The following is a 72,089-nucleotide window of genomic DNA, read 5'->3' on the forward strand; positions in this document are numbered from 1 at the left end:
AAATAATTGTCATTTTACAATGAATCATAATTTTTAATTTGTTATATGCTTGCATTAAATTTAAATTTTGTCAAAATAATTGATCATCAAAATCTGTTCGTGTACGTTGTGTATGTATAGTTTCCTGTTAGTTGACCGGGGACGGTGGACACCTAATTAAGGTCTATTGTTTAACCAGTCGGTACTGTACACTGTTAATCTTACCCCGTTTCCCCATGTGTATAAATCTGGTCGGATGTCATGTTTAATCTGATCGGCTGTTCTTCTGAAAATCGATTTTGAAATAACAATGATTGAAGACCGACTAGACTTTGACAGATACTTACCGCTGCATTATAAAAAACAATAACGAATTAATTCAAATTATTAATGATGTAAAAGTCAAACTTTGAAAACTAAACATTTTTAGTCAAACTTTGAAAACTAAACATTTTTTTTATACCTGTGTCCCCAACCCACCCCCTCCAAAAAAAAGACAGATTTTTTTTTTCGAATGAGAACATGACTTTATATTCCTGGGAATTATGTAGCAGAACATGTTGTTTTTAACACATGAAAAAAATACCATCTCTTTTTTTTAAGTAATATAATTATATTTGGTGTTTATAAATCAAAATAATTTTAAGAACAGATTGATTTTCGGTAGTGACAAATTAAAATATTTCACAGGGGGTTGGCCCCGGCGTGTAATAATATAATTATTTATTTTTTAAAACAAAAATCATATACACAAAAAATAAAAACAATGTATGTAATAATTATTTATTTAAGAAAAAATCATATGCGGTAATAAGATAAAATTTCTTTTTTATTGATACTGTAAATGATTAAAATAAAATATTAGAAACTGGGAGCAAGCCCCATTTAGCTAACTTTATTCTCAGTGCCCGAGATTTTGCATGTTGACAGATATGTTATTAAAAAATTACGATCGAGACAAAATTATAAATCACAAAAAAAAAAAAAATAGATTTCGCGTAAATGACATTGAAATAACTTTAAAAGTTAGATCAAAGATTCGATATAAAATGCTTAAAACGTAAAAGTTTAATGAGGTTTGACCATTAAGTCACCATTAAGCTCGGCTTAAAGGTGGTTTAATGGTAGCTTAATGAAGTTTGGACATTAAGCACCTGTAAGTTGCAGCTTAATGGTGGCTTAATGGTGGCTTAATGGAGTTAACTTCTTTAAGCACCATTAAGTCAACATTAAGCCACCATTAAGCAATTGCTTAAAGGTGATATTTCGTCTTGTGCATGTGCAAATTCAGATTCATTTCTCTGATGAAATCACGGCCATTTAGCCAATATATAATTCCTTAATATTAATAAATTATAAAAAAAAACAAGACTTATCTAATTAATAAAGAACTAAGGACGACAGATTATTGTGAATGTCTTTTGATTATAGTTTTAATTTAATGCTTCAATTAAACAGACATTCTCAGTCAAAAGTTTTGTCACTCATTATAAGCTCTAAATTAAAAGAAAAGGGAAAAAGAAAAAAAAAACACAGAGGAAATTTATAAAGAAATTTAAACGGTTCCGAAGAACAGTATGGTAAATAGAATTAGTATATACTTTAAATTTCCCTCTGCAAACATGGTCAAGATAAAGTTATTATAAAAAAGAAGCATCAAACAAAGAAAATAGGATAAAGAGCAGTCATTGTTGACATCCCTCTCAATTTTTCTCCCTCTCTGTCTCTCTAGAAATTCGAATATGTGCATGGTATAAAACAACAATGTGAAAATTAAATGAAGCAAATAAAATGCAAGGGCTAGCAAAATCAAAACAAAATTTGATTTGCTAAATTTTGAAAACGGCAACGAATCACGCTGCAAGACGTTATTAAGATAGAGGTCATCTGGAAGATTACAATATAATTGTTTTCACGAGTACACTGGCAACTGGATGAAGGATATGGAGATAACAAACAGTATTTAATATCAAAGTCCATAAAACAAAACAAAATAGGAGCAGAGAAAACACGGACCTCTAAAACATCAGAGGTGGAATCAGGTGACATGGAGGAGTGAGCAGCCCCTGTTGACCGGTAACATTAATATCGCGTTATGAAATTAATATATTTAACAGGTCGATCGAAAATACAACCATTGATAGATTAAATTTGAAAACAAGTTTATCATAACAACTATTGGGTTTAAGAAAAGCTAATTTTAGATGAAGCTGGTGAATTCCGTGCAATATGGACTTATCTATGAGTATTCTGTCCTGGTTTAAAAAATTGCTCACATTCAGACAAGGTTTTGAGTATCGAGAATAATGGGAGATATAAAGACTATAAGTAGGTCATTATGAAGCGTTGAAATAATACGAAATAAGGAAAGTTGGCAACGGAAAAACTTGAGTCATCTTACAGCTTAATTAACCAAATAAACCACCAAAAATTAAAACAGAATAAATTAACACAAACAATCAACAACAAAAACCACAAACATGAAATATTGAGATTACAAATAGTAAAAAAAAAACAGTAAGTCTATTGAAACAGTACAAATTACGAGCAGAGCATGGACTTCTGAAACATTAGAGCTTGGATCAGGTGGTATTGTAGTAGTTTAAGATACATTGCATCCTAATATCTTGGGCTAGTGGGTTAACCTATAGCTCATTTGGAAGAGCACTGGACTGGCAAGCCTGAGGCCCCTGGTTCAATCCCCACCAGAGGCACAAAATTGTCTCTATTACATTTTGGCACCTACTTTCGGAACCGGATGTTCTCTGGCGGGTGAAATTGATTACCTCAGAACCACAGTTGTCGGTACTCCAAAAATATGAGGAAAAAATATGATTCTCTGGAGGGGGACAATGTAGTAGTGTAAGATATACGACAATCTACTAGCTTGGGCTAGTGGGTTAACCCTTTAGCTCCATTGGTAGAGCACTGGACAGGCAAGCCAGAGGCCCCGGGTTCAATCCCAAGTAGAGGCACAAAATTGTCTCTGTCATAGTATCGTGAAGCAAGTTTACCCTTTCGATTGGTCGCACCCGGTGTTTGCTTCTTGACATGATCGGGAAATTAAACAACGGAAAAGCTGAGGCGATTTATTATGTAAATGATGTCCTAAAATCATTGTTGAGATTTAAATCTACATAAGATTCCTTTGTTTGAATAAAATCATGAAGGATCCGAGAATAATGATAACACAGTTACATACCTTTCTTTCATTGACATTTGGAAACAGGTACCTTTTTTACGTGATGTTTTCCATGTAGTTTCGGTCGTTGTAAGTGGGATAGCAGGTTTCGGTTTGAAAAAAAAAACAACAACGCCTAATAACAGGCTACATGTTTAAGATTGAAGTGCCTGATAACTGACATTATCACAAGTTTACTCGTACGTGTTATTGATATCACTCATATGACACTTGAAAGATAATGAAGTCCAATAAACAATTTTTATCAAATATTAGGTAAGGCAACACAGATAAATGAAAGTGAGCTTTATCAGCAAAAAAGACGTATGAGGAGCAAGACTACAATTTTCAAAACACATAATGCTATGTCTTTGCTTGCAAAAAACCGACACGTCTGATAATACACAAGCAGTAATTTAGGGGTTGTTTTCGTTTACTCAAATTCGATTCATTAAAGTCCGAATACATGTAATTATAAATATATGACTATAAGGATATGTTCACTGATTAGTTAAGTGCATTCATTTTTCGGGCTACCAAAAAGGTATATCTTGTTATTTAAATCATAACTGGGTAAACAGAATAGCGTCATGTACATCATGTTAAGGGTTAACCGTAGGATTTCGGTTATTTATCATAAGGGGTTTCAACACCAAAACAGTGATTTTTTGCATGAGGCAGAAATACTTTTAAAAAATTATAGATTTGAATTCTCAGAGACCAAAGATATGCGCATGTAGTGTAAGAATGTTTTAACTTCCAATTTATGGCAATTGTCTCTCTGAAAGGGTCACGGATTGTTCTAGCACTTCTGGACAATTCAGTCGACTAGGAACAGTTGTGGTATAGGTGTTTTTTTCTCTTTAAATCGCAAAAAATCTGATGTAATAGACAAAGATTGATATAAAAATCAATGCAAACTTTCCCTTTGAACAATTTTAATTTCTGTAAGAAATATAAAGTTTTGTGGCCAAAATCTACTGTGCAGAAAGGGGTTGCAACAAAGAGGGGTTCAACTCAAGGTTTTTTCCTCGTTTTAAATTCTTTCAAATTTGATATTTGCCACATGCAAAATCAATCACCTCTTCGAAGTTGAAAATCCTTATGAAAAAAATAACCTCAACCCTAAGAGCAACCTCTACCAGGGCGATATACTGCTGAGCTATCCAAAATTTCTTACATTGTAATCAATCATTAAATAATGATTTCAAACCTGGTGGTCCAAGAATTTGTTCTGTTCAGTGTTACTCATTACTTAATTAAGCACGCCTCTCCATGAGTTAAAAAACTCTCAAATGAGGCGCCAACAACATACAAATTTTAATCAATCAGATCATCGGATTCTAGCTGATTCAGGAAACGCTACACTTCCGTACCTTTATTAACGGTATTCTTTATTAATTCCTTCGCAATTCCCATTCGTGTATTTGTTATTTATTTTGGTTTGTATAAGCATATGCAAGGGGTGCTGAGTCAATACTTTGCTGATCAACGACATTTAAACGTGTTGAATCAGAACCCCAGGTATGGCTGGGATCGTGCATAAGTAAAACTTTGTCTTTTTCGTTTCCTTATTTAGCTTATCTTTATAGAGGCCCTTTTCATTATTGGTAAAATTACATCATAATTTCCAAACAGATAATATGATGAAATATTAAAGGATCAATAAATTCTAAACGTATTATGGCTGAAGTTATATTTATTTAAGAACATATTTTAAATTCAGGTGATCTGGCATTTTATTAAAAGTATAATATGAGGTGGTCAATGAAATTATTCCCCTAAACTGGACAACTCGAAACATTCGAGTTCTAGACACTTAAAAATTTATATAGGAATGTTTCTTGTAAAAAATGTATTTGCAACATAAAATTGTACTCCGAAGACGAGTATTGAGAAATAGTGATGGGAAATGGCGAATTGATTGGAAATATTAAAATAAAACAAAATTGCATAGATTAGGTTTAAACTTCTTGATGCATACATGTTAGGATAAAAAATACAATTGAACGTAATGAACAAATAATGAATAATATTTACATTTAAGAATTAAACGCAGAAATCGACAATATGTCAAAAGCTATTTTGTTCAAATATCTAATGGATACACAGTGCCTTCTTTATCACCCATATAAACGTTAAAGGATGACGTTTGCTCGGGTTTAAAAGAACAGAAAGGAAAATTTTATTAAGTATAATATGTTAAATCAAAAAACAATGTTCTAAATTTGATAAAATGACCAAGTTTTAACTCAGTCTCAATCTAAAAATTTATAAATGTACAGGAACAAAAGTCTATATATAATTATATTGTAATAAAGAGGAAATTCGTATCTACATTTTCATTTTTGTAAAAAAAATAAATTCCTGAAAAACGATTACAATGAAAATCTTACATCTATTTTTAAACATCATTATGTAAATATTATGTGTTCAAGATCATAAATAATATAGAATATCTGACTTCTATGAAATAAGGAAATTCATTCAAAAATATATATTAAAAAAAAAATTCCATAAACGTATAACAATATTTTAATCACTGTCCTCATATAATATCAAAACGTTAAGAATAAGGGCAACAAAGTTGATATAATGTAACCTGAGGCTATAGATGATTTGAACTTCTTATACAATTATCATTCAGATTCTTGTAAAAGTCGATTAAAAAAGGGGAAAAATAAATATGTCAGAGGAAATTTTGTCTGTAATAATTAATACGTTTATGGTCCATACTCTAATAGACTATCTAAATGCAGCAATGCTGTTCCGTTCCTAAAATATTTCATTGCTTACAGCATTTTGGTTCGAAATCTTTTTGAGAAAGAAGAAATTTATTTGAGAAATACTAAGGGACCATTAGCATGAAAAGAAGGTCATTGACCTAGTTACATGTATTTGAAGGTGAAATTAAACACAAGAAGCATAGGTGTACAATGGAATTTTTTGTCATCTGAGTAACGTTTTACCTTGAGTTTTCAAAATCGGGAAATAATTGCAAAATTTAGGATGTCTGATCACAACTTAAATATTGAAAGGGGTAGATACATGGATAGTTGTAGAAGTGATTAAAATGCATATAATATACTCTAAATGAAACAGAAGACGAATGTAATTTTATTTTACATTGTCCAACGTATCGACATTTAATCAAGGAAGAAATAAATATATTAACATATTATCAAGAATATGGTTGTGTACACTGAAAAGCCAATAGTTATTCGCGTGCGAGAAATATTCGCGATTACAGTGAGCTACTTTTATTCGCGAATATTAGTCGCCGCGAAATAAAGATTTTGAAAAGTATTTGTAGAGAATGTTTCCTCGGCCGCAATCATTAATCGTCACGTATTGATTTCAAACTGACGAATCGCGAATAAAAGATGACGCAAATAATTGTTGGTTTACAGTATATTGATACAATTACATGTGTATCTAGCGATCAAAATGTAACGTAATTAAAAAGAGGTCTTGGAATTTTTTTAACAGTAGCTTATAATGTACATGGAAGTAAGTTAAACTTTACTGGCTTGATGGATGCGCCATCTAACGACGCTGCTCTACGCTCTGGCATGGGAAATAACAACAATAAACAGATAAGCTGCTACTATCTGCTAAGTCAGTGAGTCATCCTAGAGCGTTGAATGTTTAACCCTCTTACTGCCAGAGGGGTCATATATGGGCTCTACACACTGGCTGCCACAGGGGTCATATATGACCCATCGAAAGTATTTTATATTCAGTTTTGATCTATTCAAGATTTAAGTTCATTAATTATGCGTTTATTTTTAAGCATTTATTTGAATGGAGTGATTGAATTAATCAGTATCTTGCTGATGGGCATATTTTGATGTAGGCTACAACTCTGATACGTTGACGACGTCAAACTTGCATTGATGGCGTCAACAACGTCACAATAGGTATTGGGCTATTCAAAGGACTTGACGAATAATATATGATAAATAAAACACATTTTTAACTCTCTTTCTTATTTAAAAACTACAGATTCACTTTAAGATATATATATATATAGAAAAAAATTAATAGAAATTAAACGAATATTCGAGAGAAATATGATTATGACTTCATAAATCAGTAGTATACTATATATTTAAAGAGAAGACTTGGTAAGCGATAAAAAAAAAATAAAGATAACCATTATAAATTCGCAAAGTATGATTAGTATTATAATGTTATTATTGTCTTATTTATCCCATTGAAACACAAACTTTTTCACTATTACTACAAGTGAATCATAGGACCTATGGACATCAATTTAAATAAATAGCAAATAGTTAATTGAAAATGCAAAAATGTGATTTCTTTAGCTTCGTAATGTTTCTGGGCAACAGAAAGCATTCATACTTTGTACATCCATATCGCTGTCAGTTTCTTAAGTAGTAATAAAACAATAAGAAACAAATAAATGTTAGACGGATTAATATTTCCAAGCTTTTATATATTACAGTGGATTAGCTATTATTTACAAGAGTGCATGTCAAAGCATTAACATTACATAACGTTTAGAAATAAAAAGAAATTTAAAGAAAGAGATTGATTGATTGATTGGTGTTTAACGCCGAGTCGGCAATATTTTAGCCATATTTCGGCAGGAAATTATGTTAAATGATCAGTTTTGAGAGTGTTTTGGTTTCTCTGGCGGCCCCCAGTGAGCCTACTCTTTTCCGAAAACCGGAGAAACGATCTTTTGCGTGCAAAGGGGATTGTTATCCTTGACACGGGGCACCGTTTAACGTCCCATCCGACGGACTTTAAAGAAAGAGAAAAGGAATTATGATACATTTTTTCCCAGTATTTAAGGGGGCCGACTATAGTTTTATTGTGTGAAAACTACAATAGCGAAACTCTTTATTTTTATACCATATATAACTTACATTAACTTCAGTGTACATGCAAAGTTTGGGAAAAATCTACCGTCCAAGTATTTTTGAGGGACCGTCTCAAAATACAGGTACATTTATTATAGGATTACATAGGAAAATGCTAATTTTTAGCACTTTAAAGCAAATTATGCAAATAATACAATAGACATTTTGTTAAAACTATAATATTTTATGAGTAATTCTATATGATACAATATATGTAAGAAACACAAAATTCTACCGTCTTGTTAAGAGAGATGCATCTCAAAATGCCAAAAATTAGCAGATTTTACTATTTTTATAGAGTACGACAAAATATGACGTAAACAATGGATTCACAAGAAAACATAATAAAAATATTGGAGATATTCTAAAATTTCTATGTATTAAATTTCAAGAGCGCATGTTTATTACCTTTTCTGTAATATTATTTTTATTACCCCTTTCTTTAAGAGCTTCAGATTATCATAACGTCAAAAAGACACTGCAGCGACGTCAACCTACCTATCAATTGCAAAATCGGTTAAATTATAAAATTAATTACCCCTTGTGAGGTCAACATGGTGAAATAAGGACCCGAGACCTGGCCCACGAGGTGACCTGCCCTGACCGAGGCCGCATAGCGGCCAAGGTCAGGGCAGGTCATCGAGTGGGCCAGGTTGAGGGTCCTTATTTCACCATTTTGAACTCACAATTGGTAATTAATTGTTTTATTATACCGATATATATTGAAAAGTATGAATTTCTAACGTTATTCTTTCTTTGATCGGGATCGGGATTCGCTACAGACCGGATAGCGAAGTTGTTTACATTGACGTCTGCAAGTGGTATAAGTTTTTGCATCATGATTTACTGATTGAAACAATATTCTGTTGATAGCGACATACATTGTTATAGCTAACGATTACTTTTCCTCTACAGTCAAAATCTAACACAGAATTCAACTCTTTAAAGAGCCGCCTCTACATTCTATTGAACTGAATTGTAACGATATATTGAAACGATATATTCATAATATTGTAACGATAAAATTTTACCGTATTCTGTATGGAAATGCAAAACAGACCATGCATAATTTTAAAAACATGTTTTTTTTCGAATAATTATTATTTTATGCATTAACTTTACTAAAAAACGAAATTTTGATTAAGCGGTAATTTTTAGCGGTCATTAAAAATAATGACCGGGTCATTATATCCCACGTGCAATGATTCCTAGGTCAGTATTGCTGTAAACGGTACCATTTGGAGTCATTGTTGTGTTTTAAAGTTTTCTTACCAGCCAATCAAATTCGAGTATTATGAATAGAGGTATAATAAAATCAGTTATATCAAATTAAAATTACATTTTTAGACCTATAATTGCTTAATTTTGTTTAATTTTAATAATCAAGTGAAAAAAGTTGCATTAAAACAATAAATACGCTTCATTTTACTATGATGCGCGAAATATTGCGCAATGAAACTATAGTCGGCCCCCTTAAAGATAAATTCAAGATTTTCATTATCTACACACTATACATTCTGGGGCTCAGAAACACTCCTAAATATTATCAATTTTTTATTGACCCCCCCTCCCCCCAGCTTGGGATGTTACTGCTACTCCAGACCCCTTTGCCCGAGTCAAAAAAAGCATCCATATTATCTCTGCCCAGTTATGCCAATGAAATAAACATCTTTATTATATAGTCTATTTATAGTCCCTATATAATCTATACAAACGCAAACAGTTCATAACACTACATATTCACCGGATTTTAGGCCGTATTCACCGGAGGGTCAATGCGCGTGCAACGGCATTGTGACGTCACAATCAAAACATCGAACAACGTTGTAAACAATGGTTGCAACGGCCGCAGCGAGCTACGTATCTGAGCAGGAAAACAATTATTCACACCTATTTCAGGATTATTTTTTTAATATTTGGACGTCTTACACATAGCGAAACTCGGAAAGGAAAACACGGAGGTTACAAACAGTAATCTGGAGATATTTTTATTTTCAACAATGGAAGATCGCAAATGAATATGGTGTCGTCATACAGCCTTCATTGTCTTATTTATTCAAATCCCGACTATATAATAAAACAATTATGGACTCTTTTGGTGTTGAATATGGTTTGTTATTCACCAGAAAAATATCCATATTGACCTCGGCTTCGCCTCGGTCAATATGAATATTTTTCTGGTGAATAACAAACCATATTCAACACCAAAAGAGTCCATAATTGTATAATAGCCACCCTGTAAATTCAAAATTTTACACTTCATGCTAGTAAATTATATTATAAAGAGCTTATACTTGTTCACACCTTCAGATACGCGTAAGCTATGTGTTTCTTTAATTCTATATGTTCCCGAAATTTTATATACAATATTCTTTAGAAGTGCCTTGGATTTTGTATTAAAAATTACCCTGCTCATAATCTGCAAGAAATTTTAAACAAAATAATTGGACTAGCAAATTTGACAATTTCTTAAGAGCAGGTCTATCATTATTATTCAGGGGGCTCATGCATAAAGTAGAGCGTATACTTTCTGTTTTATACGGTTTAATACATATCGGCAAAATTATGGGGGTTGGGATTAGTTTTCTCAAACTTTCCCTTCCGGTCCCTACGGCCTAAAGAGATGAACTCTTTATTATAGGATTAAACGTTCTTTTTGAAAAATTTATCGATGTGTAAATTCTTGACATTTTACTCACAAACTGAATAAAAGTGCGAAGCACTTTTATGTTAAGTTTGTGAGTAAAATGTCAAGAGTTTACACACCGATAAATTTTTCAAAAAGAACGTTTAATTCTTATAATTCCAATATCGAATTTTTAAAAATATTCAAATTATTTCTCTTTGAGGCCTCCATACAATCCGTTAGTTCTGGACGGCGTAGGAATACATTTTACCGCAAAGGAACGTAATCGAGATGAATTTCGATAGAGTTCAACTTAAATTGTCAAAACAATCGATAAATAAACTTATAAAGACTTATCGAATGTTGTTTAAGTCAACAAATATCGTAATTACGAGTTTACTTCAGAATAGTTCGTCCTTGACCATGGCCGTGTTGACATAAACGACAACTCTCATAGCGAAAGTTGCAGACCGACGACACCTTCGATTTGCACTTGTTTGTTCAAAGATTGAGGAACAATATAGAAAGTAAATATGAATTTGATGCTTATAGGACAAGAGTTTGAGGTACGTTTCTTTTCCCTGTCTAAACGATACAAACTGAGTTGATTATCTTCATACATGTATTATGAACGTTGAGACAGCGATTTTTAAGATTCATAATCGTGATCGAACAGAGTGACATTAACATTTTCATGGCGTTCGTCAGCTGGGCAGCCTAGCATGTCACCAGTTTTGTTTTAATTAATTAAATTTGAAGTTTCTTGTATTTATAATTTATCCAAAACAGACAATAAATAACTGCTATCGTTGTTTATACGATAAACTACATGTAGAAGCTTAGTCAAAAAAGTAGTTCTGATTGAAAAAAAAAAATTATCGATGTGTAAAAATTTTCTTAAACGTGTTCTCGTCCAATCAAAACACAGGAATTCAATAGATACAATGAAGATTGGAATTATACACCTTTAAATGGAACAATTTCCTTAATAGCCTGAATGTTTCGAAAATAAAAAATCATTAATTGGCGTTTAGAGCTTCTTTAATTATTTGCAGGTTATGGTACTGCTGAAATGTTACTGATGTATCAAAGTATTTCGAATTAACTTTCATGCACAAACCAAAAGAATAGTTAGATTTTATAAATATTTATAATTACTCATGATTCCATTATTGACCCCCACTCTTTTACAAATATTTGTAATAACCGTGTGTGTGTGTGTGTGTCTTTTGCTAGCCCACTTACCTCGCTTCTCGGCTAAAAAAAACTTTTGTTATAATACAACTTCTTTTTGACATTTAAGAGGTAAGTAGGTCTATACTACTTGTAATTAAGATGCACTGTTTGTCGTGAAACTTAAAAAAATACATGTACAAGCATTACAGTCACCTTGACCTTTGACCTACTTTGAGAAATGTATTACAGAGGTTTGAATTTTGTTTAGAGAGGCAGTGATTCGATAATTAGCTTTTATACAGTTTTATGACAATGTATACTTTTACACTATATGAAATACACTATACAGAAGTCGCAAAAGACTTAAATTTAAGTACAAAGTCTTTTTTGAATGTTTCTATTAAATTCACGCACTAATTAATTGATAAATAATTATTTATAATAATTAATATTTCATTAATATCCAATTTAGCTTTTAGGGGTTAGTGAATTGTATTTCTGGTTGTCAGATTCTATAAATACAGCTATAGTCTTACTATCTGCAGATCTGTTTTATATCCATGAACTATACATGTACACTGGCGTCAGAAGCAATATTGAAAAAAGGGGGGGGGGTAAATGGAAGAGAAAGATATTAAATCTAAAAAAAAAAATGTCCATTTTCAAAACACGAAAATTCCATTTAGTGGGATTTGTTGGGGATTAGAATCAAATTTCTTTTAGTACCATTTTTTCCTCCAAAAATACTTTCACTTACCCTGTTTTTGATCTAAACTGTAACGTGCCTGTTGAAAGGGGGGGGGGAGTAAACCTCCGTCCCAATGTTTAATGCCTATATCTATCTCTGCAAAAAGGAGGGGGTTAAGCACGGCCTTTGAACACTCTTGTCACATATGTACGGCATTTTCTTGATTTTCAACACTTGAAATCGCAAAAAAATGTGCTACATGTAATCTTGAATTCGTATCTCAGCAAAAACGACAATGTAAAAAACTTACTGAGTTTCTCGTATTTTTTTCGTGTTTTTTTTTTTATTTCATTTCAATCATTTAGTTAAACATTTTTAAAAAAAATGGTAATGAACGTAAGAGTTACCTTAATATCTTTTGTATCCCAGATCGTATTGATTATATAGAAAACAAGTATTCATTTTGTTTAAAGACATCTTTTCTAAGCGAAGACTAGGGCTTTTTTGCATAACGTTTCCTTTCCAAAATTTCCATAAAATACTGTTGAATTTATAATTAAAATACATTTTATTTTTACTACTCATTCTCTACTCCGAATGATATATCTATAAGTAGTAAATTTAAACAGCATAAAACTCAATGACAACAATCTGTTTATTGTCAAAACGTTTATATTTTTCACTCTTTCACATGATTATTTTATTTCCAAAGAATTTTCCAAATTACGCGGATTTTTTATGACTGTGACGTAATACTAACAAAGGAGCCGACGTCATCAAATCAGAATTGAAATGTCCTTGTGTCCGTTAAATTAGTAATTTGTAAAATCTTAACAATAAAAAATTATCTTTAGGAATAGAATGTTGCTTATCATGAAAAGAACATTCAATTCATTCTGATACTTGTAAGAGAAAGTTCTGGAGTATCAACTGCACAAATTAGACACAGTTCTGGCAGTAAGAGGGTTTTAAAATGTGTCATTTTCAATAAATATTTAATGCAGTTTTCTTTCATTCAAGTAATGTAGGGTATGTTTAAACAATAAAATGCTTTCTTTGTTTGTTATTACTGGAATTAACGGAAGCAGCTGTTGCAGAAAAAATACATAACCCGCGTAAGCGGGTTGTGTTAATTTTTTCTGCATTAGCTGCGACCGTTAATTCCAGTAAAAACAAACAAAGAAAGACATTTTATTTTTTATACCCCCCGCTTGAAAAGCGGGAGGGTATATAGTAATCGGTATTTCCGTCCGTCCGTCCGTCCGTCTGTCCGTCCGTCTGTTACGCTTTGGGGTACCCATCTCTTATCCGCAACTCCTCTCATACCACTGAAGGAAATTTAATGAAACTTTCACAGAATCTTTATTACATATTGCCATTGTGCACCTCCTATTTTACTTTTTGACCTGACATATATTTTGGATTTTCCAGAGCAAAACATGGACACTGCCATTTTATTCATATGGGAGGCGGGGGGTATCATTTAGTGAGCTCATTGCTCACAGTACCTCTAGTTTATATTTATATTTGTTTAAATAATCATTTTAAGTAGGATTAAAAAGATTAATTATTGTATTAATGATGCGAACGTCTTTATACGTTTCATTGATGGAACAGCCACTGTACAGACGACATGCCGATTGTAGTTCATACAGTGATTAATGCAATGGGTTTTCTTAAGATATAAAGGAGAAATTATTCAACGGATGTAAATATAATGTGATAAGAGCTTCGCTTCGAATTAAAATACCTTCAGGCGAAGCGAATAGTGAATATATAGGTCTCTGTTGAAACGTAAACAAAATGTGTTATGTTAATACAGATTGACTGCATGGAAAGCAAATGTAGAGAACTTCTAAAAAGTATTTTGATTAAAGTATTAAAAACTGAATATTATATGAAGGCCTAGAAATTATCCAAAATAATATTTTCGACAGTTAAGGTTATAAAGGCAGATGACCCTGCACTCTGTGATTTGTTCTGGTTCCCCCGAGACATTTAAATTTCTACGTCAGTGTGATTTTTCTATCAATCAATAAGCGCTGCCCTTTACATTACTGGTCATCTGTCTGTTTATCGAGGATCAGACAGACAAGCCAGTCTACATATTTAGAATCTGTGATTTCGTGGCGCGTTTCTTGTTGTATTTTTTAGTGTTGACGAAAATCCATTGTTCGATATCTGACAGGACTGTATATACTGTTTACAACATGAGATACTTAGTAAAGGTAGCAAATATGTAATAATTTATACAGGTGATATATTGTGAAGGTATGATAGGCGATTCAAGTGAAATATTTTTTTTTATGCCCAGCCATGATTATGGTCTGCGGAATATAGTGTTTGTGATGTTCGATTTCCTCTATTCCGTCCTTCCGTCTGTCCTTCCGTCAAACTTTGCCGTAAGCTCTGTTCAAAGCCGAGTTTCAATAAAACTATCCAAGACATTTTCATATGCTGATAGACAACTAGTCATAAATTAAATTTAGGATTTAATTATCGATATGTACTAAGGTCTAGGAAGAACCTCAGCCATTTAGGAAAATATTTAAGGACAGCTACTGATACTGTGTATTATGAATTGGAGACATATATTACACTAAATTGATACATTCATAACAAACTGGATACAAACATACCAAACTGGATACAAATATAACAAGCTGAATACATAAATAACAAACTGGATGGAAATTCATACCTTACAAACTGGATAAATATATATCCCGAAAAAATTATTGATAATGCTATTAAAAAAGCCATGGATTTAGACAGAGAGGACCTCCTCAACCCTGTGCAACAAAACAAGACGGATTCCAGGATCTTGCCTTTAGTAACGACCCATAATCCCCAGAATACAAACGTTGCACCGATTGTTTACCAACTCAACGACGTTTTGAAAACCGACGAAACTATGTCTAAAATATTTAAAAATCGGAAATTCATAAACAGTAGGAGGCAGCCGAAGAACCTCAGACGAATTCTCACAAAGTCCTCCTTTAAAGAAACGACAGAATTTCATGTGACCAAGTGCCAGGATCCGCGTTGTGGTACCTGCCCATACATACGACAAGGACAAAGTTTCAACTTTAACGGGAAACAGTTTACTGTTAATAATAACATGTCATGTCAAACTAGAAATGTTATATACGTTATAACATGTTCCGGTTGCGGGGAACTATATATCGGCGAGACGGGAAGTGCCTTACGGGAAAGGATCAGAGTACACAAACAACAAATAAACGTACCGCAATATCGCAAACTCAAAGTCAGTGAACACTTAGACGTGTGCGGAAATAGAACTTTTACTGTCTTTCCATTTTATAAACTGCACAACTCTAACACAATTGAAAGACGTGATAAAGAAAGACATTTTATAAGGACTTTCAAACCTAAATTAAATAGTTTAATGTAAAAGAATTGTTTCTTTACATGTAAATTATGTTACTGAGTCACATTTATTGCTTTGTTATTGTATGCTTTGTTAATGCATTGTTCTGTGAAAGTACGGGAAAAATATGACGTCAATCAAAGACTTGTTAACGTTAAGTTATTATGAGGTCATAATAGACGTTACCATGAGTATTGTAAAACATCATGAAGAAGAAATGAAAGCGCTTATGTTTTACTCGTTCTCTGTGTTTTTATTTATTTAAAATAATTTTCATATATATATATATATATATATATATATATATATATATATATATATATATATATATATATATATATATATATATATATATATATATATATATATATATACAGCAAACTAGATACATAAATAAAAATTGCATACATATATATAAAAACTGGATCCATAACGATATGTTTCTATTCAAAGACAAAACATTGTTGGCTCCATCCAAAATAATCTCTACTGCAATGTTTGTCAGCATACTGCTGTTTTGACATTGATTTGAAACTTAGTCAAGTCATTGTATGAGAAACATCAGATCTAGAATATTTTTTTCTTCATTATTTCCAGTGTTCATTGGTACAGTCCCTGAAACATTCTACTTTCCCACCTGAATGGTGAACGAACGCTGACGAACGCAGAGTCAACGATGTGCGAACACTGAACGCAACTTGGTGAACGAAGTGTTAACGTTGAACGGTAAGTGAACGCAGTACTCGAACTGAGCGCGAACGCGAGCGCAAAGTGAACGGTGAACGCAAGATGAACGATTTATTCGGAATGTCTCTGAACTTTTCCTTGCATTGAAATTATTATATTATTCTATCATTCTAATTTCAGGTGCTTTAATATAAATTAACAATAAATAGATGAATAAATAAATAGATAAATAAATAAAAAAAATACTGTACATAGATGTGCCTATGTTTTAAATCAATATTTTCATAACACGGTTTTAATTGCCAAAAAAAAAAAAAAAAAACATGTGTATTTGTTACCGAAGGCATGTAGTTTGAATATAACATTAATCTATCTATATAGTAAATATGCTTATTCTTTTTACTAATAAAATAATGTGGACTTTAGGAGATAAATATACTACTTATAGAATGAATTAATTATATTGTACCCAGTTGAAACAACCATACATGTATTTCCGTGCCAAGGCGATTCTGAGTAAAATAACGATTTTTTTTAAAAAAATTCAACAGTCTGTTGACGTATTGCATAAAGCACTCGTATTTTACAATAACTCTTATGCAAAATATTTTATATTTATGTGTCTGTTGTATTCTTTTATGATGATTATTTTAGCTAATATCTACATATGGAGAAATGACGTGCAGTTTATTCATGAGGTTGCTCCCACGTGATATACTTCTCATTAATATTCATAAGATCCTGCAAAACCATTTCTTTAATTTTTTAATATAAAAACATGCAAACTATTTTTATTTGAATTTCTTTAAGCACTCGACATATCTAAATGGGTAGAACATAGCGTTATCATCAGTTGGCAATTAATGATACCGTATGTTTCAATAATTAGTAGGTCAGGCGAATGCAAAAAATTGCCGTTTTTAAATTTAAAAGGCGGTCGTAACTCTTTGTACAATTTTAAAACAGCAATATTTTCTAAAAAAAGACCTTCGTTTGCACCTATTAATCGGCAGAAGAACTCTGTCATCATGCAAAAAACACTTACATTTACTCACCAAAAATGATAAAAACACTAATTCAGTTCTCTTTTCTTCATTAAAACAATGTACTCTCGCTTCGAATTTTTCAAATCAAAAAGGCGGTCGCAACTTTCACTTTGGCATCAACATCATTGTTATTACCGGTAGAGGATATAAAGAAAAAAAAAGATCGGCGGAAGAACTTTATCCGAAATAGTTAGAATATAGAAATTGTCAATTTTTGTAAGTTCTCTATATAATCTCTATAGAATCTGTCGCTATTATAGCTCCGATATGGCGAATATGTAAATGAGCAGAATGAACACCATTTCTCCATATGACATGTATCTGTAGACATTTTCCCGGCCGTGATTATACTCGGTTAAGATGATGGAAAGAGTCATTCAAAGTATTTGTAATAGATTAAATTTTCAAAACTAAATAAGTAATTGTCCTGTCATACTTTTTATTGAACAGAGAAATTTACGAGAGAGAGAGAGAGAGAGAGAGAGAGAGAGAGAGAGAGAGAGAGAGAGAGAGAGAGAGAGAGAGAGAGAGAGAGAGAGAGAGAGAGAGAGAGAGACCCCGTCGATTCTCAGATATTTATTGTATCCAAAAATATTCTTATCATTTTTCCAAGCTGTAAAGTTATCAAATTCTTAGATTAACAAATCCATTTGACAGTAATCATCGGCTTTTATTTCCCTTTTTCAAATTCACACAGTTCACAGGAAGCGTGCTTGTCCTGTCAATCAAAAAAATTCGACACAGTGGAGGTGTGGAAATCGCGTTTCACCGAACATGCTGAAGGCAAAGAGTCACTTAATATCTCTAAGAAGTTTTAATATTTTTCCCTATCATTTCTAGATCTGATTCTTGCATTCCTGCAGAATAGATAAATAAATAAATAAATAATGGGAATATATACTTGAAAAGATTAAGGTTTAAATTGAAACATATTCCCTGTCATATACTACAGTCGGCACATGTATATTTTGAAATACTATTGTTTAATGACTGTTAAGTATTTGTTTTAAGACTGATTTTCTACACATTAAATAAAATATACTGAAAATACTCAGAATTTTATTTCGGGAGAAAACAGGGGGGGGGGGGGTAATTATACTGAATGGCAAACATATATTTAGGTACGGTGAAGGAAAGAATTTTCCTTCGATCTCTAATAATAGACTGTTTTAAACAGTTGGTCTTTTCTAAAATTTAAAATCACACTATCAATTTAATTAGATCTAAGATATTTAATTAAGTAAAAATATTTATTATTATTCTTGGAGAGTATTCGATTTGTGGGTTGTCACGTGGTCATGTAATATAAATAGTCGAAGCGTGCAGAACAAGTCATTCTACCGCTCGCTAGAAAGTAAGGTAATTCAAGGGCTAGTAAATTCAGGGAGATATGGCAAACGAGGACATGGTTATTGAAGATGAATTGTTGTCCAACGATGAAGCAGTGACTCTATTTAATTCTTCCCTTAAAAAAGCTTTAAAAGAACAGAGCGAAACTATAGTGAGTACAATTGTAAAACAAATTACAAAAACGCCAGTCGTCTCCAGTGCAAAAGAGGCCGCATTTGAAAAGTTCGAGTTCAAGCACGAAGGTCATAAAATTCAGCACAACTTTAACGAAGATAGGCTAAAGAAATTAGACGAAATTGAGCAAGCTATTAAGAACGGCGATATCGACAGTGTCCTTGAAATTATTGAGAAAGAGAAGGCCGAGCTTAAACAAAGGAACAAAATCCTAAAAATAGCCGACAGACACGGTTGGGATACCGTACATGAATACCTGGACGACCCCCTTGCCGACGACAATGACGATGCGGCAAAACTTCGTGGTGCTGTTAATCGTGCTGCTAGGAAGCGGAATTTCCGATACAAGCCTTACGGACAAAAGCCCGGAGCATTCAACAAAAATGAGTTTTTTCGGGGCTTTAGCAACACAGCTAACGTTGGATCGGCATTCAGGCAGCCCTACAGAGCATCCAACGACCAGAAGTGTTTCTACTGCAGACAGCCGGGCCAAATCGTCCGAGATTGCCCTCACGCCAAGTCTCAACAAGTCCCAGTACCACCAAGCCAAAAGCCAGCCGCATCAGGCAGTGCCAGTCAGTAGAGAAACAGATAAAGTTGAGTATGAGTTGGATAGTGTTAATGATAAATTGTTTCAGTTTGAGCTGAATGATAATAATATTTCTGTAAAAGCAAAGCTGGCAAAAAATTTGTCATACTGGAAAGAAAATAACAGATCAGCTCTTATTCATTGCGATTTTGTCGTAAATGCTATACAAGAATTGAAAAAATCGGGTTGTATAAAAGAAATATTGAATCCATATGTGATAAATCCATTGACTGTTTCTATTAATGCATCAGGGAAAAAACGGTTAGTGTTAGATTTACGATATGTTAATCAGTTTGTTGAAAAACAAAAGATAAAATTTGAAGGTGTGTCTGAAGAACTTGAATATGCTAAGAAAGACTTGTATATGGTGAAATTTGATTTAAAATCAGGTTATCATCACATTGATTTTCATCAAGATTATCAAAAATTTCTTGGTTTCAGTTGGGAGTTTGAGGGAGAAAGTAAGTATTTTGAATTTTCAGTCTTACCATTCGGATTATCATCTGTAGGTCATATTTTTACTAAAGTAGTAAAAACATTGGTGAAGTACTGGAGGTCGACAGGAATTCCAGTAATTGTGTACTTAGACGATGGTTGGGTGTGTGATGAGTATGAAAAATGCAAGCAGGCGTCTTTGGTAATCAAAAACACTTTAGAAATGTCTGGGTTTGTTATTAACTACGAAAAATCTCAATTAAAACCAGTTAATGTGATAACAAGGTTAGGTTTTTTGTGGAATTTAAAAAAGGGTACAATAGAGGTTCCAACAGAAAAAATCAGTGCTATTGTTTGTGCTTTAGAAAAAATTATAAAAAATGTTGAAAATGTTACTGCTAGAAAACTATCCTCAGTGGTTGGGAAAATCATTTCTCTGAAGCCAGCAATCGGTATTATATGTCAGTTAATGACGAGGTTTATATGCATGACAATTTGTACTAGAAATTCCTGGGACGAGAAAATGACCATGTCAGACAGTTGTATGAATGAAATACAATTTTGGTGCAAAAACATCAGAAAAATTGAATTTTCTCCTGTGAGAAAAATTACAAACATTCCAGAGAAAATCGTTTTTTCTGATGCAAGCAGTGTTGCAGGTGCAGGGTTTACATATGAAAAAGACAGACAAGTTGTTCATTACATGTGGAATGAAAATGAAAAAAGCAAGAGTTCAACTTGGAGAGAACTGAAAACGGTGTATGTGATATTGTTGAGTTTGACAGAAAGCCTCTATGGAAAGTTAGTTAAAGTATTTACTGACAATCAAAATGTTGTGCGCATCGCATGCAAGGGCAGTATGAATAAAGAGCTGCATCAGCTAGCACTTGATATATTTGGTTTGTGTATAAAGTATGCAATTCATTTAGAATTACAGTGGATTCCAAGAGATTTAAATAGCATTGCTGATGATTACAGTAAAATTTTTGATTTTGACGATTGGGGTGTATCAGATCACATTTTAATTTTTGTTCAAAAAGATGGGGTTCGTTTTCTTGCGATATGTTTGCAGATTCTAAAAATAAAAAGGTAGAAAAGTTCTATTCAAAATTTTGGAGTCCTGGTAGTTCAGGTGTTGACGCATTTGCGCACGATTGGTCAGGTGAGAACTGTTGGATATTCTCGCCTCCTGTGTTAATATGTAAAGCACTTAAGCATCTAAAAATATGTCAAGGTCACGGACTATTGATTATTCCAGTGTGGAAATCGGCATTATTTTGGCCTATTGTTTGGAATGAATCAAGCAAAACATTTAGAAATTTTGTAAAAGATTTCATTGAATTTTTTAAACCAAATAATTTTTTCGTACCTGGTTCAGACAGTACAAGTATGTTTGCAAAGACACGATTCAGTGGAAATGTTATTGCAATGAAAGTTGATTTTAGTATTAACTGAAGATTTACTCATAAATCTGTGTTATTAATAGTTTTTCAGCGAAGCATGGATGGAGATAGAGAGTCTGACAAAGGATGGTCGGTTCAACACAGACAGTAAAAATATACTAGATATAGTTCGGAGAAGCAATAGTGACAACACATTGAAGAAATACGATTTTTACTTCCAAAAATTCCAAAAATGGTGTCAGGAAAACGGAGTCCCAAGTCTACCTTCCAAACTAAGTGTGATTGCGATATTTTTGAGTGGGCAAGTTCAACGCGGTGTTTCAGAATCGGTGTTGTTATCGTTTTATTACAGCATTAAGTGGTGCCATGATATTCATTGTGTACGTAATAATCCGTGTGATCAGAAGTTAATTCATATGCTCGTGCAAGGAGGGAGGAGGATATCGGCAAAACCAATTCAAAAGAAAGAGCCTATTACTTCGGATATTCTTCATGATATAATATCTTTATACGGTACGGGAGAGAAAAAATGTGATTTACAAAGTGTGAGATTAATCTGTATGTTGTTAATTGGTTTTTCGGGGTTTTTGCGTTTTATTGAAATTTCCAATTTAAAAGTGAAGGATGTGAAATTCTACGAATTATTCATGGAAGTGAATATCCAATCTAGTAAAACAGATGTGTATAGGCGAGGAAATATCGTTACTATCGCAAAAGCTGGGGGTGTTTTGTGTCCCGTTCATTGGATGAAGCATTATTTCGAAATTGCAGAGCTCGATAATAAAGAAGATTTTATATTTAGATCAGTGAGATTTTTCAAATCTGAAAAGAAATACAAGTTATGTGAACAGAATCTACCTTTGTCGTACACTCGTGCGCGAGAGATCTTACTTGAAGCTTTAAAAAGAGTAGGTGTGGATTCAAAATTATTTGGACTGCATAGTCTCCGTAGTGGAGGTGCAACTACAGCCGCTATGAACAATGTTTCAGATCGCTTGATAAAGATTCATGGCAGATGGAAAAGTGATTTTTCCAGGGACAACTACATTAAAGATTCAATAAACAATAAAATAAAAGTTACAAAAAATCTTAATTTGTCAAACAAATAATTAATGCTTTTAAATTCTAGCCCTTTGTTTTATTCTATGTTCTAGCGAGCAGCATTCCTACATTTATGGTTGTTTGTTATCTTTAGAGTATAATTAATTTATATTCGGACGAACAAAGTGAGGGAGAATATAATTATTATTATTCTTGGAGAGTATTCGATTTGTGGGTTGTCACGTGGTCATGTAATATAAATAGTCGAAGCGTGCAGAACAAGTCATTCTACGCTCGCTAGAAAGTAAGGTAATTCAAGGGCTAGTAAATTAAATATGAAAAGAGACCTTAAAGGGCTTGAAAATGAAAGAAATATAAAGACTCCAGGCAGTAAAAACATATGAATGAAATATCTGAATGAAAAGAGGAGCAGTGTATATATATGTAATAAAATGTTCTAGCGAGCAGCATTCCTACATTTATGGTTGTTTGTTTTCTTTAGAGTATAATTAATTTATATTCGGACGAACAAAGTGAGGGAGAATATAATTGCAGTACTGGTCATAATTCTCAGACCTACGTAGAGTTTAAAATTCGTGTTACTGTAAAAATAATTTTTTGTGTAATCTTGGCTTGTAAAAGACTTTGATTAAATATTATACATCCATTAATGATTTGTATTTAACATTACAACAAATTGCCGTGCGTAAAGCAGTTGTACATTGCCTTTTTAATTTTTTTTAAATCTAATGTTTTAGCATCGTTCTACATACATGTAGGTACTTTATGTATTATGTTTCTAGGGAAATTTCATGAATAAAGTAATAGCTGAGTTATAATAATAGAAATATAAATATAATAGATAATTTTTGCAATGAAATATTTATTCTTCAAACACGATATCTAAGTTATTTAATTAAAAAACGTGTAAATCCTTACCATCAAAAAGATAAGTCCTTTCACTTCGGGGTTTCGAATGACAATAACAACTGAACAATAAGTGAACGGTGAACGCAAGGTGAATGCAAGGTGAACGCAAAGTAAACGGAATGAAGAGCAAACGGTGAACGTTTTGTGAACGGTGAATGCGAGCACACGTGAACGGTGAACGCCATACTGTGAACGGAGAGCGAACAGTGAACGCACGCTGAACGAACGGTGAACGAACGGTGAGCGAACGGAAAAATAGAAAAGTAGAACGTTTCAGGGACTGTAGGTTGTGACATGGACAAGCTCTGCAGGAAGAAGGATATGGAGATAACGAATAGTATTCAATATCGAAGTCCAGAAAACAATACAAAATAGGCATATTTCACAAATTCACGTAATTCTCCAGTGATTAGATTCCTAGGGACATATCAACAATCCAAGTAACTGCAATGAAATGAAATGAATAACACAATAGAAATGTACATATTATATATGTAGAACGCCTCTCTAGGGTTTACCAAACAACACAACAGACAAGGTTTAAGATTCTCCGAATACAATGCATGACAATTAATTAAGGATGCATACATATATTATGTTATCAATGAATCACATTTACCTATATAACAGGTCTGTCTTTTAATGTATCTATAAACACAAAGTTCGTTGTTGTCCCGAAAACCCACTAAGAGGAGATGAGTTTTGTTGTCATAACTTAGGGTGCGTGGTATTTTTCCTTGCTCTTGTGTCAGTATCGATAACAGAAAGTTACCATCCTTGTCAATTATTTGTATTGTTACAGTTTCAAGATCACACACAAGGATATGTGACAGCGCGTTAGTACAGATTCCACGTGGCTGAAGTCGTAATCCTGATTGATGTCCAGTGTAAGAGAAACGATGTCGTCCTACCCTATCTGTCACCACTACAGCACCACCTAACCAATCTATGTCAGACACAATAACATCTCCGTTGCAGTTCTCTACAATGCATGTAGGATTACTGTGCAGTTTCTGACCCTTGGTGTCACGTATTGTATGTATGTGTTGTCCTGTGCTATTGTATCGATCTATCCTGTATCTATTTAGACAAAACATCCAAATTTGTATAATGAGTAGATCACCATTGATTAGGGAGGAATAGACACATCGTGGCTTCCATTCAACTGTTCCTTCAATCAGTGTAGACCCTGTTCTATTATCTTTAGACAATTTGAACATTTCATTATTTGGACCTATATAGATTAATTCCCCTTTATTGTTCACTGTGTGTGTTTCATATATAGCATTTGAAGTTGAATAAGTTATTTTTGTCAGATGGTGCAGAAAGTCCCTTGCTATGTTTTTCAAGAATAAATAAGTACTGTTGTTGTGACTAAGACTGATCCAGAACATGTTTGAATGAAGACAAGAAATGTGTGTTACATAACCGAAATGTTTCAGTTGAATAGTTTTGACTAACACAGGTGTAGACATAAGTTCCAGTAGATCTTCATCTCTCATTTGTCTCTGTCTTCTCCCTATGATTTGGACTTCACTCAGAAACTCAATCACATCTTCTATTTTGATTTCCTCTCTCAGGGAGGGTAAGGTGTGTTGTGTAAGTTGAAGAGTGTCTTTTATTTTTGGAACAAAGATGATTTTATAAAATAAAAGGAATTTTATCGCTCTGTTCACTGACTGTTCATATTTATGTTCATATTTTTCTATGCTGCCGAGGTTTCTGAGCAGTTTTCTCTTTTGTTGTAATTTGTGAGTCATGAAATTGTAAAATAGGACTTGAACATTAAGCATCACGGTGGCAATGAAGTTTTTTAGTTCCTTGCCTTTTTTCGACATTTTTAGGTGATATTTGATGATCTTCGTTTGAGCAGTTTTTGTATCAGTCTTGATGATTGCCAGAAAAAAACGGGTTTTATAGAGAGCCTCACCTCTGATTTTTTGCAGGATGTCTCTGTATTGTTCACGATGTGTTTTATACGCTGTTCTAATGTCCAGTATTTTGTGTTGCTCATGTTCTTTACACTTGGCACAGACAGGAAGTTTACATGTATAACAGTAGTTAGTGTACATTCTGTCTGGATGTCTCAAACAGGTCTCATGTTTTTGTATGTCATATTTCTCTCGATAAATCACAACATCATGGTGTATGGTATCAAGATCAATAACATGCCCCTCTTTACATGATAGACACAGGTCATGTTGACACGTGTTACAGTAGAATTCTGTGTCCCCATAACACTCAGTACAATGCCGTATCTTACACTGGACGCTTGACCCTGAACCCATGATTTAGAAGATCTTTGTCTCTAAGAAACATAAACTCCTGAAAGAAATGAAAGATTCTTAAATTATTTCTTTACAAAATAGAATATTGTTTTCTTTCTCTTTTCATATAATATTTGATCATAGAATATCTTACAAGTATCTATTTTCTGGAGTAAATTCTTGGTCTATGGGGAGTAGCAATTCTAGGTATTTCTTTTAATAACACAAGATATCCAACTCCAATTAAATGCACATGGATTGCATCCTCCACAGAAACGCAGTCACTTAATTTTCATCGTCAAAAGTTTGTTTGCTGACTACAGAAATCAACAAGATGATATTATTGTTATATTTACCAAATATAATAAAACATTGAAGTATTTTTGATAAATTCAAATGCATAATTTTGTTCATTTCGTTCGAGAAGTCAGTTCTAATCATCTAACAGAGTATTGAGGCTGTTAATGGACATAAAAGGAAATAAAGACAATGGCCTACATATACAAAACGGTGTATTTACAAATATTTAAAATAATTCAAGTTTTATAATTTTTAGCAAATCTAACCATAAAAATGCAGGTGCAAATATGCAAAGAAAAAATTCATGATACAAGTACACGGCAAACATTGTCAAAAATTAATCAAACAAGATACATGTAATAAAGTTGATTCAATTATTGTTTAGTTTCTGTGTGAATGCATGGTTGTTTAATTTCTCTTTATTTTTTTTTTGTTGACTTTGTTTTGACGGTAGTGGGTTTCCATAGACGGATGTAGTGTGTAAGTTATTTTTAGCGTGAGGCGTGAGTATAAAAGTGACCGGTTAGGCCAGAGTGGTCAAATTAGGGAGCGTTAGCAACACCAGCTGGATGCCACGTTGTACTTGTCCTATACGTTCTCAGGGTGTGGCGAATTCTACAGTTTATAGGGACTGTTAACTGGTAGCCATTAGAATAAGGAAGGCTTGTTTGGACTGGCATATTTTTGTTTTCTCTATCTCACTAGGCGGTGAGCGTATTTGTTTTGTTGGTCAGTTTTCACTGTTGTAAGTATGTTCTTTTGCTAGTTTTTCTTTGTTCATGCGTAAAGTTACTTTAGGGTTAGTTAAACGTGTGATATTTTCAGTGCGTACAGTGCAGAAGGCGGGAGGAGTGTTTGGTGTAATTCCTCGACGTCTACCTATAAGATACCTATGTCAGTATGGATGGTCATGCGGGTACTGGGGGTGTATGGTTTTAAGGGTCCTCCACACCATGTGACCTGTGACGTATACAGAGAAAAATACTTTTACTTCCGGTTTTATTGAGAAAATACATGAACGAATTGTCCTACCACCGTTTGTAAACAATGAACACATGGAATGATGATCACGGAGTTACCGATGAAAAGGATTGCGGTATTTTTTTTTAAATAAAAGAACAACAGGCGTCTTGGATTATGTTAATAAAGATAGTAATTCCTAGACAACAGGTACCGGTGGGTATGACGAGAAATGTATAGGTTATTTACATTTTCAGGCTAATCAACCAAGTCTGTTTTTGATAGTTGAACATGTTGAAATTTCGGCACACTTATTTGTACGTTTCAATAAAACATTATCTCATTGTGTGTTTATAAATATTGATAAAATAGTGTGCGTTTCTGGTTTTCCTCTTTTATTTTTCTCCAGTTCAGTGGCCAGTATATTACTAAATATAGTATGGTGACGTAAGCGGAGACTTGCCAAAGTTTTTGAGTCCCGAGCAACAGGAAAGATAACTCCAAAAAAGAATTTTGATACCAGAGATTTTGAAAATGTTTTTTTCTAGATCAGTGCATTTAATTTTAATTCAATTTTTTGATGTAATCTAATTCATTAATGTTTCTTCTCTACAAAAGGAGTCCTTGTTGATTTTTCTCGTGATGTATTTCAGTGAAAATGAGTTTTATGTACTTTTTATAAATAAAATAAATTCCTGTAAAAAATGTGTTGATCGATAAAATTAAGTTTTTATGGTTATTCTGTGAACTTAAAAATATACGAAAGGGTAAGACAAAAATTTTTGTGCGAGGTATGAAAATGCCTTGGGAAAAATTTCTTGAATCTTGTGAAATAATTATTTTAAAAAATCAGTATAAATTACATTTTAATCCCCAGACAGTTTTTAAAGGTTGATATGCTTGTTAAAAGTAATGCTCAATAATATAAGTACATAAGCTGTGGGTGTGTGGAGGACCCTTAAGGACCTAAGACATTCTTTCCAAGCCGGAGGGTGAGACCAGCGAGTCCGGGCCTCCAACTGACATGGTGAATCATCTATTGGCGATTGTCCGTATGTGCTTATAGGGGCGGATCAGCACGTGGTGGCGGGAGTCTTTCATCGTAACTAGTGTCGTGAATAGTGAATTTCAGTGAATTGTGTTTCTTAATAAAATTTGAGAAAGGAAATTCCATAAACTATTATACAGTTTATTTATTAAAGTGAACTTTTTCTAATTCTAATGAAGAACAGCTATTGGTTAATCTTGATATCTGAGACGTGATTTGACAAAAAGACTGTTGATTTAAAGTTATTTATATTGTACAAGATATTTGTTAAACTTATTTCTGTCTCATATCATTTCGAGTTTGAGTGTGGTGTGAAAGGAGGGAGAGAGAATATTATCATTTTTTTGTTTATTTTCTTAAATAATTTTTTTTGTTAAGTTAACAATTTGTTCTTTTATCTCAGCCATACAAAATTCCAAAGAACTCATTACAATACAATTCATTCATCAGCCAATCAATCAAAATTAACAAATACAGAGTAAGCATCAATTTACGTACACTTAAAGCAGTTTGAACTAGAAATATCTCGAAGGGATTATGTATTATTATTATTTATTTATTTATAAAGCGCAAACTCACATAAAGTTTCTATATGTATGTTGTTTTATCAAAATCAGTTTGATTTAACGTAGTCTATAATTTCATTTTTATAAATCAAGTATATACCGCCATATTCTATTATCTTTATTTCCTTAAAACTCTTTTTCCGATCTACATATATACACACTAATGACACTAGAGGTATTATTAGTCTGAATAGCTTCATGCTGTACGCTGAATTGTTTTGTGTTTGAGTTTCCGGTTCAGATTCCAATACTTCCTGTTTATTTGTATATTTTTTGCTGTAATAAAAGTTATAACTACACTGTCCATATTTAATATTTTCTTTTTATCTTAATTTAGTGATTTTTTGTTACCGTACATGTATTTCCTACATTATATACCCAACAGAAAAAAAGATCTCTTTACTATTTTTAAGCATTTCTGCTTATTACAAACAATTATTACATGAATTTAATCAACCCATCATTTTTGTCCTTCGTCATGATTGGCTTACACGAGTTTTCTCCCATTTGCATTGATTTTTCTACAGGAAATTCTTGTTTATTTTTGGGAGAAGACACACAAGGAATAAAATTGATTTTTGATACATGTAACGTGTTTAAGAGAGATGAAGTATTCCTTGAAATGAAAAGAGTTTTAAAAACAGTCAAGCAAAACAAAAAATATTGAAAATTTCCGGTATTTTCAACAGTTTTTTTTAAAAATTAAAATGTACTCTTTTAATATTTTTTTATAAATTGAAAAACTCATTCATTAATAAATTTCCAAATATTTTTTTCATATTGTTTTTGCTACGGTAGCATAATTTTATTTCATGATCAATTTATAAATTCTTTGATTTTATTTGAGGGTTTCAGCATGTTCATGGAATACTCTTTTTTGAGCGTGGTACGTTTACAATTGAAAAAAAAATTATATATAACTGTTATGATTTTAAATAGTGCCAATGCAAATTTTGAGTATATAATATTACATTAAATAATGATAACATTAACATACATGCAAATATTTTATTTTTCATAAAAATGTGGTTTATTTTTAGGGATAAATATCTTAATACTTCCTTTTTTAACTTTTTAAAACATTTTTTCTAAACTACTTTAATTTGTGTGAATATACAGTCCCTGAAAATATAACTTATCAACTATGATAATCTCTACTTATCAAAAGATTGAAAGAAGTTCTTGCTTTTTCTTAGCGTAAACTCATCTCATCTGCAAGTAAACAAAACAACAGGGATCCTGCAAATTCAAAATACACAAGGGGGCGGAGGTATCATGTCACTCAGAACCTTTTTCACACATAGGTAAACAAAGCAGTCACAAGGATAGCTGGTCTGTTTTCTACGAAAGCCCAGAAGGCACATTCGAGATTCGAAATACGAGATTCGAAATTCGAGTTTCGAGATTCAAGATCCAAAATAACCAATCAAAAGGCGGTTTGAGATTCAATAACCCCCCTTTATTATTTTTTACTATCAAGAAATCGTTGAGTATTTTAATACCGAGGAGGTCATTTGATTAAATTACAACGCAAGAAAATGTGCTATATATCATCAAAACGAAATTTCAAGAAATATTAGATTTTGCAAGATATGCTTAATTAATTTATGATAGCTTCTTAAATGCCATAAGAGATTTATATAAAGAATATATATATTTCGTGTTATCTACTTTGGATACAGGGTTGTTGACATAATAGTAAACTTAAAATAGATTAACAGTACCTGCATCCCCCTTTTTTCCAGTTATATTACTATTGAAAATGTTCATCAAAAGGTCGGTTGCCAAGCCCCCCCCTCCCCCCCCCCACACACGTTTTGGTACAGTGGTGCAGTATAGTCAAAGAAGTTTAAGTAGTAGTGTATTAAAAGAAATTGGTACTAAATAAAGTTCGACCACCCCCCATCCCACGCCAACTTTCACGCCCCGAAATAGGATTTTCGGGTTTAGACATTTTTTTCTGTCAGTTTTTATTTTCAGGTTTGAAATAATTTTGTCTGCCCCCTCCCCCACCCCACTTTCAAAATCGATGCTTCGTCTCTGTAATAATTAGTACTACGGGTTTCAAGGTGGATAGTGTTTGTGACACGGTATAAGAAAGTGGCCAGTGACCAAGTTTATGAAACAATAGACAGCCCCTTAAATACGGATAGCTGAAACATGCATTCTTAATAAAGATAATGACCCAATGGGAATAATCAATTTAAAAAAAAATCATTGTTATTCCCCCTATCCCCACCCCAACCTCGAATACTAGTAATAGGGGTTATTATGGTAATTGGAAGTTACTTTTGAATGGAAATAAGCATAAAGATACTGTTTTCTATAGTATATTATATCGGAAAAATATTACGGGAATGGCCAAGTGGGAGGGAGGGGGGGGGGGCAAATGTGTGGTTATCAACATTCATTGTCAATCTTGCGATGCATATAGATACAATAAATATATATTCGATAATTTTATAAAAGGAAACCGCTCGGGTCTCGCCCTACTTTGTCAAAGACTCAAATATACTAGTAAAACCATAATGCTCATTTCATGGGGGGGGGGGGGGGTTACAGCTATACATTTTCAGTTTTCAACTACCAAAAATTTCTTGACAACCAAAATCAAAGCAAAAAAAAGTCATCAGATGTTTTTATTGAGGGGGCACAAAATTGAGAGGGCGCAAGCATATAGTAGTTATGATTTCTATAGTATTTTATATATCGGCAAAATTATAAAATTATTGGGGGGCACAATATAAAGAATTGTACCCTCATTAGTATTACATACAAGTAATAATTTTCTCCCTCATCAATTAAAATAAAATGTCGACTTAAGAATTCTGCAATTCAACGAAAAGTCCATATAATATTCTATATATACGTATTTATTGTTTTGTTTAATGAGGAAAAATAAGAATTTATATATATTTTTCTATAAAGTAACCTAAAATTCCTTATTATTTCGTTTTAATACATATATTGTTTTTTCTTGCATTATCATTTAAGCAAATGACCCATTTGATATGATTATATTCAACGATTTCTTGATAGTAAAACATAATAAAGGGGAGTAATGAAAATTGAACCTGCCTTTTGATTAGTTTGGATCTTGAATCTCGAAACTCGAATTTCGAATCTCGTATTTCGAATCTCGAATGAGCCTTCTGGGCTTTCGTAGTTTTCTATTCAGTCCCGCTCATTTCGCTGTTGTCATCTGGCCAAAATGACAACAGGGGAAATTTGAATTCATATAACACTGCATGTGGCGCATTTGTTTTCATGAGTGAATTAAATGTTGCATTATCAATAGTAGGGGTTTCTCTTATTGTTAGGGTGTTTTAGAGATTAAGATATTTTTCCAGAGGTAACAGTTGGATGCATATTATTCCAGGTGTATTTCTGAAAGAACTTAAAATAATCAAGTTGCTACATTTTAAAAAATAGCACAGGTACCTATAGCTGACCACCGACATGTGACATTTGACTTAACTTCGCCAACATATATGTCTTAAACTTTAATTCACATTAGCTTTTCTTAGCGTTGCCACGGAGCTAATGCAAAGTAATTTAATGCACAGTAAGTTAATTTGAATTAAAGTAATTCTCATTAAATTTATCCTATAAACACGGTTCAAATTTAATTTGCATTACTTACGTTTAATTAGAATTAAACACTCCGTGTCAACAGGGCATAAATTGGAACTGAATAAATATCTGCCCTCGCCCTAACAGTTGCACTCTCAACATGTTATTAGTGGAAGAATACACACTGTAACAATAAGTGTAGTGTGAATTAGAGTATGATGGATAGTTATGCTGAATTTTTTGCATATTTGGTTTTGAAAGGGACTCTTGGTGAAATAATACGCATTCATTTTAAAGATTAAGGGATTTCACAAGGCTAACAAAGAATGTCTGCACTATAACACAGATAACATATTGGTGTGTCTGTGCATTTCTAAAAAGATATCAGTGCTCTGAGCCACACTGTTGTAAATTTTAGATAAAAAACACTTCTAACCTTCAAGTGCTTGGTCAAGGCCAAACGTACAATAGAATGTCACTGTGAACGCTTTCTTCACTTGTTACATTTATTACTGGATTGAAATTTCCGAAACAGAGTGTTCATCGTTCTCAATGTGACCGTCGGAAATTCCTCGTAAACAATTCACACAAAAATATATAAATCGGATACTCCTCCTTAGATAAATGCTCCAGAGGATTGATAAAGTACTTCGTAGATCGCGGCTGCATATTAAATGTGCGTGCATGGCCTGTAACACGGCTTGTATGGTGAGAAAATGTTCAACTTCACATAATTTCTCAATTTCAGTCTGTAAACATATGGGACCGGACGGGCCACATTTAAAGGGTGAAAGTCAAAAGGCTGAAATGTAGCACATGTAGAAAATTTTACATGCCTCCCTTTCAATGAAAAAATAAAAACAAATCACATGTTTGTGCTACTTTTTGGTATAGAATAAAAGTTCGTCTAAACTTTACAACGATATGCACCAAGCCTCGCCTGTTAGATCGATGATACATGTCGATATCTAATTAATAAACTACTATTACTGTCTCAAATTTTTTAACGTATTTAGATGCACACATTTTGTTGTTCATTGAATCAACCCAGACGAGATTAGTTTTGAATTTCATACCTAAGGCTGGCTGGTATGACTTTTCCTTTCAGATAAGTGTGTAATTTTGACAGTCATTTCAAATTAACTGTGGCGCAGTTCTAAACTTCGTGGTAATTTCGTGAAGGAACCCCCAATTATTATGTGTTAAGCTAAAATCAAAATATCTACAAAATATAATAAAGATTACTGTAAAAAAGAACCACTCAAACACAGATACTTACTATAAAAAATACATATTTCTTATAGAATCTGAAAAAATGATCAGGAATTTAAAGCAGGTTTAAAGTATTTAAACTTTATTTAAAAATGAAAGGTTTACAAAAGGTAAATAACATAATACACATAAAGTGTTCAGTAAAGATCTCTAGATCTCTAGCGGATTATTGATTGTGCACGCCAAACAATGGGGCCGTAATTAGAGTAAATTAACAGTTTAGCATTAAAGAAAATGAAAATGTTATATCATTTTGAGGTTTAGAGATTTATTCGATTAATAAATTTATATGTCTATCGTACTGACAACGATATCTAACTGTTTTAAGGAAAAAGAGGGATTCCATCGCTCTGTTAACGGACTTTTCATATTTATGCTCATATATTTCTATGCTGGCAAGGTTGTTGCAATCTATGAGTCATGAAATGTCTGTAACTGTCTTTAACAGCAGACATCCCAGTGATTATGAGGTCGCTTAGTCTCTGGGCTTTTGTCGACATCTTTACTTTAAAGTTGAAGATTTTGGTTTGTTCAATAAACGGTTATTATAGATCGTCTAACTTCTGATTATGTGAAAAATTTCTCTATGTCGTTTACAATCTGTTATATATGCTGTTCCAAGGTCAATTGTTTTGTGTTGTTCATGTTTTTCACACTCAGAACAGAGAGGCAGTTCAGACGTATATAACAGAATATTTTTCAAAGTTACTGTCTGTATGTCTCAAAAAGTTTTGGAATGTCATATTTCATGTATTTCTCTCGGTAAATCGCAACATCGTGGTAAATGGTATTTAGATCAATAATATGTCTCTCCTTACACTGTAGGCATAAGTCATGTGTGCACGTTTTACAGTAAATTCTGTGTTTCCCTGGGATTGTGAACACTGTCGTACTATACACTGGATTTTGAATCTATGATGCTCAAAATTTGGAAGGTGAAATTTCTGAAAGAAATAAAACAGAAGTCGTAAAATAGCTTTCCAGAGATAATGGTTTTTCTTGATTTACCCGACTTTAAATTCATAACCAGTTAACAAAATAAAAAAAAGATACTACAATATTTAATGAATCTAGCTGACAATGCTTATAATGAATTTAGAGTACTTGTGTAACGTGTCGAGCGGAATAATAATAGCAGTCGGGGGTCGTACCTTGTCTAATCAAGGTTTTTTGGGATGATTTCTAATATAATAATATAATTTTTCTTAATAAATGATTGACAAATGATTGATTACAAAGGCCTGCAAAATATACAAATAAACGGCCAACTTTATCTAAGTTAATAATCACGTTAATATCGAATAGTTAATCAAATAATTACAGATGATTAAGAAAATGGCAGTGGGTAGGATATCCCCAGCACTTGCTAACCTCGGACTGACGCTTGTACTGCAGCCTTATTCAGGACACAGTCACTACAAGTGACAGCCCTTCAACTGCTGTGTACACTGCTAGCCTTATTCAGGCAGACATTGTACACAAAAGCCTGGTTGCCAGACGGGTCATCAAGCTGAATTACAAGTGTGGTGGCTAACCTCCGTCGCTGGTTAGCCTCTGAGTGGGCAAGCCACTTAGAAAACACAACAGACTTTTTAATAACAATAACAGACTAGACCTTACCTATTTCAGGTCGACCTCTTATGTTTTACTTTACATAGCTTGCACTGGAATGAACACTCTGTATCGCGGATATAGCCTTGTTATACCTTATAAGGCGGATGTTTACACACGCAACCCAATAACTGAATCTAAGTGATAACAATAAAAATTTCCGGAATATTAAACATGGTACAATAATCCACAAGTAATGTAAATTGAAATATTGATATATATTGAAATGCGTATTTTTGAAACTTTTCAAGAACTTAAACAGAATCTTTAAAATATCATTACCAATTTGACAACAATATTAATTTCTGAAATATTATGGACATAACCATTATGAAACAAAAGGAGGGGTAATGCTGCTTCATAAAATTTTGATAAGCTTTTTTGAATAAGTTTAAGAGACTGCGTTTTATCCTAAAGGAAATTGGGGTGATACGTAGTTTTTGTCGCGTCCGTCCGTTGTCTATCTGCACGAAAAGTACACGCACACTGACCCTCCGATGAAAACGGCTTAAAATCCAATGCATATGTAGTTTTAAAAAATGTTTGCGTTTTTACGGTTTATATAGGTACTATTTATAGACTATATATAATAATTATGAATATGCTTTGACTTTGTTATGTACATGTAAATTCATTGCTTTTACTCGACATAGAGATTGTTTATGATCCAAGTATGTCTCTCGTGACTTTGATCCAAGGTCTTTTTGGCGAGTTCAAGCACACTGACACAAAAGTGCATTTTTATTCACATCTTTGTCAATGAGTATCACTGGAACCTCATACTTTGTTAAAAAGTTATATATTACCTTAATAAATGGCATTTAGGCAAGTTTACGTTCACTGGTATGAAAAAAGTGTTTACTTCAAAATGCAGTTGTTGTACATTATTCTTTTAGGGGATGGGTTCTGTTATATAATTCCACGGGTTTATAGTATTTAATAAAAGTTCCAAAGTTTTAACCATAGTAAATCAAAGTTCCAGCTTTTAACCATAATAAATCAAAGTTCCAAAGTTTTAACCATAGTAAATCAAAGTTTCAATAGTTAAACCATAGAAAATCAAAGTTTCAAAGGTTCATCCATAGTGAATCAAAGTTCAAACTTTTTAACTACAGTTAATAAAAGTTCCAAAATTTCCATCATAGTATATCAAAGTTTCAAGGTTTTGACATTTCGTACTATAGTTAACTGTAGTTAACTATAGTTTTTTTTTGTTAGGGTGATCTTTAAGCAAGGCCAGGGAAAAAGAGAAAATTCGGAATACTGAAAATTCAATTATCAGATTTTTTTCTTGGTAACTCTGGATCCACAATACAATTTGACAAAAATATCACATAAAAGTTAAACAAATATTAAACTTGCCTTATTGTAATGAATAAATAGTCAGTAAAACGGTTTTTCATTCAAATCAGCAATTCTCAGGTTTAAGTTTGGTAATGCAACATACAGTACCGATCTGATATAACCTAACACCAGAGCGAACATGTTTGCTTCCCGGGTTTGCTCAGGGTCCGCCTAGAGTTCTCTTTAAGAAATTTTTATACCGCTTTGGGTCCGCCTTGGGTGCGCTCCGGTTTTGTTCCGCGTTCGCTCGGGGTCTGCTTTGGGTCCGCTAGTGCGAACCCGGCGTTCGCTTTTTGGGATCGCTTTACACACTGGTGCATTAAGCGGATCCAGCCATTATCTCGCCACCAGTAAGCCCTACCCCTTGTGTATTCCAATACAGTAATAAAATTGTGAAAACGACCATTGTTGTTTTGGCGGCGATCGACACATCTACACGTAAACAGTGACATATTATGGAGAACATTGGTAAATTTTCCAAAATTCGCCTGTACATTCGGTGTAGATTTATAATTGTTTTTTTTTATTTCTCTTCTCTTGGAATCTCGATCCCGGGAAATTCCAAGTTATTTAAAAACGGGCTACTAAGCATTTATTTTTCTTATTTATAAAGTGTTAACAAAAACAGAAGAGAAGGAAAAAGGTGTTAAATTGATTTTCATTGTATCGAATGGTGTACAAGTGAAACCGACGAAAGCATCTAAACAAAATAACGTTCAAATTCATGCGTTATATACAATATAAGTGGAAATTTAAGAGAGAGGCAAATTTTGCTATTTATCCTTAAAATCTGGTATTTTTATTTAAGGGAGATGTAATTTCAGCTATTTTTAAATCTTCCCTTAAGATACTATTACAAATAAAAATCAATAATTTTTGCGATATTCAAATTTAGCGATCTCAGCACCCTCGCTAATAATGCCAAAATTAAATCCTCGCTAAAAATTCTACTTATACGGCAGTTAAAAATCATATTCATTATTCCATATGTTTTGCTAAATCGTAGTTTAAATGTTTGACAACTTTATGAATTATAATATCTATAAAATAACCTATTTTGCTCTTAAGATTTTTTGATTTCATTTATAGTAGTTACATTTTGAAGATTCGTAATAATTATTTATCGGGCACATTTCTTTAAAAAAAGGTTATTTTAGCTTTTCACATTTTAATTGCATTTTTAACTTATTATCCTCATTGTACGGCTTTTTACAGTACTGTGATTGGTCGTGTTCGCTCAGCATAATGGAGCGAGTATGATTTTAATCACAATGAAAAAAAAATAAAATGACAAAAAAAAGTTTTATCTCGAGAAGAATATATTTTTATTGTTGATAAAATGATATCAACACAGCAGTTTCAATCCGCAGCACAGTTAAAGCAATATGAGCTGCATTTTTGATAATTTTATTTGGCTGTTAAAATGTGTTATTTTGATAAATATTTACAATATTTAAACCTTTATGGTCAATTAGACTAAAATAAAGTTCTTAACTGTTTAAGAAGAAAAACTTTTGTCCAATCAAATATATAGGATTATCTTAGAAATCAATATTGTTCAGGACGACAATAATGTAATTTTGCTTCTTACAAGGCTTATAAATAGTTCCTCCATTACAAACATCAGCAACAAAAGTTTATAAATATTCTTTTTCCATGTCCTTGATATAGTAAATTACATTTTTGCAACAAAAATTTCCGACACCAAAATTGTAGCTCATATTGCTTTAAGGTTACAGTAAGGAGGCGGGGCCTAATTTGTACGGGAAATGTTTACTATGACGTCACGCATAATAAAAGTACCGCAAACTGAAATTATTTGCTATTTCAAACAGCTGGATAGCTGTATACTACATACAAACTTACTATTACATGCAGTTTTGTCGTTTGATAAATCCCACACAACAGTATTTACACGATGCATCGATCGCAATGCACTTGTCAATGTGACGTCATCTTGCAAAAATGACGCAGTTTGTACACAGAGGCTGATCAAGTCACATTTTGTACAATGAAAAATGTCTTTTGTTCTCAAATAAAATATCATTTGCGGTAAAATAAAAAGCCATTAACTTGGATGCGATGTTTATTTTAGTATTTTATTCATAAACTGTACGTGCATTTATCAGACAAGCGATACTGTCGTGTGTTTGTATGCAGATTCATTGAAAAAGTTATGGAAGGGCCCTAATAAATCGATTATTGCAAGGGCATACCCTCGGTGTATCTTGTCAAAATTTTACACATAAACTCAAGAACCTCTTGAAATCTTGCAAATAAATTAATTATAGCTATATTTAATGTAGTTGACCAGCAAAATATTCAACCTGCCGTCCAACAAATTAAATGTTACCACTTAAAAAAGGGAATCTATTTAGGTTCGCAGCAATTTTCACAAACTACATATAGTGTTGAAAAGGATTATAAAATAAACTAAGTTTCATAGCTTGGTTATGCTCTTGCAATATTGAAATTTATAGATGACCTCTAAACTGCAAATATAAGTGCCAAAGTCGTGTGACGTCGACATTACATGACAAGTCTAAATAAAAAATCTAAATGTCCCCAACATGTAGATTTAAACCACATTACATATTTTTTATATCAGTGAATTCCTAAAAAGATTCGCCCATCCTAATAAAGCGTGTATTTTTTATCTTAAAAAATCGCCGATATTTACATTTGTTACCTTAACTGTGCTGCGGATCGCCTTTGGGCAGAAAAACAGTGCATCTTATTTAGATACGCGTATCAGTGTAACACATAATTGAACATGTTGGTCAACAACGATGACCTTAATTTCAATCTATGTAATGGGAAAAAAAATATAAATGAAATGAATGCACATTTCTTTCAAAATTAATTAATTTTGAACATATTCTGAGCGTTCCCCATTCTAGTGATTTACAGATGTAATCTCGAGTATTTACAAACAGAACGCTTAAAACTGAATATAATAGAGGTAGAGAAACTAATGATAATAAAATTGGCCAGTCAGTCAAAAAAAATCTGGACTCAAAAACAAGAATTGGCAAAATTAACAAAGATTTTTTTAAAGCCTTTGTACTTACGAAAATGCCTTTAGAGTATTCCGATAGTATGGAGATTGTCATGATCTATAATGATCTATAATGATAAGATCTCTTTAAAGCTAATTCCTGTAGAAAATAATCAAATGAATTCAAGTTTATAATTTTCTGTATAAAAAAAATACGAAAAACGGTATCAATCAAACAAAATAAAGAAATTAAATCATTGATATACTGTAGAAGTACTTTTTTCCGCGTGGTATTAATCTATGAAAAATATCTTGATTAATCGACTACGAGGGGTTATCAAAAAGTTCGTGGACTGAGGCTATAAAATAAGTACTATGCAGTCTGTGGTTTCAGAATTTATATGAAACATAAAACAACAAAACATAAATAAATGTTAAAAATTTTAGCCTGATACGTTCATTATTTTCCAAATTATTATAAAATGAAAACGACAATATATGATCACCCGGCGCTGTCGTCGTTTATTTTCATGACGTCCGATAACGTCATGATTGTTTTTTCATTGTCCGCTTCTTCTACATCATACACTTTCTTAATGAGAAACACTGGAGCTGAGTAAGGACTTAAACCCGCCTTGTTTATATGACTTTACAATGTCATAATCAGTGGCCTTCAATGAATATAATATTCTAAATTGATTAATACATTGGGAGAGATCCGCGCTTGATTGTGTCGGCATATTTTGCTTTTGGGAGGTCAATATCTACAATGCATGATCAACGTCATTTTTTGACGTGATTGATTTTTCACTCCTTGACTGCACATCGACATTAACTGTGTATCCCTTTTCTCTCTGAATCTATTTTGACATTAAAAGACATGTACTCTGGATGCATTTTATTTCTCTTTAGCCAGTTTCAACAATTATTAGGACTATATCAGTTTTTTCAGGGGCAAAACTTTATATAATGTTGGAAACGGAAACCCTTCCCCCCTTTGACGTCATTTTCAAGGCCTCATTTGTTTGGACATTCCGTGTAAAATTTGCGATAAAATTTCATAGAACTTTCAGAATGAAGTGAAAATTTCGTATTTTATGGAACAACTGTGTCCAGACACATACCTGTTTTAACGGAATTTTTGGATGTCAAATGACCATATCAAAAGAGTTTTTCTCAGTTACACATAGGTCGCAAAAAACGTCATGTTCGAGGTTGCGCCGCCTGGACATAAAATTGCTTACAAAAACATCACTAATTTATTAAAAAATAAAATTCATGATTTATGGTTTATTCTTTAGATAGAAAAGATGATGCTTACTAGATATAATAAATTCATTGATGTGCTTAAAGCGGTTTTAATTTTATGACGCTAGTCCACGAACTTTTTGATAACCCCTCGTATTCGCGAATTTTTTTCTAGCGATTTGTCTTTGAATAACCAATTTGCGATAATAAGTACTCGCTTAAAATAAGGAATCTACAGTATTCATAAATGACCTTCGCATACATGTAAAGGTTGATGACGTACTAATCAGAATTAACTTCAACTACCTTTTATAGTTCCATTGTTTATTAGAAATCGTATTTCTAAGTTAGCTCCACTCATAAAATTAACAAGCAAATTCAAAGAATTGCGGTTCCCCGCTTTCGGTGTCTTTGTGGATGAGATGTTATTTTTTATTACATATAGTGTCTAATATGAACGTCCTATCATATGTCATTTATTAAGAAATTATCATTGAAGTTGATTTTTTTGAAGGATGAAAACCCTAATCCTGACCGATAAAAAGTTTTGGCCAAAGTTAAAGTTTTTTAAAAGTAGGTCAACTCCAAGGTCAAGATCAAAGGGTCTAAGTTGTAGATATCCAATGAAAAGTCTTCTCACAAGGATTACATAATATGTGAAGTATGAAATCCCTAGCCCTTACCATTCAAAAGTTATGGTCAAGGTTAAAGTTTTTTCATAAGTACGTAAATCTTTAAGGTCAGGGTCAAAAGGTCAGGTTTGTTGGTATCCAATGAAAGGGCTTGCCACAAAGAATACATATGTGAAATATGAAAGTCCTAGTACCTACCATTCAAAAGTTATGTCCAAAGTAAAAGTTTGGAATTTTTGTGTAAAAGTGGGTCAAACTCCAAGGTCAAGGTCAAAAGTTCAAATTTGGTGGTACCCAAAGAAAGGTCTTGTCACAAGAAACACACATGTGAAATTTGAAAGTCCTAGCTCCACTAAATCAAAAGTTATGGGCAAGTTTAAAGTTTTTGTGACGGACAGACTGACAGACTGACAGACGGACAGACGAATGAGATTTAATGTCCCCTCGCTTTCGTGAAAGCAGGGGACAATTAATCCCGCCCACTTGGAATGCTGGGACTGCCATATGGGACTGCTCGGACTAGTGGAACCACTCTAGGACTGCTCTTGGTCTGCTTTATGTCAGGTTAGGTCTGGTCATTACTGTAAATCTCATAAGACACACTTTGAAATTTAATAAAAGGGTGAAATTATCATAAAAACGATGCTTGCAATGAGAATCACCTTTTTTTCTTTTAATTACAAAAGAATACATCACACACATCATCCCTCTTTACATAAATCACTAATTCGTTACACAAATAGTATGGTCATACATATTGATAAAAGTAAAAACACGTGTTTTGAGAAACAGAGGAAATTCAGGTCGATACAGTCGAATTATTTACCATTTTGAAAGTAAATTTGCCGTGATATTTGTCAGTTTTCTTGATAAAATAAAATATTTATCGAATTACAAAAAAAAACTTCAGAATAGTTGAATATTCCTTGAAAAATTAAAACAATTTATTTACATCTTTTCGGTAGATAGTTACAGTTATGTTTTGACTTACCGCAATATCAACATAATTCTAGAGCCTCGGATCTACATGTATAGAAAAGACATATTGTTTAAAATATAGTACAATGTATCTTAATGCAACTACAAATTAACCGTTATATAGAAAGGTGATAACAAATTATTTGTCTTTCTTCCTTAATGCGTAAAGTCCGGCGAGGGTCTAGGAGATAATTGATTATGCAAGGTGAAGTCCTCATTAAGTGCTCAACCTGTTATAATTAAAGACGGTAGGATTGTTGGGTTAAAGTTTCAATTAGATAGAATTTATGTGTTATGATTTTCTAATTATCACAGATCTTACTGTGTCGGCAAAATTTTTATTGTGTCACACGCATAAAATTTGAATCGCTACTGTGTCGGAGAAAATGTTACTGTGTCGGGAGCAACACAGTAAAACAGCTCATGGAGAACCCTGGGAAGAATATGTATTGAATATTTAAAATATCATATTTACATAAGTGCCTTTATATTTTAAAAGTCAAAGCACACTTACCAATCGCTTTTTTAGCTCACCTGAGCCGAAAGCTCAAGTGAGCTTTTCTGATCAAAATTTGTCCGTCGTCTGTCGTCGTTGTCGTTGTTGTTGTTGTCGTCGTTGTAAACTTTTCACATTTTCATCTTCTTCTCAAGAACCACTGGGCCAATTTCAACCAAACTAAACACAGAGTATCCTTGGGTGAAGGGCATTCAAGTTTGTTCAAATGAAGGGCCGCGCCCTTTTCCAAGGGGAGATAATCATGAATTTGTTAAAAGTAATGGCATTTTTAAAAAATCTTCTTTTCCAGAACCGCTGGGCCAGGAAAGATGAAACTCATGTGGAAGCATCCTCAGGTAGTGTAGATTCAAGTTTGTTCATATCATGACCCCCGGGGCAAGGGTGGGGCCAAAATGGCCGACCCTTGTTTTACATAGGAATATATTAGAAAAATCTTTAAAAATCTTCTTCTTGAGAACCACTGGGCCAGGAAAGATGAAACTCATGTGGAATCATCCTCAGGTAGTGTAGATTCAATTTTGTTCAAATCATGACCCCCGGGGCAAGGGTGGGGCCAAAATGGCCGACCCAAGTTTTACATAGAAATACAGTGAAACTTCTCCAAACCAGCCTCCCTGGAAACCGGTTCTCCCTGAACATCGGCCAAATTCATAAGTCCCGGCAAAATTCTTAACATTTCTTTACACATAAACTCTCATAAAACCGGCCACCCCTGAAAACCAGACACCGGCCACTTTTCCAAGAACAAAAGTTAAGAAACGTAGGAAATATCCCCTCATCATACCGGCCACTTTTTGATTGCAAGAAATTTTACTGCCATTGGCCAGAGGGGTCATAATGATCGGTCGGAGGTGTGAAAAATAGCCTACCCACGATATGTCAGAGGTGTGAAAAACTGAATATGGCCTCATAGGGTTTTCTATTGTTTAGCCGTCTTGAAGGGGTAATCATCTCGTGTAAGCTCGTCTAAGCTGTGTACATATGATTAACATCAATTAAACTTGATTTAATAAAATATCAAGCAACTAATAAATTTAAATCACAGAATGAATCAACAAATTCTCGCACGCCATATTGCATCATCTTTTTAAATACACATACGCGGCCTTAAAATTTGGGAACTGTTAAAAATGCTGAGAAAATAAAATAAAATAAAATGTTTACCAAAATAGACATTTCATAATTAAAATAACAGAAGTTTTGCTCAGAAATGTTTTAATTATTTACTTTTAACTGAGGTAGAAACAATTTTTTTTAATGACGTAAGCGATACACAGATACACATGCAGTATTTTGTATAGAGTTCACTTAAGGTAAAGGGTCCGGTTTATTTCTTCTTATATGGTTAATAAAGTAACTTTCCATGTTTTTTTCTTGTCTTATTTTTTAATTTCTTATTATAAAAATCAACATGTATTAATAACATGTTGACAGATAAATATAAGAGAAACCAATATTAAATATTTTTCCTAGCATCTGTCACATAGTCATAAATATGTTAGATTCTCAGGAAACCGGCCACCCCTCTAGTCCGGCCATTTTATTCAGTCCGGCAGCTGGCCGGTTTAGAGAAGTTTTACTGTATATTAGAAAAATCTTTAAAAATCTTCTTCTCAAGAACCACTGGGCCAGGAAAGATGAAACTCATGTGGAATCATCCTCAGGTAGTGTAGATTCAAGTTTGTTCAAATCATGACCCCAGGGGCAAAGGTGGGGCCAAAATGTCCGACCCAAGTTTTACATAGGAATATATAGGAAAAATCTAAAAATCTTCTTCTCCAGAACCAATGGGCCAGGAAAGATGAAACTCATGTGGAATCATCCTCATGTAGTGTAGATTCAAGTTTGTTCAAATCATGACCCCCGGGGCAAGGGTGGGGCCAAAATGGCCGACCCTTGTTTAACAAAGGAATATATAGGAAAAATCTTTAAAAATCTTCTTCTCGAGAAACACTGGGCCAGGAAAGATGAAACTCGTGTGGAATCATCCTCAGGTTCAAATGAAGGGCCGCGCCCTTTTCCAAGGGGAGATAATCATGAATTTGTGAAAAAGTAATGGCATTTTTAAAAAATCTTATTTTCCAGAACCAATGGGCCAGGTAAGATGAAACTCATGTGGAAGCATCCTCAGGTAGTGTAGATTCAAGTTTGTTCATATCATGACCCCCGGGGCAAGGGTGGGGCCAAAATGGCCGACCCAAGTTTTACATAGGAATATATTAGAAAAATCTTTAAAAATCTACTTCTCGAGAACCACTGGGCCAGGAATGATGAAACTCATGTGGAATCATCCTCAGGTAGTGTAGATTCAAGTTTGTTCAAATCATGACCCCCGGGGCAAGGATGGGGCCAAAATGGCCGACCAAAGTTTTACATAGGAATGTATTAGAAAAATCTAAAAATCTTCTTCTCCAGAACCAATGGGCCAGGAAAGATGAAACTCGTGGAATCATCCTCAGGTAGTGTAGATTCAAGTTTGTTCAAATCATGACCCCCGGGGAAAGGGTGGGGCCAAAATGGCCGACCCAAGTTTTACATAGGAATATATAGGAAAAATCTTTTAAAATCTTCTTCTCCAGAACCACTAGGCCAGGAAAGATGAAACTCACGTGGAATCATCCTCAGGTAATGTAGATTCAAGTTTGTTCAAATCATGACCCCAGGGGCAAAGGTGGGGCCAAAATGGCCGACCCTTGTTTTACATAGGAATATATTAGAAAAATCTTTAAAAATCTTCTTGAGAACCACTGGGCCAGGATAAATGAAACTCATGTGGAATCAACCTCAGGTAGTGTAGATTCAAGTTTGTTCAAATCATGACCCCCGGGGAAAGGGTGGGGCCAAAATGGCCGACCCAAGTTTTACATAAGAATATATAGGAAAAATGTTTTAAAATCTTCTTCTCCAGAACCAGCCCCGTGGGGATCCGGGTTAGAATAGGTCCTCAGTACCCCCTTGCTTGTCGTAAAAGGCGACTAAATGGGGCGGTCCTTCGGATGAGACCGTATAAATCGAGGCCCCGTGTCACAGCAGGTGTGGCACGATAAAGATCCCTCCCTGCTCAATGGCCCTGAGTGCCGAGCATAGGCCTAAATTTGCAGCCCTTCACCGGCAATGGTGACGTCTCCATATCAGTGAAATATTCTGGAGAGGGACGTTAAACAGTATACAATCAATCAATCAATCTCCAGAACCACTAGGCCAGGAAAGATGAAACTCATGTGGAATCATCCTCAGGTAGTGTAGATTCAGGTTTGTTCAAATCATGACCCCTGGGACAAGGATAGGGCCAAAATGGCTGACCAAAGTTTTACATAGGAATATATTAGAAAAATCTTAAAAAATCTTCTTTTCAAGAACCACTGGACCAGGAAAGATGAAACTCATGTGGAATCATCCTCAGGTAGTGTAGATTCAAGTTTGTTCAAATCATGACCCCAGGGGCAAAGATGGGGCCAAAATGGCCGACCCTTGTTTTACATTGGAATATATTAGAAAAATCTTTAAAAATCATCTTCTTGAGAACCACTGGGCCAGGAAAGATGAAACTCATATGGAAGCATCCTCAGGTAGTGTAGACTCAAGTTTGTTCATATCATGACCCCCGGGGCAAGGGTGGGGCCAAAATGGCCGACCCAAGTTTTACATAGGAATATATAGGAAAAATCTTTAAAAATCTTCTTCTCCATACCACTGGGCCAGGACAGATGAAACTCGTGTGGAATCATCCTCAGGTAGTGTAGATTCAAGTTTGTTCATATCATGACCCCCTGGGCAAGGGTTGGGGCCAAAATGGCCGACCCAAGTTTTACAAAGGAATATATAGGAAAAATCTTTAAAAATCTTCTTCTCGAGAACCACTGGGCCAGGACAGGTGAAACTCGTGTGGAATAATCCTCAGGTTCAAATGAAGGGCCGCGCCCTTTTCAAAGGGGAGATAATCATGAATTTGTTAAAAATTAATGGCATTTTTAAAAAATTTTCTTTTCCAGAACCGCTGGGCCAGGAAAGATGAAACTCATGTGGAAGCATCCTCAGGTAGTGTAGATTCAAGTTTTTCATATCATGACCCCCGGGGCAAGGGTGGGGCCAAAATGGCCGACCCTTGTTTAACAAAGGAATATATAGGAAAAATCTTTAAAAATCTTCTTCTCGAGAACCACTGGGCCAGGAAAGATGAAACTCGTGTGGAATCATCCTCAGGTAGTGTAGATTCAAGTTTGTTCAAATCATGACCCCCGGGGCTAGGTTGGGGCCAAAATGGCCCACCCAAGTTTTACATAGGGATATATAGGGAAACTTTTTAAAATCTTCTTTTCAAGTACTTCAAAGCTATGATTAGTGATATTTATATGGAATCATCCTCAGGTAGTGTAGATTCTAATTTGTTCAAATGATGAACGCCTGGAGGGGGGGATAAATTCAAGCCCGATGTGCACGTGAGCGCTGTGGCCCCTGGGCCTCTTGTTCTTCTTCTTCTTCCAAATCATGAACACACAAGAAATCACCACTGGTGTAAAGTACAAACAGTGTATTCTTTGTCAAGGAGATGTAAAACACATAAATATGACTTGTGTGTACAGTATAAAAAGAGACCGAGCATTGTTACTCCTGATAGGTCATTGATTGATTGATTGTATACTGCTTAACGTCCCTCTCCAAAATATTTCACTGATATGGAGACGTCACCATTGTCGTTGAAGGGCTGCAAGTTTAGGCCTATGCTCTGCACTTACGGCCTTTGAGCAGTGAGGGATCTTTATCGTGCCACATCTGCTGTGACACGGGACCTCGGTTTATACCGTCTCATCCGAAGGACCGACCCATTTAGTCGAATTTTACGACAAGAAGGGGGTACTGAGGACCTATTCTAACCCGGATCCCAACGGGGCCTGATAGGTCATTATCAGACCCCAGATAATAGTAACAAAATATTATATAATTAAAGTTTAAATGATAAGAGTAAGATTTCAAAAGCTTATTTGCAGAGAACTCATTCCCGTTTGTTAATATTTCGATTTCTATCGGGAGATCTGCTAATTCATGGGTTCTGGATCAAGTGCCCAGTGTAAAGTCCGACAGTGTTGTCAGTGCCAGGGGGACACAGAATTCTACTGTAACACGTGTGAACATGACTTGTGTCTGCATTGTAAAGAGAAAGATGTCATTGATTTATATACTACACACCATAATGTTGTGACTTACCGAGAAAAATATGACATCTTAAAACAATACTGTTATTCATGTGAACTTCCTGTCTGTGCAAAGTGTGAAAAGCACCAACAAAACGCACTACTGAACATTAGAACAGAGTATAAAACAAACCGTGAACAACACAGAGACATCATTCAGAGGATTAGAAGTGAGGCTCTCTTTCATAACCTTTTCTCCTGGCAAACATCAAAACTGATTTTAAAAGTGGTCAAAAGGAGATCTTTAACCATCAGTTAAAAATGTCATAAAAAGCTGAGAGACTTAAGGACCTCATTATCACAGTGATGTGTAATGCTAAATTAAGAATGATCATGATCAATCATGGGCTACAACAACGTAAGAGAACCCTTGCCAGGATAGAAAACTATTAAAACAGATATGAACAATCAGCAAACAGAGCGGTTCATTTCCTCTTTTTCATTAAAAAAAACTTTCGTCCCGAAGATAGAAGAACTTCTACATAATTACGAGAGTATTGGGAGGGAACTTTTTTTCGAAATGTATTGGGATTTTAAATCTAGCCTGGAAAAGAGGGGAACAATGTCAGAATACTTTGCAGAAATATCTTGAAATCAGTCTATGGAAGTCTATGGTAATTAAAGAAATTCCAGGAAAACACAATGAAAACTGATATACTTAAAATATTTAGTTCCAGATAATTTCAAAAAACTTGATAGCATTACAATTTTTCATTGAGTCTATAATATCAAATGGTAATAATAAATCAATGTTTCTTTTAAAATGTGTTCTGATACAACTATTGCATACACTTTTTAAAAAGTATTCTCACATGAAGTTTTTTACATCAAAGGTTTACAAAATATCCAAGAAAAATGTGATTACAGGAGGATCGCTTTGGTTAAATCAATAATTATCATGTTATGACAAACATGTAACTATTTAGTAAACTCCAGTCAACTCCATGAGAAAATAAAACCAAATGACTTTTGAGTCTTGTGTCTCAACGCCCACAGTTTAAAAATCTTGTGGACTTTGTATTGTTTTATGAACTTTGATAAACTGATTACTTTATTTATGAAAATGCAGACTTTAATTCTTTTTGAGTAAAGATTATTAGGTGCAAGGTATTCCTTTATTGGGTCTATCAAAACTATATTGTTAAATGCTTTAAAGAAATTTTTTTTATTTTTGAGAAATCAGGATGAATATGCAGGTGTGAAGTATAGTACATGCAGGTCATGTACCTCATGAATTATCAATCTCATATTTTTTAATATTTAGTTTATTTTCTGATGACTTGCCACATATTTTTGTCATTAAATGATCATTCTTAAAAAAAAAAGTTGCACTTTTTTCTTCAATCACATCAAAATGGAAATATTCTTACTCATCCCATGGTAGTTCATGAGAAAATGAACCTTTTCTAATTTGCAAAGAAAACAGTTGAAAAATAATTGGAATTATTAAAGATATTGATGTTAAGAGGGGGATACTTTTTTTTAAATTTCTTCTAAAAGAGATAAGTGAATAAAGCTTGAAGCCTAAAGGTTCATAGATATAAAAATCTTTCCAAATTGTAAATTTAATCTTACTATTAAGAGTAAAGTTCTCATGCAGTTGCTGTTTTTTTTTTTGCTAAGAAATCAATATTTGCGAATAAGTTGTATAAATAAATGTTTTTAAAAGTAATGAAATTATGATACAAGTAAACAAAATGTTTGTGAGTAAAACTTCTTTTTTATAAAAAAAAAAAAGTGGTGTGCTTTGGATTCAAACCATAGCAATAAAAATATTGAGTATCATTTTCTTTTGAGACTAGAGTGGCAGTTTCTTCAGGTTGAAAGAAACGCAGTTATTCCCTTCTCGCAAATTCATTGGTATAATATACATAAGCTACTTGTGAATTTTACAACTACGTTGTGAATAAAATTTTATTGAAAGATATCAAAGTTATATTATTTAAAGGTTATTAAGTATTTATATCATTGTGAAAACTTAAATTTTTGTTGATTTCATAAAGATGTAATTAGTCAAATGAAAAAAAGTAACTGTTTGCTTAAATAAAATGAAATATTTGAAGATTTTTTCCTCATCTATGTTATTAAATTGGAGTTTTTAAAATAAAGGATATAGAGATAAAGAACAGTATTAGATATCAAAGTCCAAAAAACAATACAAAGTAGGAGCAGAGCAAACACGGACCTCCAAAACATCAGTAATCAGTAAAAGCAATAAATGGAAGTTAGTTTTGAAAATCATATTTATTTGATATATTTCAAAACTTCAGTCCATTATTTATGATATTACTTGAATTTGAAAATTTCTTTAAGTCTTTGACTAAATTTTTTAAACTAAATTCTTTGTTCTTTAAAAATTTTAAGAAGCATAAAAGATATATTCTTACGCCGTCTTTCTGCCAAAAATATAGATCATACTAGATTTTGAACTCGGTTGAGAAAAGAAAAATATCCTTTTCATTCCTTCCATCTAAATATATCTATAGGACATAAGCAAATATACATTGAATTTTTCATTGAGGCAAGATTCTTCTCAGGTTTCTAACTAAACGAAATATTCACAGACAAGTATATTTGCTAGCTAGAGTAGTAAAAGTTTAATAAATAGAAATAGTGAACTGCGTTTAAAAACTAGAACTATAGCTTGATGGAATGGTGGCGAATAAAAATACCTTTTCTGCCTCTCAAAATTTACTGTATATAACCCCAGATTTACATGTTCTTACCAGATATTGCAGAAATGTTCATATATTTCTAGGAAAAATCTCAAGCTGGGAAACGAGTAACAGTAAGCTGGGATATCACTGTGTTCCTCCGTAAATTAATACCGGTTTAAGATTACGTTAATCTAGGCCACTATAGAAAAGCTTCTCAGGTCAACTCAACTTAATCGCAAATTCCGCTTCAAAATCCGCGCCCCCGAATGTCACCATTCCGCGCGCCAATATGTAGGGTTATACGCAGTGAAATTATTATTGAACAATGAATTTAGTTATATTTTCACAATCAAAAACTTGAAGAAATTTTCAAATGTAAGATAAATTAATAATAAGGACTAAAGTAAAATATATTAGAAAATATGATTTTTCAAACAATTGAGAACAATGTCAGCTTTTAAAAGCTCCCAATAAAAGAACAGATTACAGCAAAAAATCTGTAAAAAGTTTTTCTTTCCATGTAGTAAATGATCAAACTTTTTGTTTTTGTATGAGTTTTATCTTTATGTGAAAACCGTACCATATGTAAAAATAATAAAATAGAGAAAGTATATAAAAATAACTAATGTATATATTCTAAAAATTTAAGAAATGTAAAACAAATTAGCCAATATCCATTTTAGTTGAATTATTTACGTCAGTTTGGTAAAATCATCTTTTAGGCACAATATGGTTGTATATTTTTATGCAGAACGAAAAACATTCAATATTTCGAAATACAAGTATGGATAGCATGATTGGCAACAGTAATATTTCTGTTCTTTATGTCGAAGAAACAGGTGATGACCTTGACCTGACCTTGCCTCTTACATTAACGTTCAAATTCAATCTCATTGATACCATCACCTACTGATATAAATAATTAATTGTATATTGTTTAATGTCCCTCTCGAGAATTTTTTATTCAGATGTAGACGCCCACATCCGAGAAGAATCCCAGTAACCAGAATCCATTCTGAAGCAGATGTTTAATTTGGCATTTCAATATTCCATTTACAAATCATGCATGCAATATTATCGTACAAAGGTAATCAACATAAAATACAAAGAAAATATAGTACATTTTAAATATTTTGAAAAAATATTGATTTTGACTCCAAACTATACAGAATAGAGCGACTGACAAAATATACGAGAAGTAAGAACATGATAGACAAGAAGTTAAAACTAATGTTCTAATCTTCACATTAATATGATGAAAACGTTGGCTTTGAATTGACAAATTCATAATAAAAGATAAATAAGTGATTGATAGATTACATGTTAGTTAACGTCCATCTCAAGTTTTTTCACTCATATGGAGACACCACAACTTACCGGCGGAGAGCTTCAAATTCTGTACTTTACTCGGTACTAAGGCCTATTCAGCAGTCTGGGATCGTTTCGTGCCAACACCTACTGCGATATGGGACCTTGGTTTTTACTTTCACAACCATAGGACAGGTTTCCACCTCTTGCAGTGGGATTCGAATCCGCGACGGAAGAAAAAAGTGATTGTTTAGCGCAAATATCTAATAAAATGTTCTTGAAAATTCATTATTGCACTTTTGACAGGCTGTGTAACGTGCAGTAAATATAAATATTTTTTTTCTTCTGATAATATTTGTACACAATAACGGTAAAACTATCCTCAATTCCAATCATTAATATGTTCTGATCACCCAAACAAAGAGCGCAGGGTATCTTTGGACATTGATCGATATCTTGTATGAGTAAAAAAAGGAAGGAACTCCCCATTCATATTCAGCAGGTGGACACTGGAAAATTTTCAAAACAAGGTGCTGTAGCTATTAAACATTAAGATATGTCATAGCTTTTCTGTACAGATTCCTTATGGATGAAATCAAGACTGCTACCACCTACAGTTTTGGTTTGATTTCAATTTTATAACAAATGATAAATATATAAATGCTTAGGACAACTATCTCACACCTTATATACTGTGCTTGGTAATTCATCAAGAGTTGTGCTTAATGCAATTTTGACAGAATGTTTAACATCCAGTAAATATTAATGTTTAATTTTCTTTCTTCTTTTAATATTTGTACAGAGTGACAGTAGAACTTTCCTCACTTCCGACCATTATTGTGCCCTGATCATCCACACAGAGAGCGCGGGGTTTCCTAGGACATTGATCTGATGGAATTAAAAGGGACAGGAACTGACCAGTCATATCCAGAAGGTGGACGCTGGAATAATTTCTAAAGAAGTGACAGTAACTATTACACACCAAGATATGTCCCAAATTGTCTGTACAGATACCATTTGGATGGAATCCAGATTGAGACTGGTGCCCGAAGTAAGAGAACCGGTGCTGTCCGGATCTTCTCACCACAACAATGCTACGGGCGGTATAATCTGATGTACAGACATCACCGTTGATGTTCTCTGTGATGTAGGCTATACTCTTGTAAAGGTTGATCCCTTTTTCATCTCTTTGGATCACTTGGAGTTTCTTCCCTTCCTTGCTGAATCTGGTCACCTTGAATTCTTTATTTTTATTCATCCCCACTAGTATATCTCCATTGATGTGGGAGGAGTAAATAGCCCCCGGTTCCAACTCCTCACACGACATTACTCTCGAGGTGGTCAATTCGCTAGTAACCTGGCAGATTTCTTTAGTTTTGGCAATTGTGAAGAAAAGTTTTCCCTCCATGGAAATGGAGTGATAGCCTATGGCATCTACCGCATTATTTCTAATTTTCTTCAGCACAATCCCCTCCTTGTCAAAAAGGATGAGGTCACCCCAGCTGTTACTGGCCCAGAAATTACCAGAAGACAAAACAGATAAATGATAGGCTAGTGTACGTATGTTAATTTTTCCTTCCTCTTTCACTTCAAATTGAATCGACGGAGCAACTAAAATATCGCACAGCGACTTTGTCCTTTTGCTTTCTGCTTCTTTCGCCTTGCTCAGAGGTGGAAAGGTCTGACCAGGATTCATTGTTTCTTCGTGTCGACAGGATTTCAATTCTTTTACTGGCCGGCTAATTTCTCCATATTGTTTTTCGATCATCTTTTTATCTATTGCATCTTTAATGAATGTCGGTACTGTTGTATGACCAGTTCCAGGGTCCTTTAATATGTTCGCCAATCTATGATGGAATGTTAAGAGATTGGACGGCTTCGTTAATGCTGATTCCATTTCCTTTTTAAGCTTTACAATTGAGTCTTCTATTTTTAACCCCTCTTTTTCTTTTTCTTTTAAATACAAATCTTTCATCTCACCAAGATCACAAACCTTTTCGGTAAGGACAATATTAACAATTTCTTTTATCTCACCAGCTCTTTGCGTCATGGCTGATTTCGTCAGATGAAATCTTTCTTCATCTTTTTCTTTTCGTTCTTTCTGGGAATTAAGTTTTTCTTCGCGGATATTTTTCAGTTGATCTTTACATTGTTGTAGTCTTTTATTATAGACAATCTCTAAATCGGAGGTCTGGTGATTACTGTGATTTGAAGTAGAGCATCTGTAACAAATAGGAACACTGCAAGAGTCGCAGTAGATTTCAAGATCTCTTGTTGGATGGATTGTACATTTTTCTGCCGGTAAAGGTATTCTTCTGTCTTTGTAGAGAACAAGGGGTGTCCCCCTGGAATTTACAAGGTTAAAAATGTACATACAAAAGCAAAAAAAAAGTTACCATGGACCCCCCCACCTTGGAAAACGCTGACCCTCCAGGTACGCGAAGATGAGTGATATGGATATGAAAAGTGAAAGATTTGAGGCAATAGAAGTCATAGAACCCCCCCCCCCAAAAAAAAATAAATAAATAAAATAATGTATTGACGTCATTTAAGCGAGTTGATTTTTATTTTTTTTTTTATTTTTATTTTTTATCATTTTTTTTTTTTTGCTTTTCAAGAAATTTCTGGATTTGGTTTTTTTTTGAATGGGATCGATCCCCCCCCCCCACATCTAACTTAAAAAAAATTCTGGATCCCCACCTTTATCCATCATAAGAATATGAAATGACAATCTTAAGAAAAAGTGTTAGAAAATGGAGCCCTATTTTTTAAACAATAACTAAATCAAAATTATATTTATGATAAGTTTCTAAAAAAGCAGTGCGATTGCAAAATTCCTACCTGCTCATCTGAACAATTTGCATCGAAATTTTATTTCATTTTTCTTGTCATTAAAAATTAGATATAAAGAAAAATAAATTTGTTTGATAAATATTCCAAAGTTAAAACATTAAAACACCTCGACAATCCGTGACTCAGACAGCATGACTACGTATACGTTGGACCAACGTTGGTTAAATTATATACGATGTACGGTTGGCAGAGAGGTGGCATTAGGTAGACAATGTTATGCGAACGTTGGACAGACGTTACAATGGGAATCACCTTTTTAGTACCCAACCATGTTGGGAGTCTTACGTTGGCCCAGCATTGGTCCAACATCTCTGCTTCAAATACTATTTCAAATGTGTAAGAACTAAGACATTTCTCCATCAGAAAACTGGTTTGCAAGAAAATGAATTTCTAATATGGCCAATATTTCTTTCATTGTAACACAATGTGTGGGAGAAAAAACATCGTTTCCAATATTTACCTTTCTGTTTTTCCCTTAAGGCCCCCACTAAAATGTCCATTTCCTGAAAATCATGAGAATAATTATGTTAAAAATAAACAGAATAGAAAAATTTCTGCATAATCAACTAAGATATGTTCATGATATTAACTAAATTTTCTTAGAGAAATGTTACTTACCAGTTTCGTGATAGATGGTTTGGTTATTTAGTGATATAATCAAATCGTCGGACTGTAAATCGAAACAAGCTAGATACGAAGGATAAAGAAGTAAATCAAGAATTTGTTTTCCTATCGCTCCCCTCTCTAAGTCCTTATTGTAAAGTTCAAAGCCTTTATCGGTGGAAAATTTAAGCTTTAGTACTAGACTGCCAATGTTGCTGCTTATTTTAGCAGCATACTCTCTTTTAATGTAACGGATGAATTCTGTAAATTTGTTCAAAATATTAATCTCTCGCTCACGTTGATCGGTATACTTTTTTATCTTTGATAACAATTTGTCGAAGATTAGTTTGAGAAAATCCATTGACATGTCTTTTGATTTATCTTTTAGAGATTCAACTATTTTGTCATATATTATATTTAGCTCCTCGTCTATGGACGGCTCATCAATATGATCTACAATTCGATTCAAAAGGTAATTTGTTATTCCTAAAAAAAAATTGGTAACTTCTTTCTTTGCTGAATCTTTTAATGTAACATCTACTGTTGCAGTGGCAATGATTGATCCTGCAATTAAGAAAGCATATATTATATTGTATTTCATTAACTATAGTAGAAATGAAATTGTGACTGATATGTTTTACATTATATAAATAGTGTTCAATATTTTAGGATAACAGATAATATTGACACCCCAAGGACAATGTCATATGTAAAATTTCAATATATTTACATTACATATGTTTTTTTTTCATATAAATGCATAGAAATCTATTCAAAGCACCATAACACAGAAGAGTGTCATAAGGTTTAGGCATGCCTTTTAGTTAAATGTCATAATCGTTGAACGCAGAGTAAATGCAACGTCACAATCGTAAATATTAAAAAAACACGCTCAAATCGACCAGAAGCTGTTACGTTGGCTGATCAATTAACTGTAGCTTACACGAGGGATGATACATAAGTTTTTGAATAGAAATCACATTTGCAGTTACGATAGAAAGTTGAAAATGTAAATATATTTAAATGAATCATTATTTTTTCAAGATATAGTCTCATAACTGCTAGGGTATGTGCAAACAAATTTTCATAACGTGCTATAATGAGCGTGACTCAGTTTGCTTGCACACACCGTTGCAGTTATGAGACTTTATCGTTAAAAATAATGATTCATTGCTTAATTGTCTTAATATCTCATGGCAAATTCATACTTTAACTTTTGAAATGTAAACATAATATGTAAATTTACAAGCAGTGTACCAATCAAACAGAATATTAGTATCGTCGTTTAGCACTTCTATGATTTATTTATTTTTTTCAGGCGAGGGTAAAACGTTAATAGGATGGTCCTGTGGTTAACGGATTAACGAGTCTGTATTCGATTGTCATCCCTAATATAGAGATGAATATAAATATATATGGCAATAAATCAGTACCGTATTCTAATCCTTCTATCGAAGCTGCCACTGCTGTCATCACTGACTCTTTCATTTTTTCCATCCACTCACTTTCCAGTTCCTCATCAGGTGAGTATGTCTGAGCATTTTGAAGACGTTGAATGTAGTTTTTATGTAGGTGGTTCTCCATTCTTTCACACAGGCTTTGTATGACTGTCCAACACTCATTGAACTCTTTTTCCGAAATGCATGTAGTAGAAGCATGGCTGTAAAGATTGTTTCTGATCAAGCGAATTCGTTCTATGTCATCTCCAACACTTATCTCTCCCTGAGCAGGCATTTCTGAGATCCCCCATCCTTGTGTTGGTGTGATATTTGGACAAAGATTACGTATCAACGTATATAGTAGATTAATATCAAAGTATTTGTATCCATCAGTTTGGGCTCTTTGGACGTTTAGAAGTTGATCACGCCGAAGTTTATTAAACAACCTGATATTTGATTTTACCTTTTTATATAAAGCACTAAATGATATTTCATTTTCAATCACATCTCGTAAAATTGGCGTCAGTTCTTCAACAATGACCACAACAAGTCTTAAAAATCTTGTTCTGTCACTTGAAACTGAAGCTTTACTGCAGGCCATACTAAAAAAAAAGATACATACATTAAAAAAAAACCACAGTATACATACGTACATGTATTTGTTGACCTGTTTCCTATTTCAAACATTTATAAAACACAAAATCAAAGTTAAAAAATATGTATATATCATCTATGTGATTCAAGATTGATTAAACATCTCAATGAGTTACATGCGTATGTACGGGTAATACCTATTTTGATTTAGCATCCGTCACTTCCGGTTGAAACAGGAAGCGGTTAAAATTTCAACTGTTTTGAAAAAATTAATCTTTTTAAATAAAGAAGATTATAACTTATGTCCAAATTATAATCGTCAACAAAAAACACTTCCATAGGAAGTACTTCAGGTGTAAGCTGGAAGTTGCAAAAAAAATTATAAAATAAAACGTTTTCTCTTGAATCTAAAGAAATGAAATAAAATGATTTAATTTGTGATTTTTGAAAGCTTTTGTTTCAAGCCTAGTGACTTCAGCAGGAGATTATGCCTGTTTTGTCAAATGATGCACCTACGGCCAATGGGAAATTACGCGAAGTAGTCAGATTATTTTGCCGTTTTCGACATAATGATAGTTTTTTTTTTTTTTTTAATTAATACTTTTTTTTATTTCACACAAGGTGAATGGGATCGGATAGCAGGCAAAGCCTATTTCTTCTCCCATATTATTAATTTTGTTATTATTACACTTATTATGGGATCAGAAGCGTCCAATCAAATTTTTCATTCCTCTACATCACTTCATGTCAAATCGGAAGTAGCTAAAAATAGCTTTTTTTCAGATTTGACGCAAAATTGAAACGTCAAAGTAACTTGAAACGTATAAACTAATTGCTTTCTTTTATTTACATCACTTTCGGTCAAAACAGGACGTAAGACTTACTTTGCAACGATCTTTGCTCTATTTATTGTCTAATCTCTTAGATGCATATAGTCGAAAATTACAAAGTGGTAGAAAATATATTTTCCCCGAAACCTCTTTTTCATAATTATAACAGCAGTGAATGGGAAACTTTGAGGAGACTGTGTAAAAATATTATTTTTTAAAATTGACTTGTTAGATATTGATATAAAATCCCAGAATTATAAATTAAACTTTGCCAAGATCGATTACATCAAAATGCATGACTCAAAAAGGCTATAAATAAACATTCCAAAAAATAGATTTAAAAGCAGCTTTTTGAAGCGTCAACCATTTGTAATTTCATTTCCTTTAAAGGTTATCTACAAATCTTTGTTAAAATATCATTCTCATGCTACACTTCAGATAAAATAATTGTAACTCTTACATGTATCAAGTAATAAATGTTTTTGTTATACCCCCATAAAAAGCTTTCTATATTTTAATTTCTAATAAAAAGTCCAACAAAAGAAATGTTCATGATTGTTAGACCGCAACATCAATGTTACAGTACCGACCAGACCCAACCTGACATCAAAGCAGTCCCAGAAAGCAGTCCCCGGGACTGCTTTGGGACCGCTCTGGGACTGCTGTGGGACTGCTCTGGGACCGCTGTGGGACTGCTCTGGGACCGCTATGGGACTGCTCTGGGACTGCTATGAAAAGCAGTCCCAGCAGTCCCAGCTGCCCCTGGGACTGCTTTCTGGGACTGCTTTGTTCACTCATGTGTAAAAAAGGTTCTGAGTGACATGATAGCTCAGCGCCCTGTGTATTCTGAATTTGCAGACTCCCTGTTGTTTTGTTTACTTGCAGCAGAGATGAGTTTAAACTGTTTAATAAGCAAGAATTTCTTAAATTCTTTTAATAAGTAGAGATTATTATAGTTAATTATATTTTCAGGGACTGTATATTTACACAAATTAATGTGTATTTAGAATAAAAAAAAAAATAAAGTTGATAAATAAGGAAATCATGAGAAAAATGTTATCCCTAAAAATAAACAACAAGTTTATGAGAAAAAAAAAGCTACATGTGGGCCTTTTTTAATTGAGCCTCGACGGATAGAAATCGACCTTATGGCAAAATTTATCGAATTTGAGATTTTTGTGTTTTTTAATAGTCCACGTAAAACCATTACAAAAACTGAAAACGGAATCAAAATATCTTCTTTTATAACAAAGTTATTACATTTTGAAAGTGGTATGTTTGCAAAATTAATTTTGAGCATATCGTGGTTTTTTTCACAATTGTGACGTCATGGTTTATTCTCAGTTGTTCGGTAAGGCACCCGTCAACGCGTAGCAATCCAACTGGTCATCCTGTCTAAGTTAATTAAGAATTGCTTAATATATGACAAAAACAGATCATGATGTACAATCCCAAAAACTGTGTTAACTGTATTTTAAACCCTTTAAAAAACGAATACTCCCCCCCCCCCAAAAAAAAAACAAAAACTTAAATTTCTACTTTTCTGTCTTTCGTACCGATAGCTTCGTCTATATGAACAACTGAACTTCCAATAAACAAAATATAGATCTACACTATGATGCTTTTATGTTTGATGAAGCATGTATTCTCAAAACATGCAAGTTAGTTAACACACACTGTTTGATTTTACGTCATCACCATGTAAAGGAAAAAAAGGAACAAATGAAATCGAGTCAAAATTTACAGGGATTCGAATTCGATCTCAGAAATACCTTAGGCTAGTTTCTTACAGAAAATACATGAACCATGCAGCCAATAAAATCATAACTTAAATCATGCTTCTATAATTATTCTTATGTAATAAATAATAAGAATCACATCGATCTGTACATATATAGTGAAATCAAACATGGTGTGGTACTAGCCTTGTGTCTAAAAGTAAGCTCATTTTATTAGGATTTTCCCTCCTAAAACCTTTCTACTGCAGCCACATTCACCTTCAAATAGCTAGTTCATATACTCCCTCTTTTCCTCCATATCATTCTCGCTTGGTTGTAATTGGACGGATAGATCGACAAAAAAAAATAACCACTATGTCTTTAAACTATTAACCCCCCCCCCTCCCCTCCTAGTGAAAAAACAAATTGTCTTTTCATCAAATGTCTATTATCCATAATGTAGAAAAATAAATAATTAAATAGAATATCATGTTAAACAATATACATGTACGACTTATTGATTGATTGAATTTTGCTAAGCGCCGAGTCGGCAAGATTTCAGCCATTATCGGCGGGAATTTTTTATCTGTTGCATGCAAAATACATGTAGTTGGTAATCTTAACATATTTTAAAAGGAACTATTTAACGTTTCATCCGACGGATTATGATTTCAAAAACATGTAAACCGTTAAATAAGATTTCTCTCTGTATTCATCAAGAAAATATCTCATAATGTACAAAATTTTACTTTAAAATTCAATTTGATGTAAATAATCTAAAGTTCTCTTAAATCTAATATTGTTAAATAAAATAATAATCATGCATCGTTCGTACATTATTAATTACTTCGTATGTGAGAAACCCCACCTTATTTTAGAAGAATAAGATTTATATGCATGTAGCGGAAACTCACGGGAAACAAAATTGTATACACATGCATTGGCTGAAATTCTCGACATGCATTATTTGTGGACGATTTGCGGAAGACAGATGATTTATTATTATTTTTTTGTTCCTTTTATCTTAAAGTTAATCATCATCGGATACCCAAAGATGATCTCATCTTTACTCATGACCGAGTGATAAGTAAAGACGAGGTCACTCGTGGGTTTCCGACGATGATTGATTGTATATTGTTTAACGTCCCTCTCGAGAATTTTTCACTCATATGGAGACGCCACCACTTGCCGGTGGAGAGCTGCAAATTTTGTCCTATACTCGGCACTTGCGGCCAATGAACAAAGAGGGATCTTTTCGTGCCAGCACCTACTGCGACACGGGACCTCGGTTTATATGGTCTCATCCGATTGACCGGTCTCCACGTCCCACAGTGGGATTCGAACACGCGATGTCAGGATTGACTCCTTACTTCGCGACTCTAGAGCAGACGCTCTAACCACTGCACCACGTGGGCGACTTCCGACGATGATAGTATAGTTTATTTGTAACGCAACATTCTAATGCATTTGAAAAAGAGAATTTACATAACGTATACAAAATACTTTTATCAACAGAAAAAATGAAGGGATATCAATATGAATTTCAGAAATGCCAAAAATATAAATTCTTTGTTACCTGGAGTATTAGAAATGCATTGAGGGAAAGAAAAAGAAAAACAAGGGCTTTGTTGAATTACGATATAAAACCATGTGGAACATTTTCTTTCTTTTACTGCAAACGAACTACATGTAAATGTTAAAAACAGCATTGATTACGAATAGACTGTACTGAGAATGTCTTGATAATTATTTTATTAGGAAATGCAGTTAAACCAATTAAAAAGAGAATAAATAATGCTATAAATTAGATAGTCGGATTCAGCTTGGGTGCTTAGGATTCTAAAATAAATTATATTTAGCCAGCAAAGTAGCTTGATTTAAATACATATATGCTGACTAAAGAAGCCCCCCCCCCCTCCAAAAAAAAAAAAATCCTGTTTCTAACACATTCCAACACAACACATATAAAATTATAGACATTTCATAATTATTCAAATCAATTAAAAAAAGGAGATTTATAATAAAGTTGTCTGTTGTAGGTATCCACCCTCTCTTTAAAAGAAGAATTTTAAAATGTAGAGAACTTTTTGGTGTTATAATTGAAAGTCTTAGTACAAAACGAAACCATACTCTTGTTATTCATGAACAAGGGAAATCCTGCTCAAGATGATTTTTGAAAAGTTTGGTATTAACGGGTTTCAAAATACTTAACATTATGCTGAATATTTAAGAACATCTCTCACAAAACTATATACATCCGACTTTAGAGTATTTTTTTTTTTGGTTTACAACTCTTTATAATATTAATGACATAGAAGGATATGTTTTACAAACCGGGCCCATCTTTTTACATTTTCGCCAGCCAAGTTAAAGAAATTAAAAAATCATAGATAATCCATCGTCGGTATTTTTTTTTTATAAACTTTCAAAATAAGGAGTGAAATATTTAAGAAAATTACCTGAAAAACTGGTAACGGAGAGGAAAACATCTTTTTTGAGGAAATGATTCCCCGTGTTGAGCCTCTTTTTGCGACAAAGGGAAACAACTGGCACATTCCAGTCGCTTCAGAATTACGTTTTTCTGTTTGAGAATTACTGATATAAGAAGAAATTGCCTTACATTACCAGTATTACTTGTTTCTTGATATCTCTTAACATTATAGTTAGAAAAATGCGTTTTAAAAGTTGTTCAATCGTGGCCTATGTACATTTTGTACTGATCGATATGCCTATCATTAGCATGGTTGGTTGGTAAATTCCTGTGATAAGTTTGAAATTACACGTGAATTCATTCAAAAACATGAAACATTATATAAATGCTGCCTGTTTTGTAGGGTAACATTTGAAATTGACACCCCAAGGAAAACCATTGTCAACCGACGCGTCAGCGGAGGTTGACAATGGTTTTCCGAGGGGTGTCAATTTCAAATGTTACCCTACAAAACAGGCACCATTTATTTTATTATACTGAATGTCTTATTGATTTAGGACGTCAGCAAAAAAAAAAAAAAACCGTCGATCGTCTTTACGTTCATGTATAGAAAGCTTTCACACTCACCGGTTCACTAATCTCCTTATTGTTTGTTTGATACTCGAATTAGAGTCATTTATCATATAAAATTTCGTTATTTCTGGCTCGCAAGCATGTTTCCTACACTCGCAAGCATGTATCGTCTGTCGTTTTGTTGTTTTCAAGTAAGCCATATCGGACGCAAGCTTTTATTGACGTCAAGTTAATTCCGGTTCTTTCAAACGCGCAACTGACGTTTTGAGAATTCTACGGTGAACCGTACGCGCATAATTTCCACGCATGTGGCATTACCGTTGTGTTACCCGTTGTTACGTGTGTTGCTAAGGCTCAGGGTAATCGAACGGATTGTTAACTGCGTCTAAACCAATCAGATTTTAGTATTTAACATGAAAGTATAATAATATAGTATATCTAATATGATATTGCGAATTTAATCGTGAATGATTGAATACACGTCCACACGATGAATTCACACACTCGGCTATTTACTGCATCAGTACAAGTGCGATTTTCTGTGCCAGATTACGTCTCCTCTGGCTAAAATTTATACTCTAAACTACAAAACAATATATTCTGTACTTGCTAAGTAATGCAACATGCCATTTTTTCTTTGCTATATGTCTACCATTTTATTCTTTATCTGGTGTAAGATATGGCCTTACGTCTTCTGCTGTTTGAAAAAAAAAATAAGTGTAGATCGGACTCGGCATTCCTCTGGCCTGTGTTTACATTGAACCATGGTAACAATAAAAAATACGGCTCTACGAAGGGGAATACATTTAAAATTTGTTTATTTTATTAGTACATGTTTAAAATGATCCGATTTTTTAAAGAAAAAATCTTTGAACTGCAGATGATGATGTCTAAAACATTCCTTAACTTGAAAACCATGTGTAGTAAAAATACCGGGAAATCTTTCTCAACTTTATTCGCTTTTTTCTCATTATGACGTTGCATACGATAAGGTCGATTTCTATCCGACGAGGCTCATTATTATTTAATGTTAAATTTTAATATGTACTCAAAATTTGCATTGTTACTAATTAAAAATAATCATTACAGTTAGATATAAGATGATTTTTTAAATGCTACACGTTTTATAAGGACCACACTGAAAAAAGAGTATTCCATGTAACCCTCAAATAAAACCCTATAAATTATTAAATGACCATGAAATAAAATTATGCTACTATGATCTCATAACATAAACTATGTGAATAATCATTGTGGAATTAATGAATTACCGGTAACTTTTAATTAATAAACAAGTTATTAAAAGAGTACATGTATATTTATTTTTTTTTAAATGAAAATACCGGGAATTGTGATTTATTTCTTTTTTTGTTTTGCTAGTATTTACCTGGCCAATTAATGTTTATAAGATGGTATCAACACACATTGTTTCAATCGCCTTTGGGCAGAAAAATCGATACACGTTATTTGGGTATTTGTATCAGTGTTACACATCATTGAACATGCTGGTAAACAATGACCCTAATTTCAATTTATTTAATGCAAAAAAAGTGATAAATGAAATGTGTTTAAATTTCTTTCGGGATTAATTAGTTTTAAACATAATCTGAAGCTTCCATTCTGCTGATTTACAGATGTACACTCTAACATTTACAAACAAAACACTTAAAACTGAGTTTTATAGAACTAGGCATTAACGATAATTAAATTGACATGTCAGTTAAAATAATCATGACTGAAAAATACTACTTGGCAAAATTAACAAAGAATTTTTTTTTACAAGCCTCAATACTTAAGAAAACTCTAACTTTAGAATATCCCGATAGTCTAAATTGGCCATATAATGATAAGATCTATTTAAAGCTTCTTCTGGTGGAAAATATTTAATTCACGTTTAATTTTCTGTATAAAAAATAAATATGGGAACCAGTATCAATCATAAGAGAATTATTAATATACCAAAGAATTGTGATTAAATATTCATATTCAGTGTAATTCATATATGTACTTGTAAGTGTAAAAGCCTTCTTCCTTCAGTCCAATAAATATTATTAATAATTATTTCAATTTTTATGTGCGTACATGTTCTGCTCATAAATGACCTTCGCGTACATGTAAGAATTCCTGGCATACTACCCAGAATCAATTTCTACTGCCTTTTATAGTTCCATTGTTTATTGGAAATCTCATTTCTGAGTAATCTCCGCCCATTAAATTAATAAACCCGCCCACTGGGACTGGTGGGACTGCTTTCTGGGACTGGTGGGACTGCTCTCTGGGACCACTGGGACTGCTGGGACCGCTCTGGGACTGCTGTGGGACTGCTCTGGGACCGCTGTGGGACTGCTCTGGGACTGCTGTGGGACTGCTTTAGCAGTCCCAGAAAGCAGTCCCCGGGACTGCTCTGGGACTGCTTTGTGTCAGGTTGGGTCTGGTCGGTACTGTATGTCACAAATGATTAATCGTCGTTCAATATCGGCGACTCGGAAATAGCTTTAAAGTTAAGAGCATCAATAGTTGTTGCTACCAGCAACGTAAGGAAGGAGGAAGAGTATACTAGTATTTTGTGATAAGTAATATTTGTGATATGCATGTAATAAAAATACAATTAATCTTGTTCTTTCTCAGTTATTATTTTATATTTACTGATTACGCCATACTTTTCCATATTAAGTAATTCATACTATAGTGTGGTGTGCATTGATTAAATCTTAAGTAAGCTCTGGGCTTGGCATCCTAGGTGGATGGTTGCGGATGGCTGTGTTTTTCCTTGTACCATTGCTTCAGACACCGAAAAAGAGAAAATTAAGAGTAAGAAGTGGAAAAGTTGACAAAATCTGTGAATTCCGATGTAAGTGATTAGGTTAATTAAGTAATTAGGTTAGCTTGGCGCCATTTGTCATTGAGGTCATAAACGAGGTAAACAAAGTAATTTTTGGTTTTTCTGATCAAATATCTATACCTACACCGACATCTGCACTGCCATCCCCACTGAGTGTTCCACATATTGTAACCGTTAATGATGTACAAGCAAGACTAGCTGTTCCACAGAAAGAAACAGAATCTACAAATCAAAAGCTAGAATTCATCACTGATCACTTAAAATTGTGCAAATTGGATAAGATCTAGTCCAAAATGAGTGAGTTTGAAAAATCTGCCAGACTTCTGGAGTTCTGGCATGAGTATGCTGAAGAAAAAAACTGTGACATTGAGAAGTCCATCAAATTCTTTTCCGACAAATTCGACGAATTTGAGAGTGACAATTCTCGTCTTCCCACATTGTCGAGTCAGATTCAGATTCATTCAAAGGTAAAGGTTTACGAAAAACATCTTCTTGATATGCCGAAATTTGTGAAAGAACTAAACATTCCCAAAATGTTGCATTTGCTAAAGCCAATAAAACACAGAGTTAAACAGACATGCCAACATGATGCAAAACATGGCCCAGAGCCTAGAACAAGTGAGAAGGGTCAATAAGCAAGCAAATGAGCTTATTACTGATCTGTTCAAAAGAAAGAAAGAAAAGATGAAGCCTTTACTTCGAATTAAAGTACTTCCTACGCATTGAAATTGCTATCCATAAGCATAAAGAGTTTATTAACATCCACATATTTAGACGTCACTTCCATGGATGAAACATACCACATGTATTTGTTGAAAGAATCTTTTATGAAAGTGACCTTGACTTGTGTCACAGATACCACAGAGTCCGCAGCATTGTTAAGGCTTGAAAAAGGGGGCGGTGCCTAATTTATACGGAAAAAGTTAACTGTGACGTGACACAAATATATAACTGTATTTATGTATTTCTCATAATGCCTGAAAATGAAATAATTTGCAACTTTTAACTGTTTTAGCATAACAAACAAAAAATTTTATCAATTCATAAAAAAATTTCTTGTTAAATCCCATGTAGCTAGTTATAAACAAAGCACTGATCACGATAAACTTGTAAACATGACATCATTAATATTTGGTAAAAATTGTTTTGGTAAAAAAAGACGCATTTTATGTGCTGCGAGAGGCAGATTGAGGAATTTTATAACAATGAAAAATGCGTTCTATAATTAAACAGAATACCCTATAGCGGGTTTTCTTGGCGGGTGTAAAATTTGGCGTTTTGCCTGCTCAAAGGTATGCGAATAATATTGGCGTAATCAATTTTAGCGGATGCAGGGTTTCAGCTCTTTGCAGATGTATACTGAGAAGAGTACTTCCTATTTTAGCGGTTCAAATTTTAGCGGACTATCATCAAAACGCCAAAATAAGCCAAAATTAGCACTCTGCTAAAATAACCCGCTATACGGTATCACTTATATGTTTTGAATATTCGATTAATACCAATGTGTATCCTTTTTTTAGTGCAATTATTCATTAACTATCAAGAGAATGTATTTTATTAATCATGTTTTTTTATGTACCGGTTACGTACATTTTACAACGATATACCTCATAAATTCGTTCTTTCGCAAGGGCATACACTTAATAGATCTTATTTAACCATTTTTTGAATATAGATTAAGGATGTTTTTCTTAAATTGAAAAGCGCTGCAGCTTTCTTTAAATCGAGGGCGTTATTTTATAAGTACACAAAATATTTGGTAAAGGTTAAATATATTTGGAAATTGGCTTATTTACCTGAACATTTAACTATTAAAATGCGAATTCTATTCAAAGCAGCTGCACTTTTCAGAAACTACAGAGAATGCAGAAACAATTAATAGCTTTTAATTTTTAATTTTAACTAGGGTATGCCCTTGCAATGTTGAAATTTGTTCATGACCTACATTCAGTACAAGAACTATGCATTCATCACTTGACTGTCCATCACTAAGACCAATCTTCATAGAGTATAGATTGGGTTATACTATGCTATCTCCATAAGTATTTAAGTTTTGTGATAATAAAACAGTGCAAATTTAGTTTTAAAAAAATCCCTTTTTTGCACGTGTTTTCCGTTGATTTCTCATAGTAGGCCTTAACAGTGCTGCGTCTGATACATTTGTTTTATAGCTGGATATTTTACTTGAAAAGGACGTAAGTGGTAATTCAATCGCCAAGCAACATGACAAACGTGATGATTTTAACTTTTATATCGTCAACGTCCTTTATTAGTCCCCTACCGGTGAAACCGGGGGGGACTATAGGTTTCCTCTGCGTCCGTCCGTCCGTCCGTCCGTCCGTCCGTCTGTCTGTCTGTTTGTCTGTCTGTCCCACTTGGTTTTCCGCACTTTTTTTCTAAACACTTGCAGATATTGAGCTGAATTTTGGTATGTGAGTGTATCCTAATGAGTTACAGATCAAGTTTGAATTTCGCTTAGCTTCATTGATTTTTGACAGAATTATGGCATTTTGAATATTTTTCATAATCGTTTAATTAAGATCGGGTTCGAACTGCGCTGACTTCCGATTGTTGACAAAAATATGAAGCGAGGAAAAGACGATTGAGAATTGAGTTGAATATTCGTCTTAATGTGGATTATTTTATTAGTTTTAAGGCATTTACAACTTGAAAATTTTTCAGTTTTACCTTGGACATGACTTTTGCACATTATAAAATGACATCCTGAAGGAAAAGGGGAACCCGGTAGGGGACATGTATTGCTTATGCAATACTCTCAGAATGCTTGTTTATGCAGCAATATACCTTCATCACCTGCATACGGAGTATATATATCTCAACTGATTCGATACGCAAGAGAATAATCTACATATGAACAATTTTTAAAACTAGGTAAATCATTGACAAGCAAGTTGATGAAACAGGAATATCAGCAGTATCCTTTAAAGTCATCATTTTGTAAGTTCTATGATCGATACACTGCCGTTGTCAGCAAATACAATTATTTATAATTGAGTCAAATTCTGACTGACGATTTTCATACTACTTGTTAGTCCATTATTTATACATTGAATTGACGACGGATTTCTCCGCTATTTCCCGATCATGACAAGGAGCACACGGTGGGTATGACCCGTCAGCAAAAAATGCTCACTCTTCCAATGAACCTGATCCCACCTTTAATGTTTTGGAATTCTATGTTTGCTCTACTCCTAATTCCTATTGTTTTATTGACTTTGAGATTGAATACTGTTCAAACAGACCGTGGGAAGAAATAGACAGAATAAACCTGGTGCGTGACCGTCTGTATGTTAATGGAGAACTGTCTATTTGAGGATGACGAGACTCAGTTGTACGATAAAGAGAACTTCGATCCCGATGTTGAGACAATGGAAAGAAAGGATCTTGCGGTGGCGGGATGTACCTGATAGAAGAGGTGGCTAAGTTATATTTATTAGAAAAGACATATAAATATGTTTGCTTATTAGAAATATCTCTGATACTAAAGTAGTGTTAAAACAAAATCATGTTTTTTCAATGATAAACCTATATACATTATTTTATGTTATTTTCCTTCCTTTTTTATGAGCAAGAGGACATATACTTAATTCAATGCTTATATGATTTTCTTGTAAAATATAACACTCATGGTCGTATATTTGTATCGGGCTATCTCAATTCCTGATGCGGAGAAAATTTTGATTAAATTACCATTGTTATGAAAATATTATAAAAATTACAACCCTTCTACTTATTTACTGCTTGACTGACATGTGTAACGTTGAAAGAAAAACAAAAGATAAATGAGTTAACAATTATGGTAGACAATTGTTATCATTATGTAAATGTATTGGTTTACGAATAGTTAATGGTAGACATCCTGATGATCCTAGTGGTAGTGTAACATTCTGCAGTACAAACGGAACAAGTGTTATCGATTACCTCTTATGTGAACTAGATATGAAACAGAATATTGAAAATTCAATGTTGGTACATTTAATTCTCTATCTAATTATCCACACAATCTACTATGCAAAACCGCCAAAATATGGCTGAAATATTGCCGATCCGGCCTTAAGGGACTCCAACCTTCAGCCAGGGAGGACAACCCTTTAATTTATAATTTAATTTAAAAAGTCTTTAAATGAAGCTTGAAAATTAAATATTTTCATGCAACAATTTTCATTACATGCCTCTCAATATGCTTCAAGGTTCTTTGCAAAGCTCCATAAATCATTTCTAATTTTATATCATGTTAATAAAAATTGGTATCTAATAATGCTTTCTTGGTATAAAAATTTCTACTTTTAATTGACCTTTCTGAGAAGTTTAAAGAACCTTGAAGCACATTGAGAGACATATAATGAAAATTGTTGCATGGAAAGATTTAATTTTCAAGCTTCTTTTAAAGACTTTCTGAATTAAATTATAAAGTAAAGAGTTGTCCTTCCTGACTGAGGGTCGGAGTCCATTAAACAATAACAATCAATCAATCTTCTAGATAAAATTCGATTAAAAATAATTTTGGTTACAGATAAAAGTAGGAATGTTAGGTCTGTAAGTAAAATTGTAAAATGGAAAGAGACAAACTGTCCTAAAATTTTAAATGCTCTCCAACATAATATGTCAGAGTTGATAAATATTCTTGATACACCAATATGTAATCAGAGTGACGTTAACTGTTGTGTAAACTCTTTTTGTGATGTTATTAATAGCATTGCGTTACCTCAGTGTGATATACAAACTCCCATTGCAATGGGAAAAAATATAAGAGAACTGAAGATAAACCATGCCCTTGGTTAATGATAAAAGTATATCAAAATATACAGAATATAATGATGCACTTCATAACTTCGATAAGTGTAAATCCATAGTAAATCACCAATCTTTGATTCACCATAAAACATTTATAAAAATTTTGAAGATAAATGTAGGGCATTATAGGAGATATGAGGAAAGTTTTATTTCGAATATTTAAGGAAAAAACAACCCCAAAAACTTTTTAGTTCTTTTAAAAGACAAAAATTCATGTACTGAAAGCTCAATATTTATTAATGAATTTGTGGAATACTTTCAAAATTGGATGGTTGATGATAATAGAAGTTTTACAGGTGATGCTATTTTTGAAGAGCTTTTTGAAGAGCTAAGTAGAGATATAACAGGGGAAAAATTTATGTTGTATGTTGAACGGTTTTTTTCATTTCATGTAAAAACCATATTGCACCATGTGTAGTTAAACTTTTTAATTCTAGAATCGTCGGCCAAAGGTTACATTGTCTCTGAATTTAAAAAGGGGGACCCCAATGACCCCATATAATAATTATTGAGGTATCAGATTGACAAGTTGCCTAAGTAAACTTTATACGTCTGTCTTGAATATCCGTTTATTAAAATGGGATTCGGAAATATCTATATAATCAGATGCACAGTTCGGTTTTAAACCAGGTTTCGCTAATACTGATGCCATATTTGTTTTACATACAATGATTACCAAGCAATTTAGTCGTAAAGGTGTTGTTTATGGACTATAAAAACAATTGTTTTTATAGATTGAAGCACCCTTGGGCATTGAATGAAGATGGGTTGTCTGAATTTTTTGAAAATAGAATTGGTATACTGTTGAGTGTTCTCTCTTTGACTTCATGATTGTGAATCACATTTTATAAGGTATGATTTTCCATCTTTTGAGTTCACTATACTAAAAAATGTTCTTGCTTATGTATGCTAATGATATGATACTAATCGCTATATCTGCTGATGTACTAGGAATAGTTAGACTCTTTACTTTTATATAATTGTTAGACTCTTTACTTTTATATAATTGTTAGACTCTTTACTTTCATATAATCAAAGTCACCCGCGTGGCGCAGTGGTTTGAGCGTCTGCTTTAGAGTCGCGATGTAAGGAGTCAATCCTTACGTCGCGGGTTCGAATCCCACTGTTGGGAGAACGGTCCTTCGGATGAGACTGTATAACAAATCAATTATAGACTGGGATTAAGGAAACATATTATTTGTTGGACATGAATGTGAAAACATACCATTAGCCTGCTGCCTCGGGTAACATTTTCACCTTAAGGTCCGACAAATCATATGTTGCCCTCATACCCAGTCAATAACTGTATATTATTAGACACTATTATTTTTATAT

The 72,089-nt window shown here is 33.4% G+C and overlaps 2 protein-coding genes across 2 annotated transcripts; both read right to left on the reverse strand.

Annotated features, from left to right (window-relative positions):
* Positions 1–23,994: 23,994 nt before the first annotated feature.
* LOC134251849 (E3 ubiquitin-protein ligase TRIM56-like) lies at positions 23,995–25,873 on the reverse strand. The gene is made up of 4 exons (XM_062734270.1): positions 25,516–25,873; positions 25,047–25,200; positions 24,358–24,665; positions 23,995–24,029 (listed from the first exon to the last, which is right to left on the reverse strand). Exons 1-4 carry the CDS (start codon positions 25,871–25,873, stop codon positions 23,995–23,997), a joined length of 855 nt encoding a protein of 284 aa, XP_062590254.1.
* Positions 25,874–52,843: 26,970 nt separating this feature from the next.
* Positions 52,844–57,546, reverse strand: LOC134251850 (uncharacterized). The gene is made up of 4 exons (XM_062734271.1): positions 56,946–57,546; positions 55,528–56,076; positions 55,370–55,412; positions 52,844–54,401 (listed from the first exon to the last, which is right to left on the reverse strand). The coding sequence occupies exons 1-4, from the start codon at positions 57,244–57,246 to the stop codon at positions 52,844–52,846; spliced, it is 2,451 nt and encodes an 816-aa protein (XP_062590255.1). The 5' UTR covers positions 57,247–57,546.
* Positions 57,547–72,089: the final 14,543 nt, after the last annotated feature.

Source organism: Saccostrea cucullata, unplaced genomic scaffold (genome assembly GCF_032062105.1).
Source record: "Saccostrea cucullata isolate Sc308-1 unplaced genomic scaffold, CSIRO_AGI_Scuc_v1 ctg2963, whole genome shotgun sequence".
Classification (NCBI taxonomy): Eukaryota; Metazoa; Mollusca; class Bivalvia; order Ostreida; family Ostreidae; genus Saccostrea; species Saccostrea cuccullata.

Coding starts and splice junctions, on each gene's coding strand:
- LOC134251849 (XM_062734270.1), bottom strand. CDS start 25,873: ATGGGTTCAGGGTCAAGCGTCCAGTGTAAGATACGGCATTGTACTGAG. Junction 25,201..25,515: donor CATCCTGCAAAAAATCAGAG/GTGAGGCTCTCT, acceptor CAAAAATAAAAG/ACACTCTTCAACTTACACAA. Junction 24,666..25,046: donor GAACTTATGTCTACACCTGT/GTTAGTCAAAAC, acceptor TTGTCTAAATAG/ATACAGGATAGATCGATACA.
- LOC134251850 (XM_062734271.1), bottom strand. CDS start 57,246: ATGCCTGCTCAGGGAGAGATAAGTGTTGGAGATGACATAGAACGAATT. Junction 56,077..56,945: donor GATAGAAGGATTAGAATACG/GTACTGATTTAT, acceptor TCTTAATTGCAG/GATCAATCATTGCCACTGCA. Junction 55,413..55,527: donor AACCATCTATCACGAAACTG/GTAAGTAACATT, acceptor CATGATTTTCAG/GAAATGGACATTTTAGTGGG.